Source organism: Corvus cornix, chromosome 4, assembly GCF_000738735.6.
Source record: "Corvus cornix cornix isolate S_Up_H32 chromosome 4, ASM73873v5, whole genome shotgun sequence".
Classification (NCBI taxonomy): Eukaryota; Metazoa; Chordata; class Aves; order Passeriformes; family Corvidae; genus Corvus; species Corvus cornix.
In genome coordinates, this window is record NC_046334.1 from 22995351 (window position 1) to 23067439 (window position 72089).

The 72089-nt window shown below is 35.9% G+C and overlaps 1 long non-coding RNA gene across 1 annotated transcript; it reads right to left on the reverse strand.

The window, feature by feature from the left end:
* Positions 1 to 15966: 15966 nt before the first annotated feature.
* Positions 15967 to 46742, reverse strand: LOC104697195. The gene is made up of 4 exons (XR_753134.4): positions 46602 to 46742; positions 43575 to 43678; positions 22469 to 22538; positions 15967 to 16126 (listed from the first exon to the last, which is right to left on the reverse strand). It is a non-coding gene; the product is annotated as an uncharacterized LOC104697195 (long non-coding RNA).
* Between the last annotated feature and the right edge of the window lie 25347 nt (positions 46743 to 72089).

Genomic DNA, 72089 nt, shown 5'->3' on the forward strand with positions numbered 1-72089 from the left:
ACCAATTTTTCTAATTGACATATCTCTGTGAACATCTTTGATTTTAACTTTTACTTTGATTAGTGTAGTTATATCAATAATTGGTTAGTGTCCTAATATTTCTTTGGATCTCACCAATGTTATTCTTACTTGCCAATTTGTTATGAGTTTGATGAGGTGCTACTGCAAAATAATAAATTTACTGTTAATAAATGAAGTAAATCACAGCACAAGGGGTTTCACTGTATGTATATATAGGTAGTTAGTAACTTATTAAATCACTGGTTTAACAAATTTTTTTGGTGAGTCAAAAGGCAGAAGGCACTTAGGGCACTAATAAAAACCTGCTAAGAAGACACATAGGTTATGGCTAGATCCTTGCTGAGAATTTGAGGAAGGTTGGTTGCAAGAGTTGATGCAAACAGTGAAGTGTTGCTTGAGAAAGCCTCTCATCAACTCAGGGCAGGTATGTTCCACAAAATACCTCCATTTTTGTGGATAGGGGGAAATTTCTTTCCATGCATACATGCTACATATCACTCCCATATTTTTCAAATTTACATGATTACATTTAAATTTCCTGTTAAACATTTCCTTGTCTTTATATGACTAGTGAATTTTCTGCTGCAAGGAGGCTACAGAGTACAGTTATTTTTGTTAGGATTTTGAGACACAGTGCAGTTTATTTATTGATTAGGAGTCAGATTTAAAAAAAACAGGCTTTTTCCTGTTTCTATGAGGCAAAAGAGCTACATATGTGAGCTTTTCTCATAAAATATGTATTGATAGAGTGTTGCAGATATTATACACATTATAAAATACTGTTACATTACAGTAGTGGAACTACAATATTGTTTGACAAAAGGGAAGATAATGACAAGAGGAAATATATCCAGAGCCCATTTTAAAGTGCTTAAGCACTGTTTTGGAAAAACGTTATGATCTTTATCCTGATATGCTGCACGGTATGAATGTGCAAAGGAGTTATAAAACTTCTCTGGATTAGCAGCTAAGGGGATCCCTTAATGGCAGATTGATGGCAGAGATGTCACTACAACATCCGCTTTGTGGCAATGAAATTTAAGTGAAGACTTGATGGCAGAGGCATGCCAGAGTGCCACTTCACTCTAGCTGACTTCCAGCCTCTGTAATGATGCTTTGGGTACACTTAGAGACTGACAATATTATGATGGTATCAAGATAAGGCTAACTGAAATTTGGCATGAAACCTTTGCCCCTACTGCATAAATGTGTTGAAGCTGTTTCTGAATTTATTTTGACTTTGCAATGGAAACACGGTAGAACTGAGTCAAAATTCCAAGCTCTTCTCAGAACTCTTACCAAAATAGCATTACTTAAAATTTTGTGATTAAAACGTCTTGTTAAAAGTACCCACTACACATAGGAAAGAATTAGAATAGTGATGAAAATGCAATCTAAATGCAGGAACAAAGAGGAAGCTAAACTACACAGAATAGGATAGAGGATTAACAGGTTGTTTTCTCATTTTATTTTTGTAATCTGCTACTGTATCATAACCTTCAACTGTCTCAGTGATGTTACTATTTCATAACTCATCTAAAAGAAGAAGTAAAGAGTAACTTGGAAATGTTGCTTAGAAAAATGAATTATATTTCTCTCTAAGGGATCTTGTCAGTGCTTTAACAAATTGTTAATCTCCTACTGCATATTTTCACATTTGATACACAATTATTATTTACAAGCAGTGTGAATTCATTAGCTTTATGAAAATGATAGTTATTATGCATGAGGTTCTTCCTGTCCCTCAGGACTGAAATTAAAGTGAGATACTGCATCTCTAAAGGCTTCCCTTTAGCAAACTTCATAAGTAAATACCACAACAAAACGTTTGTTAAATAGTCACTAATGTATACTGAATCATATTTTACCTAATCTCAAGGAAATCTTAGCAAAATTTCCCAGGAAGGATGACCCAGCTCCTGAATTTCCAGGGTTAGTCTAGAAGAGCTTTAAGTAGTGATTAATTTGCTCAGAATATTTTTGGTTTTGCTTGCCTGAGACTGTAGACTTGTTGACACTAGAAGACTTCATACTGTTCTTATGGTTAATATTTCTTTTTATCCAGTTTCTGACTGGAAAGTTTCCAAAGTTGGATGTTTTCTGAGTGGAATATGGAGAGATCTGAATAAGAAACATTTCTGCTTCCACAACACATATTTTGACATGAATCTTTCATGAAAATAATTCATTATTTCCATCACTGAGCAAAAATAAATGTGAGCCATCACAAAAAATTACACTCCTCTTTTCCAGTGAATGGCCTTGTGATGACTGACCAGGTAGTTGAAAATAAAACCTCTTTGAACAGTTGTCAATAAAATCACTGCTGGTAGCAGGAAATAAAATTTCATGTAACATGACAGTTTATATTTTAAAAAACTATATTCTCTAATTCCAGTTAAAATAAGTCACTACATTCTGAGGAAACTTGTATTACTTGCATGACTCAAGTCTGGCTTCAAACTTTCAAAATTTCTTTTACATATTTTTTCATTTCCCTTAACTTTTGTTCAGCTATTGCAGTACAGGAATGTATTTGACGAGGTGATATGAATCTTGAAAGCCAGGACTAGTACCTCTCAGAGATGGCATCAGAGAAAAAGACATTTAGCTGTAATAAAATAAAGGAGCTGTCCAGATGACATAAGGAAGGAGGGGAAACAGAATATTTCTGACTGCTCAGTTAAATTAGCCATTAATTAGGTGTACTAACCTGTTTCTCTTATGAGAAGTGTCTTCTCGCCACATAACTGGCAAGAACAAGACAGGCAGGAATATTTTTCTGGCAGACTTAAGAGCCCCCTGCCACATTCAAGCAAGCATCAGCCGTATCTCCAAGCCTATGTCCTCCTGCGCCAGAACAGAAACAAGTGCAAGAGTTTGATGAGATGTAGAGCATACCCCAGTTATGTTTGCAGTCCTGATAAACAGTGAATGTGGATTTCTAGGTCATCCTCAGATGTCCAGAAATCTATACAAAACCTTTTCTTAGTTTCATTTTTTTTTCTGAAGCTTTTGCCTTACTCTTAGTGTAACAGCATCACAAATATTAATTGCTCACCTTTGTAGATATTTCCTAACTCATTAGTGATCACAACACAACCACACTCAATGATGCAGTGGAAGAGAGCAAGGAAAAAAATTCAGCCCAAAAGCAAGTAAGACATCCAGATAAACTGGATGTCCGCCACCATCATTAAGATCAACAGTGAATTTCCTTTTTTACTTACACCACAGCCATACAGTTCCTTTCACTTCATTACCATCATTTAAAAGCTGTGGTTTACCCATCTGTCTCTGGCAGATTTCAGGCATCGAGGGATGGCTAAGCAACCTCCTCCACACAAACATCTTCTGTACTGTGGGCACTTCTGCACCTCAAGACAAACATCATGGAACTAAGAACATATGGAGAGGAGTAATAACCTTAACAGGGACAGATGAGAAAGACTGATATCCTTTGATGCAAAGAGAAGGATGATGGGGTATGCTTGAAGGTCTGTAAAATCACAAGGGTGAGTGAACTCAGAACTATTTATTGAATAAGCCCAAAGAGAAACAGCCACCTCTTAATGAATTCATCATATCAGTTAAAAGCCATTAAAAGAAAATACGTTTGTGCAGTAGCAAGTGAGCTTCTGAAATTTGTTGCCTCAGGAGTCCCTTGGAGGCAGTAGATTAAAAATCCTCAGACAAATTTAAAGACAATAGTGCCATAAACAGGTACTAAAGTGAATTAGCAAAAAAACCTTCTAATATCTTTAATCTAATAACTGTGGATTTATAATTTCTCCAATATCAAGAACTTAGAAGTTCTCACTATTTCTATTCTGTTCTTATAATTTTTTAGTACAGTTTTCAAGAGTTGGTTGGATAAAGCTCTGAGTAACCTGGTCTCACCTCACAGCTGATAGTGCCCTGAATAGGAAATTGCATAAGGATGTCTCCTGAGGTCCTTTCCAGTCTGCAATATCCTCTGATTCTAACTTATGATTTCAATAATTTAAGAATTCAGGAAAAATAAAATCGTTATTGTTCTACTACTAGTATTCTCCTTGGCAGAAAAGTTTCATCAGAGGGAAAAGCACAACTTTATGGAAAGACAGAAAATTAAAATTTTGCTACAAAGTTTAGCAAATACTAAAGTTAATGGGGCATATTTGGAAATGGCTTAAAATCCATCCATCGTCAGTTAACATAGGCAGAGGATTATATAGCATTATATACATTATCTAGAATATATATATAATATATAATAACATAACATGTTATTATACAACAGTTAAAATAGGCAGAGGATAAGTTTTAACATGGTGAGATTTCAGGAGCCCAGCTAGAGGGCAAATCTTAGCCCATGGAAATGCTCCCTTTTTCATTTGGAAGGAAAGCAGTTGAGCTTTCTTGCTTAACAATAATCTCATTAATAAAACTCCACAGTGAGAAACTTGCTTGTGCACTGATCCAAGGGTAATGTACATGGGGAAACCAGGCTGTCCATGAAATGAAATGCTTTCACATCTTGTATAAACAGGACTCAAAAAGGTCCATCACTGTTTCCCAGTGAAAGGACCATTCTGTTTTGCCTCTTACCTGCTTCTTTTCCTCTGTGTTCATCTTGATGTTAAAGAGTAAAGTAGATAAATCATCTATGTTTCTGCTTCTTATTCTAGATTTTTCTTGCTTGGGGACTTCCTGAGCTCGCAGTAGGAATTCACAAAATCTGAAAGTGGTTCTTGAAAAACCCGTAGCTGCTTCCCCTTCTTTCCAAGCACATCCATGCATCCTCACACATGGATTTGGCTGTTGCTATTGCCACATTCACTTTGGAAAATGACATCCCGCACCCACCTTACAGTAAAATCAAAAAATGACATGCATATTTATCAGCACAAATATGGGTTTACTGAATTGAGTAGTAACAGTATCTGTCAATAGTCATATGGCTGCAAAGGACTCAGTAGTACAATTCAATATGTGTCTGGTGAGGAATGAAGGGGAAAAGATTTGATTTTCTCCTCCCCTGCCTGAGTCTTTATGAAAAGCAAGGGTTCATTCTAATACTGTGCAGCAGCCCACAGTTTACTCCACAGCCCCAAGAAACTTCCCATTATTCAGCTACTTTCTAAAAAGCTCAAATATGAGTCAGGTTCAAAGCGATACTGGATGAGAGAGAGAGAAAACCAACAGATTCTATCACATCCAGAATATAATATCCCAAATTATCTTCAATTTTGAATACTAGCATCTGTTCTTGCCATGTTAATAGGTCACTCTAAAAGGTTCATGACTGAAACATTTATATCAACCATTTTTATTTCCCCTGGGAATGAGTCACAAGCTGGTGGTGAAAACTGGTGTCTTTCCATTGATTTTAAAGGAGCTATTCCAGCTGGCACCATCTAAAAATTTCATGCCTTATCTCAGATTCCACACTGCATATGACTTAATTCATTATGAAAGCAAAACCTTGTGGGAAGAAGCCATGCCTCTCTCCTCCACTGTCTCATTACTAGCACTTGCAGAAGATTAGATTTTAGAATTCATGACAAGTAATACCAAAAACAAAAAGAAAAAGAAATGTATTTTCCAAGGTCACCTATACCATAAAGCATTAAAGAGGAGTGAAAAATAACTTGAAAGGACCTGTATAGCAGCCCAAATTTTACTCTTCATTTTTAGGTAATCTCCAAATTTGTAGGATTAGTCTGAAATGGTAGAGAAATTTGGACTTTTTTGGGCATTTGGACAATTTCCCATAACATTTTTTTCTGATTATGACTATTCATGTAGAATTCATTATTATGGAAAGCCTTTCTATCTGAGACAGATCTTAGATCCAAATCTAAGAGAGATTTAAATTCCACAACACTGAAATATCAAATTTTTCTTGTTTGCTCATATTAATGAGGATATACCTCTGACTTAGTTTCCTAAATTCAAGTTAAGTATAGAGAGAAAGAGGAGTCTCGAAACCTACAAAAATCACAGGGAATAGCTGGAAGCCACCTCCATACAACGTTTTCAAAGCAAGTGGACTAGACCGTGGAAAAGGTACTCTGCAACCCAGAACATAGGTTACAGTCAGGGATAAATTTCGGTCTATGTTCTAACTACCTGAAGTAAAATCAATGAACAGGTTTGGAGACTGCATTCCTGTCTCAGGTCACACCCTCTAATACAGCAAACACCCCTCTTTAAGAATGCAGTTATGTTCACATTCACTCCAAATCCTTTCTTTCCCTATAACCTCTTCCTCTTTTCCCTCTTCCCATTACATGCACACTTAGGAACACAGAGTACAAAGCACTGGTCCTATAAGGCTACTTCCACCAAGTTAATCAGATGTACATCTGATATAGAGATGGTGTGAAACTCTTCAGTGTCCCATCCACAAGATTTCAAATACCCCTCAATGCACAAATTATGCCTCAGCATCTGATCAGAGAATGGAGCCCTTAATATGAAAGATCAAGAGCCTTTAAAATGAAAGCACACCAGAGGAGGAAGCAGTGATTAAGGATACTGCCTATGTTTAGAAATTCTGCAACTTTCTGATCAGGGAACTCCCCTGATGTTCCCTGAAACAAGATAATATAAACCACTACAGAATAAAAAAGTCTGACAAAAGGCAAAACTCCTTCTTTCCCTCAAATCATAGAATGCGTTGTGTTGGAAGGGACCATGAATATCATCCAGAAGTAAACCCCTTGCCATGAGAGTTTAATCTAGGGCAGAGAATTAGAGACTGTCACACCAACCAGCTGCATGCCACTAAAGGGTCTAAAAGTGACTGCAGTGAGAGGCTTCCCTGGCATCTATCCTTGCCAGCTGCCAATGTAGCTCCACTTTTTCAGAGGAAAGCAGAGCAATCCCTTACCCCAGCCACCATCCCAATACTTCTCCCCAAACCAAATCACTTATCAAAGGAGAGGATATTCTTTGTAACTGGGCCAGAAAACTTCATGGACAGCAGTAATTGAATTCAACACTGATATGAAGGAAGAGACTAAAAAGAGTGATCATATCTCCTTTCAATTTCTGTGTGGTACTCATATACAGTTTGTGTCTTCCAAACTAACTGACAATGAAGACAGAGAAAAGGAGGAAATAAAAAACGTCAATGGCTCAATGTGCCATTACAGTAAAGAAATTACCACATATCCATCTAAAATGTCATCTTGTCCAGAATATTATGTGCAGCATTGATCACAAGGTTTCAAAAAAAGTGTTAAACTGGCAGTGGTTCAGAAAAGGAAGCTCAAATCTCTGAAAAAAAAAAATCCAGAGAAATTAACACAGGGGTGGAAAAACACTCAGTAAGGTTGGAATCATTTTACTTAAAAAGGTGATACAAAACAGTTACTCTTTATTTTAATGTAAGCCCATCAGTATAAAAACACAGGCACTGATAGTCTGGAAATGGTTGGGGGCTTTTCATATCCATTTCTTGTAATAAATAGGCATGAAAGAATTCAATTAAAGGATGATAAATTAATAATAATTTTTTTTTCCACATAGTAGAATGGAATTCACTGTTCCTCGAAGCTACTGAGGCCAAAATCTTAGCGATCCAAAAAGAACATATAATTCTAATCAACATCCAGAGTTCTTACGAGTGTCAATATACTTTGGTTTGGTTTTGGAATATGTACAAAACTGCAGGAGTAAGGCTAAGAGATTTCTATCCAGCAGAAGTTTAAGACTTAGAGGAACAGAAAGGAAAAGAGAAAATTTTTCTAGATTAAACAACTGAGAAATTCTCTTTTTTTTTCCTGTAGCTATGGATACAGTAAATAAGATCCTTCCTAAGGTCAGAATAAAAATACTGGGGAAGTTAGGCTTCTGGTCCACTCACTCCAGTACTGCAATTCCTAAAAAAAGGATATTAAATTTGTCTAGAATAGATCAGCGATGTTACATTTTTTGACAGAAATAAATCAATAGAAACAGTATCTTTCAAGCAACCCTACTACGAAAATATACAGGTAATAAACAATATGTTCTCTTGCTTATGTGATTTTCATATTTTTATTAAGCAATACTTTTTATGTGATTTCATTCTAGCACCTTCAGGTACAATTGCTTTGGGATTATTTCTTTATTCTGTATTTGAGTTCATCTATGCATTGTATACTTTACCACAGCTCTGTTTGACCCAAACTTTATCCTAAAAAGCAGCTTGGTGTATGATTAATAAGTTATAATTCATGGTGCATACTTTATTGTACATACTCATCTATACCTTACAGATATTGGGCTTTTCATTGTTTTAATGGCAGCATAGTTATTTAATAAAAAAGAAAGAGATGTCTTTTAGTAAGTAAAGGAAACATTTATGACCTCACTTTCAAAAGATATATCCAAATAAATATGAGGAATAGAACAATAAAGTATCATGAATTCCACAGTCATTGGCTGATATTACAGTATGCCTGTGATAAACAAGGTTAACCAGACAGTTGAAAACACTATGTTTGTACTCTTCAAAATTGAGTGCTTTTATACACTGGTTCATTTTAATGAAATGTAAATTAAAAGTCTTATTTTCCCACTTTCTAGTACATCATTAAAGCATTTTTCACATGGCCATTATAGCCCTTTATTTCCTTTTAATTAAATCATTCATTCTTTATCTGGGTCCAGTGGAGAGCAACAAGGATAATTGGGAGACTGGAGCATCTCTCTTATGAGGAAAGGCTGAGGGAGCTGGGCCTGTTCAGCCATGAAAAGAGACAACTGAGAGGGGACCTCATCAGTGTCTGTCGGTATCTGAAGGGAGGGTGGCAGAGGGTGGAGCCAGGCTCTGCTCGGCGGTGCTGAGCAATAGGACAAGAGGCAATGGGGCAGAAACTGATGCCCAGGAAGATCCACCTGAATATGAAGAAGAATTTTTTTACTCTGCAGGTGACCGAGCACTGGAACAGGTTGCCCAGAGAGGTTGTGGAGTCTCCCTCACTGGAGATATTCAAGAACTTTCTGGAAATAACCCTGTGTGTTGTGCTCTGGGATGACTCTGCTTGAGCAGGGAGGCTGGACCGGACCCAGCCAGAATGTGGTCCCTTCCAACCTTACCCATTCTGTGAATATATCTGGTTTTCAACAAGTTTATTTTCTTCAGTTTTTATTTTGCTTACACATGTCCAAATTGGTTCTGCTACTAACAAAAGACATAAAATAAGCCCCACTGCACCAATCTCCCAACATTTTTTTGTTATTATTATTATTCCTGAATTACAGTTAATTTCTTAAATGGAAGAATATCAATCACTGGTGAGAGTTTTATATAACCTGCAAAGTCTTATAAAATTAAGCCATTGTTTTTCTAAAAAAAAATCAGAAGAAAATAGATTAGCAATCATTGTTATGAAGCTTTACTCTATATAGATCCTATTTGAAATCACCTAAAATGAAACAATCTTCCTGTGCAGCTGTTATTACATAGAATCAAAATCTTTCTTACATTAACATTTAAGTGGGTACAGTTCTGACTTTATTTCATGCTACATTTCTAAACGTTTGATAAAGTGGCCTCACTGCCATATTTCCTTAATGAAATATAATAAAGATTTGATATAAATAAATAAATAAATAAATAAATAATAAGGCAGAGTATCTAATGACCTATTTTAATTTCCTTTTTTTAAGCAGGCAAAGCAATCTCAAAGACTTGAGTGGGGATTAGAAACACAGGGGTATTTTCTCATTTTTTCACTGTTAACTTACAAAATAATAAAAAAAACGCAAACCAAGAGCATTTCATAAATGATATTTTATTGTTAATGTTAATTTTTACAATTAAATATTTAAAGGAATTAATTTTGAAAATATGTGTGATGTATGCTTGTCTCTAAAAAATTAAATGTGGACAATTGCTTTCAGATATATTTGTCTACCAATATTTTTAAATGTTTTTACATAGATGCATAACAAATCTGCATTGTATTCACTGAATTTATCCAGAATCCCACCATGCATTGTCTCTGGATAAACATGTGAGTTTCAAATAATTTAGTCACACTCACACGATAAAAGCTACAAAGTAATGAAAGGATGACAGCATCTATTGTCTCACAATAGCTGTAAATGAGTGTCCACTGGACTATTGAAAAAATCTGTCTCTTACTCTAATCAGTTGCAAAATTTTCAGTGTAGTGATGAGAGCACAGTCTTTAGCAGTGTAACACATATATTACACAGAGTGGAATAATAGGAAATTTCCATAAATTTGGCTTATTCAATTTTGTTCATATTATGTTGAAAATTATTTCAAAGATATCTTTCTGAAGATGCCTACCTCTACTTGTTAAGTAGTATTTCTGTCTTTGAGTGGCAGTCTTCATTGGCAGACCTTCCTGAGACCTTATTTTTCACCCATGTTGCTACTCAAACGAACCATTCAAATTATAACCTGAACCTAAGCAGCTCAGGTTTCTGCAGCTGTGAAAGAAATATGCTCCGTACAAGAATGACTCCCTTGGAAATTAATCACACCTACTTATGTTCGACCTCCATTCTAAAACTCCCATTTTCCTACAAATGGGAACTCAGCAATTTAGGTACATAAACAGACATCAGGATGCTCCCACACTAGCAGGATTTCTGTTTTGAACACATAGCATCGTGAGGTTATAAGCTAAACCACCTTTTACTATGCACTTGAGCCAGATTATGAATGTCCAAACTTATTCATTATTACACTGCAGGTAAAAGAGAAGACAAGATTTTCTTTGCAGTGGGACTACACCAGAGTTCCTGCCTCGTTCAGTACCAAAGCACTCCACACCACACTTGGAGAGAACAAGATCCCTCTGAGCAAATTTGGCAAGGGCTTTTCAACCTCTGCAGAGACAAAGAAGCATTTCTGTGACCAGACGAGGCTCAAAGGGCTTTCAGATTTCACAAATCTTCTGATCATTCCTGCTACAGATACAGAAAAGAGCTATAGATATCACAGAGAAATAGATACTGTAGGAGAGAAGAACCAGACTTTTTAGCCTGCCGAAAGTCCAAGGTTTGATATGATTGCCCTCTGCAGACATATCAAGAGGCACTGTATCAAAAAAAGAAAAATGTAATTTCATTTCAAGGATAATGTGACACAAGAACAAATGACCATAAATTGGGCAGAAGAACTGAAATCCTTCTGGAAATTCAAAGCAAGTGCCTTGTTACCAAAATACTGGGAACCCCAAACACCAAATTGATTTTAATGTGGACTTTATTAAAATTACTAACAGCATTGCATGATGTAAAAGGAAGAAAGGAGGGAGGGAGGGAGGGAGGGAGGGAGAAAGGAAGGAAGGAAGGAAGGAAGGAAGGAAGGAAGGAAGGAAGGAAGGAAGGAAGGAAGGAAGGAAGGAAGGAAGGAAGGAAGGAAGGAAGGAAGGAAGGAAGGAAGGAAGGAAGGAAGGAAGGAAGGAAGGAAGGAAGGAAGGAAGGAAGGAAGGAAGGAAGGAAGGAAGGAAGGAAGGAAGGAAGGAAGGAAGGAAGGAAGGAAGGAAGGAAGGAAGGAAGGAAGGAAGGAAGGAAGGAAGGAAGGAAGGAATTTTAGTATTCTAAAATATAAATCTATTTTCTAGGGAATTAGGTTTTTTTCCATAGAGCATGCTGTACACAGATTTGGGGGTCAATCATTCTCAATCTTCATTGAAGAAATTGGAGACAGTTTGATGATCAAAATTAATTAAATGAGAAAGAAATTTTTGTAATACATGTAAAACTGAGGTCAGAAAGGAATCATGTTAGAAATTGTCTATAAAATGAAAGTATAGACATATATCAGGTATTACTAGAGACAGTCATTTTATTGATAGTGTTAATCACATCCAGAGGACAATTCCTAAATAGGTAATTCAATGGCACTAGAGACAGAGCATTCCACTGTGCTCCTTGGCTCAGTACTCACTATCTTATTGGTCTTTTGCCATGAGACAGCCCTTGCTTTTGGCACCTCTAAAATTGCCATTTTAGAAATCACTGCATACAGTCATAATAACCCAAAGATGTGAAAGCAAATAAGGATTTTTATCATTAAAAAGGGAAAGGCTTCAAAGGGAAGATAATGGAAACATCTTTGTTCAATAGCTGTTGCCTATAAAGAAGCTTAACCCCAAGGAATAATTACATGGACATAAGTTGTGTAACCTTAGGACAGTCATATAGAAGCAGAGATTTGTAAAATGTTCTAATTATACAGAAAAGTCTTCTGAAAATTGTTTTTTTAAATCTCTGGACCAAATCTAGAAGCAGATATGTTGGTAACATGTATTAAAATCTCTGAAAAAATGAGACTTTATAGTTGTTACTCAAATTGTATCATCTTCATGCAAATTTATAATCTAGTTTTGAAACTGGCATTCATTTTTATGGATACAAGTAGTAATTATTTATAATGTTCACTGACAAGTTGGAACATTAAGAGCACTTGGTGCCATTTTTTTTTATTCCCTAGGTTGTACAATATAAAAAGAAACATTCTGCTTTTCCAGCAAATTTTAAATTCATGACAGCACCTCTTTAATGCATGTTTGTTAAGGTGACATACATTTCATAGGAAATTAAGTATGCCATTTGAAACTATTCATTTTGTAGAATTACTGTTTTTACTGTTGAGATGTCTTCTACCCTATTACCAAAAGTGATCTTTATGCTTTCTTTTGCTTGATTTGGGGGAGTACGGGTTGAATTCACTATGTCTCATGTAAGACACTCATCATCAAAAATTATCTCAATTGTTCCTTTAAATTACATTAAAAAGTGTGATTTGGGGGGGGTGTTAGCAGTGATATTGTAATTGATCTGAATAGGGAATGGATAAAGGAGTGTCATTTACACTCTTTTAAGAGAAAAAGAAATCCACAAAGTCCATAAAGTATTGACAATTTCTGTATTGATGAAGGAATATGTACTTCACACGCAAAGAAGCAAAAGCAAATTAGCTTCAGATTCTCAACAGGATCAATGAGTGATCAGTTACCGATCAAGCAGTAATAATTATCTCCAACCTATTTTTATGTAGTGGATAATGGAACTGGGTGTCAGTATCCTATTTTTGAATTTTGGCTTAAAGATTTATATCAGTGTAACTTGTTAAGTGATGCAGGTTTTTGGGCTGAGGGAGCTAAGAATCATGGCATAAACACCAGTACTTCCGTAACAATTTTCAGTGTTCAAAGGCATGTTGGCAACAGTTTCAAACCACTTGTAATAGTTGGAGGTACTGGATTAGAAGAAAAGTTGTGAAGAGATGGCACAAGGAAAAAACTTGAGATGGTAAAAACAATAACCATTACATAAATTCAAAATCTATCATTCAATTCAAAGAATATATTCAAATCAGAGAAGCCTGTAAAAAAGACCGATGCAAAAGCACCTGGAAATTACGTAGCAAAAAAAAATTTCTGCTGACAAAGTCATGCACTTCTCTTGGTGCTAAATTTTACATGTGGGGAGAAAAATAATGAGATTCATCCAAAAATACCTTTTTTCAAGCATGAAAAGTAAGTCAATCATCCCACAAGATAACTGGGACAGAAGAAAAAGAAATAATGTTTTCATTGCTTAAAAATTCTATTTCTTAATGATTCTATAGGTGTATTTTGGAAGACAACAAGCTTTTAGAACCACTGGTACAAATAATAAAGTCAAAGTGATATGTGCCATCAGTAGCCCAGAATGCATGTCTGACTTTTTCCACCCTCATCTATTCCCATCTCAAAGCATTTACCAACAGAGTAAATGCCCCAGCTTTTCAGAGATCTCATGATCATATTAATAGCCAGTGTAACATCAGGAAGAAAAGTGCAGCTGTAAGAGCAGTATTCCTGTATTGAGAGGTAAGAGATACGAAGGAGAGATATGAAGGAGGGGTGTTTCTTGTGACGGAAGGAATATGCTCCTTCATTGTGGTACAATCTGACTTCACGAATGTTACAGCTCTTTCAGCTGATGATTAAGCTACAACAGAATTTCTCTCTTTAGTCAACCTTCTTTCTTTTTCATCTCGTACCTCCCTCCACAGAAAAGGTTCTGATCGAGTAACTGACAGAACTGTGAAGGAAGAGAAAAAAAGATCTAAAGAGTAATGTATTGATTCATTCCTTCCTATCAAAGATTTAACTAATCTTGCATCATTTGACTTGTTTTAGCTAGAAATCCCCACTTTACCTAACATTTAGTGATGTTATATATTCATATACTCAAATCACTTCACAAGGTTTACAAAGTTCTTTACAAATTGAATGTATACCATGCAAGAAACTTTTTGGGCCCTGGAACCGTAGCTATGTCTAATGTGAATTTCAGGGGATATATTGATTTTACACAATATTTTATAATAGAAATCGAAGGTTGCATCTATTTTGAACTGCAGGTGAAATTAGGTAAGGAGAAAATAATTATCCAATCGGGAATTGGAGCAGAATGCTAACAACTCCATTCTTGCAGAACAATACTGACATGTTTTTGGTTTCGCCACTCGTGAGAAATGTAATCACCTTTATAATATGGAGTCCCTTACTCACTGCTGAGCCATAAATTCAAAATTTACTTGAATCAGTACAGGGCTTTCTTAAAAAACCCTCAACAATTACCTTTAGATTTTCTTTCGGGTTTTCTTTCCTGGTTTTACCAGAGGGAAACATACATCTTTGATTTCTTTTTTCTTTCTTTTTTTCCCCAGGAACAGCCTGTTTGATTACAAAACTGGAAAAATATAGTCCCAAATGGTTTTTGCCAGTGGTAAAACCATTTTAGATGCATCTCAACAGTTGATTTCTGTTCTCTGCAGCAGCACTAACATTGCTTTTTTGCTGTCTTTAGAAAAATCCCAGGGCCAAATGCTCTCTGTACATGCTGTGCACGAGCAAAGACATGACTTACATGTCTGTACTGACTTTTAGGGCTGTCATAAGGTTGCTGTGAACTGTGGACTCATGATCTGACAGTAACTGCCCAAAATACAGGATCAGGTGGAGAGATGGAGTTTAGGATTTTCACACGCCCAATCAAATTAGTACAGTGATCAACATGCAGATATGCCCAGCTTGGCAAGGTAGAGAACTAGAGGGTTGGCCTGCTGACAGCTCAGTTGTAAAGATTTTTCTGCCCAAGAACTGCAAACTCTCTGTACTCCTTACGAATTTCCACTTTTTTTTTTTTAATGTGAAAGGAATAAGTTGTTATTTTCTACAAACACTGTCATTTAAAGGACCTTAACTTTCCATGAAATAAACAATTATTTTTGTTTTCTTTTAGTTTTGCTTTTACCTGAATTCAAGAATCATTCATTTCATCTGGAAGCAGAGCCTTTGATACTGATGAATAGACTATAAGAAGTTTGCATGTATATTTCACAGTGACCTGTGTGTTAAAATCACATGGGTCACGGTCACTGAGAAAGTCATAGCTGTAGTTAATCTCAAAATTAACAAAAATTTTAAACGTTACCAGTAATTATATTGGAAAAAATAACTTCCTGTTGTGGTGGTAACCCAGAAAAGACCCGGCATGTTTTTGCAGTTCCCTTTTATCAGTAATTCTGTCTGAATGAGATACATCCATTGCAATTATCCTATAGGTCATAAGAAATACTGAAGCTACAGCCTGAATACAGACAACATACATTAATTAGAAACAGGGTTATCAAGATGTGAGTACCAAATCACTGGAACCTCTATATACCATGTTTCAACTCAAGGGGAAACAATGGAGGGCAATACTTACCTCATCATCTGTTCATAGGAGGTAAAGACAAATATATCTGTGTCCCTAAGCTATTTTCTGAAGACTTGAGAACAGCTGCAAAAGAGGTCAGAAACAGAAGGAGTTTGTCAGCTTTCTCATTAACCAAAATCAGAAGATACATGTTTCCAAGGAGGTAACGCATATAGGAATGAAACATGCTGAGGCTCAGCAACAAAAGCTCATACTCACATCTATCGATGCCATCTTCTGACTGGATTGTCTCACCACGCAGAAGATATTTTAATCCCCTTCCCCACTTTACTTAGTGGGACTAGGACCCAGCAGATGCCTTTTTTCTCTGTTGTGCCAGGTCATGATGGCACTTTGAAGATGGTGTGAGGAATGCTCCCAAAGGAGCTGTCTGTTCAGGGATTCACCAATTAGAGCAGGAGGATGGAGCACAGAAGATAGAGTATTATGAGTTATTATAACATTATAATAGTTGCTTCTGCCTTTTATAACATTTAACACAAGACACACATCTTTAAATATTATTCAACTTTTCTGAACAAGAATCAAGATCAATATTACAGTAATCCAAAACACTATAACAAGCTACCTCTGAGACTGTCCTTCAAGATTTTTACGTATTTTCCAATCATCACATTAAACTAGCCTATTAACTTAAACAGTTAATATTACATGTACTTTTCTTATCACTTGCCCACTGCCTTGGCCCTCTCCTAAAAGAACAGGGCAAAAGTTAGCAAAAAGTTTTATACATAAAATCTAATCAGCCCACCACTGAGTTCAAATAACTGTAAGATGTAACATAGGACTCAGTCAGGTTTTTGACCCACTTTGTTTAATTGTTCCCACTGAAATCAGAAATAAAATTCCCACTGACCTCTCAGGGAGTGGAATTAGCCTGACACTAAGCAGTTTTAGCAGATGAAACTGCAACTTCACCTTTCCTCCTGAATTCTACATTTTTTCTATTCTAACTGCTCTCCTGGCCTTTCTTTCCCTTAGTGTCACCTGTGCTCTCTGACCTGCATCTGTTTAATATTATCACTTGGACTGTCTCTAACCTCACCTCAGGTTTTAATCCATGATTAAATGGATATTTGTACATGAAACATCAATACATGACCATGTAGGTAAGGGGATTTTTTCAAAGTTATCTTCAGTGCCTTTTTTGTTCTCTTATCTCCTCACCTAAGAAGTAAATTAGAGCAATTAACAAGCAACACCCATATGAAATTTCATTGTCACTGATAGGTGAGTTCTGAAACTTAATGATGGGTGATCTAATATAAAATGGATAAAAGATTATCAATTCTGTTCCCTAGGATTGACTCAACAGTGAATACATATTCTGTAATAGAAACAGCTCAATGGGTTTAAAGTTTAAAAGACTTTTTCTGCTAAATAGAGTGTGCTAAATAATTCTGACTAATCTAAAACCCAGAAGATAAGCCCTCTAGTGCAGATTTCTGAACTATGCCACTTATTTATCTTACGTAGACAGTGCTACTGCTGAAACCTTTCTTTAACCTCCTTTGCTCTGTCTTTTTAGTTTAGAATGGTGATACTTTCAAAGGAAAAAAACCTTCATTTTCCTGGTACTTTTGATTCTGGCTGTCCAGATATGATCTTCAACACAGCACACATTAATTAATTTCCATATTTCAGTTTTAGGTTCACATTTTCCTAAAAGGAAAAAATCTACCTTTTGGGCTTGACTTCATTAATGCAAATGACTTTCCTTGCATTCAGCCTAACATTTTAGAAAATGTAGGCTGGATGCAAGGAGAGTAATTTTTCTTTGCAGTTACAATACAAGTCTCATACATGCAGTATACTAATCTTCTTTTCATTACACAACTGCAGTTATACAAAGTACTTTAAACCCAGAAAAACAATGATTTGGAAGTGATTTCATGCAACAGAACAATTGCTTCCACAAAACATATTCTGTTTATTGTAAGTGCACTCTAAATTGATTTAATTTTGGAGCCACAGCTAGAAAAGATGCTGTTTAGACAATATTTTCTAACCAAAGAATCTGCAGCATGTATCCCTTTTTTCAATCTAGCACATATCAGCTGAAATAATGTTTTATGTAGAATGCTTGTTATATTCTACCACCTCTTTTTCACAGTAAGTAAGTTGAAGTACAGAGTGAGATTGCCCTTGCCTTCAGATCCAGCAAATAAAGAAATGTAGCGCTTCAACTGATAGGAGAAGTCCTTGTCTGAACTAAGCCTAGCAATTTTCTGTGGATCTACCAGCAGTCAATTCTAAAGCCCTCCACAGGTAAGTAATTTCCTGAACTAGGGTAAGATTTGGGAAGAATTAGGAAAAAGGTTCTCCGGTTCTCCGGAATATACTCAATCACAACATTGCAAGATGTGTTAGAGTGAAATTTATGGCTACAGAATGAAAAATGAGATGCTTATTCTAAGTCAAACCTAGACTGGATTCAGATTAGAGATATTTTGCTAACATTCTTTATCATACTCGCGGCCAGACCTGACTGATGAGCATTTAAATGGCAAAATTCAAAGCACGAGAGGTAGACACGTATAACAGATATGTCTCAAAATCTTTATCAGAGGTCTTAAGATAGATTTTTATCAGAAAGCTTCAAGTTAACTACAGTTGGATTTCCTTAATTTTTAAAACTCATGAGGAAAGAAATCGGGGTTTGTAAATATGAAACTAATTCTAAAGCACTGCATCAAGAAAAGAGTTGGATTTTTATTTTCAGATTGTTACCAGCACTGTATTTGTTGCCCTTATTAACATGCTGAAAAAACCTTATGAATGTTACAGAGCTTTAAAAAATCATGAGGTTTTGAGGATGGCATTAAGTCCACTGACAGTCTGTGTGTTTGCTTTTTGAGTTTTCCTTTTAATTTTTTTTTTTTTTACATCTGGATGAAACTTGAAATGCCTAATTATAGATCATGAGGCTAACATGGGGCAAGAAAGAAACCAAGAGAACTGAAGAACTGACAAGAACTGAAGAACTGACAAGCTGACAGAACTCTTGGGTTACTAAGCTCAAAGATTTAAGGCAGAATATGATACACTATCACACACACAAAAGGCTATCTGATTTCAGAGTCCTCTGACTAGCTCTAACTAGGGTGATAGAAATGGTGAACCTTTGTTGTTGGCCTTCTCCAGAGGGTGCAAACTGAGAAAGGAAAGATGAAAAAGCTATATTGTTATCTAAATGACCTGAAGTTTTTTTATTTGTGGGGACTATAATTGTGGGGAATGTTCAGGGCCTGTGCTGACTGAGTATCACTAAAGAAAACACAGCAAACCAGAAGGGTAGAGCTGTTGAGAAAAACAATCTCTAAAAAATTTATGATGAATGTCAGAGCCCAATGTGAGCACCTTTTGCTTTTGTCACTGCAAGACACAGTTCTACTAGTAGTTATCTCCACCAAACACTCAAAGAGAAAATGTCCATGGAGAATGGGACTGTATAATCTGCAGTTTTGCTGGGAAGTGGCCTGTGGTCACTGGAGGGCATGTAAATCACCATAGGTCAGTAATCAAATGCCAAATAGTCACTAAGGACAACTTAAAAAAAATATTGTTGATTCCTGCTCTGTAACCAAGTCTCTATTTGGTAGTGCACGTATGAGCTAATTTGGGGCATAGCTCTAGCAGTGGAGACCTGCAAATCTCCACTTCACAGACATGCAAAAAATTTCAAAAGCTAATTTCCAAAAATGGAAATCCATTTACTTATTAAATTCTATTATTTACATAAAATAGGTTCTGTTAGAATCTATCACACCTTCTACAGTATGACAAAGATCTATTGAGCATTAGCTGACTGATATATGTAACATAAACTAACATCAAATGGCTCAGACAAGATACTCAAAGAAAGATAATCTTCCATACCATCTACCTATCAACATTTAAGTGCTCCAAAGGTCATACACTTTCTTCTCTAATGAGGAATAAGTTACCTTATGCACACATCTGTTCTTATTCAATTAATGAAACTTCTCTTCAATGGATTAACTTGTTAACATATAATATCTTGAAGACTTTACAAGCTATATGTCAAATTGTGACATGCACATATAAGGAAACACACTGCTGGCAGGAGTGAAATACAAACTTCAGGGCCAGAGAGCTGGCTAGACACTTGATAATTTCTAGCTCCAGGCTTAAGAAAAGATGGTTCTGGATATCAGCCACAAGTGCTTTGAATTTATCAACATGAATTATGAAATATAATACTGCATGAACAGATAGATGCAAGTAACCAAGGTGAGCATGACCCACAGCTGAAGTGAGAACAATAGATTTATTCCATCACTTTTCAGGCTGGAGGATTTCATGAGCAAGCTGGGGCACATACACTGCTAAGCTCATTCCACCTTAGCAGGGGCAAAAAGCACGTGACCTGTTCCCCAGGCTCAATATATCAAACAGTCTGGCACATGCCCAGTTTACCTCCATGATTTTCTCTGTGCTTTTTATGACCTCTGCTTTGATCTCTCTCCCAAGACAGGAAGCTCAAGCATGTCTTGGAGAGGGTCTCCAAGTCTCTGTAAACACCTATGTTGTCTCTACACAGAAAGTCTACTTCTCAAAGCAGAGGATAAGCAGCGCTAGGCATAATATATAGTTTCCCACACTGTTATTTGCCAGGACTTGGCATTCCCAGATACAAGGTCACTTGAGTAAATCTACTATCCCCCTTGCCATTCTCCCACTATTAATTCTTTCCTCCCAGCAAATGCTATTACCATTGGGATACAAATGAGAAGAATTTAAAAAGTGAACAGGGCTGCAAACAGTGCTGCAGAAGATATAGAAAGCAACATCTTATATTCTCCACAACTTCTATAATTTATGAAGGCAAAATATCAGAGGAAGAATTTACAGCCGAGGAAGCTGCAGTGGAATGGTTGGGCAGGGTGCACCAGCACATTCAAAAGCTGTCTACACAAAAAAAGCAGAGGGAAAGAAGGGCAAAATATTCTTTGAAAACAAATTCCAAAGAACAACTGTACTTTGTGGTCATTCAGGTGATGAGTAAATGGTTTGTCCATAAAATAAATATACTCCCAAGAGCCAAGGCGGCACGAACACTACAGATCTAATTGAAGGATTTGGAAAGAATATGACACCTCCAGGACCTCATGTTTCTATCCTGCTGTCAGGAGTCATTCAGTAGCAACTAGAATTGCATTCTTCCATCTCCATTTCCAAGGCACTTATAATTTCTCCATCCCAGAGACCAGGCCTGCAGACAACTGATTTAAGTCAACTCAATTAACTACTCACTAGTTAAGATCTACTTTGAGTTTCAGTGGAAATACAAAGAGGGCATAAGAGCTGTGAAAATCCTTTTAAGCTGGCTTCTCAATGGGGCAGAAATGAAAGCTGAAAGTGTGAGTACACTATTTTAGTGGGGCACAGATCCGTCCAGTGGAGGCTACTGATTTGTACAGTCTCAAGCTCCCAAATTGTCCTTATTGGGAGCAATAGGTCGTCATCTGCCTCAGGAACACAATAGGAGATGGGAATTGCTGTCCTAATATGATTTGGTGGTTCTCACTGAGTTTTGAGTGGTAGAAACATTTACAGTGTGCAGCAGTCTGTTATACAGCTCCTTTGGTAATTCAGCAGGAGCTGAGTGCAATTGCTTCATACAAAGCCAAGATGACGGGCCATTAATCAGTAAATCGGTGCTGTCAGAGTAGAAGAGTGACTATTTTTAAGGTATTGATAATAGCAAAATACCTCACATTAGCCATGCTTTCTCTTCAATTGAACTTTAGGACCAAAAGCACATGCTTTTGAAAGTCTGAAGGGACAAGAAATTCAGGAAGAGTCTACAAAGGTGTTTTTCTTATGTTGAGGAATTATGTCATGGGCAGATTCCTAGAAATATTTACAGAAACCCAACTCCTGCAGAAGTAATAGAAATTCATTTCAGTCATAGGATACTCAGGACACCAAATCACAAAATTACACATTAACTTCGTAGTAGCTGGCACCTAATCAAATCTGCCAAAATGACCATTTAGACTAATCATTGTTTAGGACCGTTATCACATACAAAACAAAACTAAACAAAACAGTATATATCCAGGAAAGAAGGGTCGGGAGCTTCAAGTTTCAGCAAAACCCAGCAGAGTGAGGATTCTCATTACAGTTATTTATACATTAAAATAATCCAAGATGTAGCACGTTAATTCCAATACCTAAACTATCATCTTAAACTGGACAGTTCGATGCTTAGCAACCTCTCCAACTGGTCTAATAAACCAGCCACTTGTTTAACTATGTTCCAGCATTTTCTGTGCTGTCTGAAAGTCACATGCAAGGGGAGCACGGCTTGCAGTGAGTGGTGGTGCCCAACAGCATGACAGCACTGCCAGTTTACACCTCATTCCTTCAGAACTAAGCTGACCACTGAGAAGGAACATCACAGCTGGAAGTTGCCCTTTGCTGCCATGCCACTGGCTATCTCAGTATGAGATTTAAAAATGCTACACATCTTTTTTAGATCTTATTAAAGTATTTCCAGAGACAGCTGGGCAACATTGCCTGATCTACATTTTGTTTTTAAATTAATCACTGCACTGAATTCAACCAATTTAGGTTTTCCAGAGCTGCTAAAAATGCACCCAGTTTTATTAGTGACACCTTTTTTTATGTGGGAAATCCCTAGACACAAAAGAGTAAAATGGAAAGGACCAAACTACAGGCTTACCTTGTGGGACACAGGACTCCAGGAGCACAGGAGAGATGACCTTTCAATCTTCTGTTGCAAATGTCCTTTCCTGTTGTGTACAAGGCAGAGTGCTATGTGACACCAACAGAGTCACAGACGGCACAAAAACTAGCATTGCCCATTAGCCACTTTCGTTCTGTCTTGCTGGTAATGAATGTGTACAACACCTAGTTTGGTTGTGTTCTTGACAAAATCTATGTTGCCACAGCAGTAACAGCTTGCAAGACTGCATTCTTAGACATGTCACATATACTCTTACCATCCTCAGGTTAAATTTAAAGTTAGTTACATTGTGCCTTACCTGATTTATTAATTCTTTCCTTACTGTTACTATTGTACTCATAAACATCCAGAGTTTAAATTCTGAAATACATTTTACCTCCTTGTGCTCCCTGGATAACCAGCTTGTAAATTAAAAAGTAATATAGCAGCTATTCATTCCAGTTCAAAGAAATTAAAGTTACAGCATCATGATTGCAGTTATTAATGAATCCATTTCCAAAATTACTTTTTTTATGATGTACATGGAAAAAAACAAATAGTAGCAAAACAAATAGGCAAAACCCATAGTGAATGGAGCATGACCAGCATTTGATTCTGATAATTAAAAATACTGAAGAGTTATTTATCAAACTATGGGGAGAAAAAAAGCATGATGTTAGAAGCCAAAGTATCTTCATATTTGCAAGGGAACACATTAAAAAATCTCCTCCTGTTTTGTGCATAGTTTGGCTTTCAACAGGATAGTCCCAAAAATGAAGGGAAACTCCATTTGAAGGGCTGCAATCAGCATAAGATTCAACTGCTTCTAGGAGTGATAGGAGTTTCACTGGATGCACAGACTCTGTCAAGGCAGTCTTCCTCAGTATAATGGCACCTGCTGACAGACTTTATTAAACTATATTCTATCATAACTGCTGGTGAATTATGGTCTGGGGTGCAAAGATAGGTGATATTTTTTGCTCAGTATTTTCTATACATCACTGCACTGTCATTGGTTTATTATAGTGACTGATTTGATTTAACAAGGTGTGATGATTTATTGATTTTTTGAAATTCCCACACTATATTTCAATGGTTAGTGACACATTCTGTTGTCATTACCTTCAGCTAATTAGCACTTCTGGATTTATTTTCTTACGCAACTGACTGAAGATGAAGCACAGCGGCAGCAGAAAATTGCTGCATCCCTGAACATGCTCAAGGCCAAGTTCAATGGGTCCTTGAGCAACCTGGTCTAATGGAAGGTGTCTCTGCCCATGGTAGCGGGGGTTGGAACTCGATGATCTTTAAGGTCCCTTCCAACACAAATCATTCTATGATTCTATGACAGACGTGACACAAATAAGACTGCAGTTCAAATGCTTTGGACTGAATTTAAACCTGGTATTTTAGCCACTGGAATTCTGCTGGGGAAACAAAGATCCACTGAATATATCACATATCAATATGGCTTCTTAATATTAAACTATTCTGTTGCTCTTGACTTTTTTTACAGATCTCCTCTCTCTAAATAAAATTCACCTCAGCACAGTAGGTCAACAAAAAGTCTATGAATTGAGTCCCACTCAAAATATCACTATAACCTACACGGTCTTTTAATATCCCTCTATAGGAATGAAAAATTCTTCACCCCCACCACCCCCTGCCAATCTCTCTGTATATTCAGAGGTGTACTCTTCTGAAAACTAAATATAGGATTTTTCATATTAATTCATACAGCAGGATAATCTAGGACCAAGGACATCCAACAACCAATGATCAAATGAAATGCTTAAATAGGTATGTCTGGTATTTGACAGGGGAACAAAAGGAAAGTGGTAACAATACCTTGAAAAGCATTACTGTCAGTAGCAATAAAAAATCTGTCATCATTACTAATAAATACTTCATAGCTGAAAATGGTTTATATCTCCCTCCCATTTCCACTTGTATCTGTATCATCGAATGAAGTGCTGATCCCGAAGGAAACATGATCAAAGCCTAAGCTTGGAGTTTACATTTTATCGTCCATACATACTGTGTCATTTTCTCTGACCATTGTTGCAACTGCATTGTGTTGTGCATTATCTTTTCTTTCAGGAATGTCTATGAATAGGTTGTTACCTTATGTTTTCATTATATTGCTTTTCTTCTGTTAACTCTTAAATTGGCAAGAAAAATAAGTGTAATAGAAACTCAAGTAACTGTGATCAAATACCTTCTCTTTCCCATTCTTGCCTGCTCAGTCTTGCTCAATCAAGGTAAAGCATCACAGTCAGTTTTATAACCTCTAGCTATTTTCTTCTAAAGCTGCAGGATGGCCCCAGGCAACATGCCTAAATCCACAAGCAGTATCAGATCAGTAGAAAACTTGATATACCAGATTTATTGATTTTTTTTTTTAAATAAATGTTCCACTAGTATAACATTTCTCTATTTGGATAACAAATAATAGATACACTTTATTACAGTAACATATTCTCAGCTATGTTTATATGTAACATTTATGACATTTTATAGATATAGGAAACCTTGACCTTTATTACCAAAGTTACTTGTAATATTTAGAAGGAGACAAGCAAATAACATATTTATGCTTTTAGCAAGTTTATTTTTATCACTATAACATAATCTCTAGTTGTGAAGACACATGATGAAATCTTTTACCAAAGTCAACTTCAGATCTTTTTTTTATTACTATTAGAATTATAAATGAGAAGGAAAAAAAAAAAAAAAAACGCACATAATGAAAGAAAACAAAAATAAAGGCTAATTGGGAAACAAATGCTTTTGTGATTCCTTTTTTATGACATGAAATGCCAGGAAAGGAATTAAAGGCAATGCTATAATTTAACAAAAACAAGAATGACTAAGAGCCTAATTGTTTTAAACCTACTGGTAAATTAACTCAGAATCAGTTGCCAAACTGGAAAAACCTCCGAATACTGCATATATTTCTGGTCTCTTTTAATTATTTTTTTTTAGAAATGTTAATTTAAACTGGAATGGGTTCCATAGCAGGACTGATACAATGATTAGATGACGGGAAAACTTCTTCTTTAGTTAAAAAATAGATTAAAAGAACCTGGATTGTTTAGTTTGCAGCAGTAAAACTGAAAAGGGAAGCTGATAAAATCTGCAAATATTGAAGGGACAGAAGCAAATATTAAGATGAGTGAAGAATTACTTCAGTTATGAGATATAATTGTCTATGGTCATGCTAAAATAAATTCTGCTTGTAATAACTGCCTGCTTTCACAGGCAGAACTTCTGAAACAGAAATTAAAATGTGGAGGGAGCACTTAAGTTCTCTGCAAATGAGAGAAAACCTGGCAAAGGATCATGGAGCAAAACAGAAAGCTTGAGTTTAAAAGCCTTCCCTAGCCATCTTTTTGACCTCAAAGGTAAGGTTTGCAGGAACAGAACTGTTTTGTGAATATCTGATCTCTCCTGCTTTAATCTTGCAGAAAATTGATGCTTTTGCCTCTTTCTGTAGATCTCAGGTTTATCAAAGTGCATTGAAAAGCATTTTATTAACTGTTATGAGGGGGAGGTAAATGTTAAGTAACATAAACATATGTGAAAACATAAGAGTGGGGAAGGGAACAGAGCATCAAGTACCTCAAGAAGCCCACTCTATTTTTGTTCTTTAAATCACCTTTTTTATTTTCTCCTTTTCTAACTGTATATCCACAATTTGTAATCTTAATCACCAGTCCTTCCTCCCTCCCATACATGTGTGCTCTCAAAGATTTGGTTTGATGTTAGGGGGTCAGAGCTACAGAAGGAACCAATACAAACACATCAGTCTCTATCTCACACTCAGTGCTAGAAGTCCATAACAATTTGCTAGTCTGACAAGGAGAAAAAAAACCCCTTCTTTCCTTCTAATCTGTGAGCAGCTGACAAGTTTCTCTTCCCTCCTGCTGTGTGGTGGTGGTGTGCGGCTGTGATACAAGAAAGTTACCCATCCAACTCAATGTTAGCCGCAGCTGATGTTTACTTACAGGGCAAATAATCAATTATCAGCTCTACTAAGTTTTCCAGTCTCAGCATCCCTGTTCATATGCCTCATACAGACAGAAGGAGAATTGTTCCTGAGGTCACAGGGACAGATTGCACAAACTAATTTATGGAAACTGAGAGACATAAACCACTGTACAGCAATAGTGTGCAATTTTACTGAAACAGAAGGAAAGTCAAATGTAAATGGGCTTTTTTGAGTCTGGCCTAATAATTGACTTCTTCAATATAACAATTATCAAAGTTATCCATGCAATCATTCACCTTCTTGCCGTATTCTCTATTTGTTGGAAACGGAAGTAAATTCAAAGTACTGAAATTATTACCTTTTTTACCATTAGAGACTAATGAAGTAGCATCTCTAATTTTCCAACAGCAAAAGAAGGAAAAGAAATAGTAATGAAAAAACACTGTTTATATAATACCATCCCACAACTCAAATCAGAAATTCCTCTCTAAAAGAGTATGGATAAACTCAGGGTAGAATAGATTTAGCAGTTCATACAATTGTATAGGAAGTATTTTTGTTTCCCTAAAGATACTTTTTCTAAAAAACCCACAGAATTTAATTACTTTTTAAATTAATTCCTTTCAAGAAGGTATAGCATCTTATAGTGTTTACTGTAAAAGAAATCACTTTTCTAACTTAGTCTATAAATAATGGTAATTAATGTGCATTAACATGGGGTATCATGGAATACATAGCCAGTAGGGCAAATACACCAGGAACAGATGAAAATTCAGCCAGATTTTTTTCAGGGAAGCAGAAAGCACATTTCTTTTGAAAATTTTTTGACATTAGCCTGATGAAATCTTTTCTGGATAAATGATTTGGCCTAAGACAACTCGCTCTTCCCCCTTCAGTTTACCACACTACTCATGTAATTTCTTTTCTAATTGTCATCTCTGTGGCTCTGAGCATTGCAGCTGTCCAAGATACAAAATGCCAGAAGCTAATTTACTGCTCTGCTTAATAAAAATAGAATTTCCCATTGAAGGTAAAAGAAACTAGATCCCTGTTAGTTGCCATGAAAAATAGGAAGATGATTGCATTTTTGTTCAAAAGTGCCCTTTCTCCCCTAAATTTTCTATATCCTGCTGGACACATTTTACAAAAGGCTCAAATTTCCCCATGCAACTTCAAAAATGTCAACAGCTGGTGTTTCACAAGTAACAGACTTCTGCTTTAACGTGGGCACCATGTAAAAAATGTGGCTGAAATTGGTATACAGAAAAAAAGCACATTGGCTGAAGACTGACAGTTTCAAAAAACTCTCCAATACAAACCAGTTTAGAGTTCCATATTGCAATCTTATTTTCTGTGTTGATACTCTCTGTCCTTAACAATAGTAAAAATACATCAATATGAAGGCAAGAAGATACACCAGGAAGGCTTTTACCTTTACAAATTACTTTTACAGATTACCTTTACAAGTGTCTATCCAATGTTTGATATTTTTCAGAATTATTGAAGTTTCCTTTTTTTCCTTGAAACTTCTCTTACGCTTTTGTGGACTTTGAGAACAGTCACTAAATAGGTGGAACAGGAAGCTGCCGCTCACAAACAAACATATAATGAAAACGGATGGCAAAATACAAGCTGGAAATAGACTCTCTGCATCTTATTTTTGTTGAACACTGAGGGTATTACATTCTAGTCAGCAAGGATCTGCCCACATATCTTAAGGGACCATTGTTAAGGCCAGATGGAAAATAAATTTAAGAAACTCCTGCAGAACTGCAACAGTATTCAGGACCTTTGTTCAGATTAAACAGGAATTAAATTTATTTTCTGGAATTGCTTTTACTCATTTCTTGACACCAAAACCACTGACATTTTATGATATGCTGTTAGCTGTTGAGAAAGCAGGAGGATGATAGCTCTGAGGGATTCTGAAACCCAAACTGCTTGACCTGAACGGTTTATGGTGACCTATGGTCCTTCTTGTCTCCCACTTGCCCCAGAAAACAGGATGAATAACAAATACTGCTTCATAACTGCAGGGTTTGCAGGTGCCTACAAGGAAAGAACATAACAGCAGAGCTAAAATCTGAAAGCAAATAAATCCAGAAAAAGTCTGCAGTAAAACTACCTCAGAAGCATGGCTGGAAGATCACTATGGCAGCAGCATTTAAACAAATCAGGAATAATTGCATCTCATTTTTTCTATTTCTTTTGTTATTTCTGATAGCAGAATCACAAATGTTTAATATTATTTTAGCAAAACATGTTTTAAAAAGAATGCTTCAACCAATCTAGTGCATTTCACATCAGCAGTGTCAAAGGTAGTCCTTGGGTTGAGAAAGAATTGTGTAATTAAATAGTTCAGAGAGAGGTAAAATATAATTAGAAATACAGGCATACATTTAGAGAAATAGGGATCTCTATGAGTTATATTTTTAATGTCTTTTATTTTGAAAGCCCAGGATATTTACTAGTCTGTGGATCTACTGTGAATCTACAGTGGTTTGCAGGGTATCGCGTTATCCTCGTAGGAGGATTAACAGCAAAAACCTGAAGTCTCCATGGATCACAATCACACTTGTTTTACTGTAATGCCAACAGCAAATAAAGGTTCCATATTATGTGCTATTGTTCTTGAGAATGAATTGCTTTTTTTCTAAACTCTTCTGACCATCAATTTAAAATTGCTTTCAGGACTTCTGTAACTTTGCAAAAAACATAAAATATTTTGTTACCAATATGGTGAAAATATGTAATCTGAATTGTTCTTTTTTTAATCTGATGCATGCTGCTGGACTCTGCATTTTTAAACACTATTTTCAAATTGAAAGTATGTGATAGCTTTCCAAAATATAGGAACTGCTTCTCTAGGGTGTTTAATGTGTGCTATAATGCAAGCACATATCTATTTTTACTAATCTAAATTAAAAGGTAAGGAATTTTAGCACAAATGATCTTGTGTTTGCTAAAAACTGTTGAAAATTAATTTTAACCGTTCTTAAAAGTAAATTATAGTTATCTGTCAACATATAAAGAAAATGTTGACTTCTGTCTAGATTATTTTATATTTATGTCTAACATAAAAGATTCAGAAACACAGCCCAGCATGGTTGGGCAAGATAAACAACACACATCAAAATTCTCAGTGTGTCCTTTTTTACCTTGGTTTCCAAGGGTAGTAAAGCTGTGCTTGGTCTTTGAAACAGCTATGAAACCTTCTGCCAGACTTACAGTACATCTGGCACAGAAACAGCAGGACAAGCTACAACTCACTGGACGTGTACAGTAACTAAACTGACCAAATTTGAGTCAATTCGTATCCCACATACATTCCCATGTTTCCACCCTTACCTAATCCTGACTAATGTCAAAAGACTTGGGCACTGTACCTGAGCTGCACTGGCTAGATTATCTTTTTCAACTTCCTATGGCTACAGGAGAATTGTAATTTCAAATTCCAGCTCAGAATATCCTGTGATTCTGTAAAATTTCCTATGACTTTATTATCAATTCTCATAACCTACACAAATATCTGTCAATTTTTTTTCTTTTCATGGGCCACAGAGTGGGTATGACAGCATATGCTGTTTCTTCTTAGTCTTCTGTAGGTGCTAAATCTCTGTAGATTTCCCACAGCCTTCTGTAGGAGCTAGGTTTAAGACATACTTTGGCACACAGCATTTTTCATTGATTGTTAGAGCATAGTTTATTTCTGGTACGCATAAGATTATGTTATCTCAAGGCTTTTGAGATATTCAAGCCAGATGTGAAGGAGAAGTATAATTTGGAGATGCCAAAACAGGTTCTGTAAGCAGAATATTATTAGCTTATTCTTATTGGCATTAATTCTAAAATCTAGTTTCTAGTAGGTGGACTCCTACTTGAGTCATCTAAGGTCACCCCCAAGTAAAAGCAAACTACAATAAAACAGGTTGTTAACAGCACTTGTTCAAATTTCTTTCATTGCAAGAAGAAAGATATGATGCAGCATTTCGAATCTAAGTCTAAAGGACTCAGTGAAAGGCAAATACTATAGAGAATGCACAAAACCCTTGTTTAATTATTTCCATAATAGTATGACAAATTAAATTAATTAAACAAAAGCAATGAGTTTACTGCTGGCAAAGTCAGATACCAGAAGGCCCAAAATATGTTAAATGGAAACAAAATATAATGGACCCAAATTCACATAATTGGTCATTTATTTGTTGCCAGTATACAATAACCCAAATAGAATGAATTAAAAGCAAAAGATGACCACATAAGGCTTCACCAGATTATGAGAAGAGAATGAACATCTTAGATTATGAGCATGCCAAAATTAGAAAATATTGACTTTTTTGCAATACCAGAGTGCACAAGAAAGTTCTTGGCTTAATAGAATTTTCCTTCCCTATGATTACTTCATTGTCTGGGTTCACAGAGAAAATACTTCTAGTGCACAAGTATTTTACCATTTCTTTCTTATTCTTTCATTTTATTGCTTCTTGACTCTATTTTTATTAATGCTCTACTTTCTACTGTTCTTGTTAGCTGGGGCCTTCTCTCATGCAATAGTATGATCAAAGGCAAATCTATTCTATTTTGTGACGTGTATTCTCTATATATAAATAAAAGAATTTCACTAGACTAATGGGGGAAGTGATTCTGACTTAATAATTCTATTTATTTTTTAATTATAGATATATTAATGTGTTGACTGTAGTACAGTCCACTGCTTCCTATTAAATCTAGCTCTATGTAGATAAACTATTAAACAAGCACTTTGTTTTAGTATTGAATGTAATGATGTTGCTACCATTTGCATCCCAGGTTGAGTACAAGTACTGGAACATTCTTACTGCATTTGTAATCGGTTCTATATTAATATTTAGACTGATTAAGAGACCTTCTCTAGCCTACACTACTCAAATAGCTGCCTCCTCTTGTTACTGTACCTTGTGCCCTGCACAAACAAGTTCTTGCTTGTCTTATTCACAAAGGAAGTTTTTGCTAGAAAGCCATCTGTGAACTATATTGTAAATTCATATGTACTTACAGAGGCAGGGACAGAATGAGAGAAATGGAAACCTGGAAGTAAGGCTATTGCTGATAAATCCATGCTGCACAAATAGGCTAAATTTCAATCATTTCAAATAATCTACCTCCTGCCCAGAAGCAGAACACCAGGATTCTACTTCTGCTGGGTCCCAAATGTAGATGTTGCACTACAGATGTAGTACTAACAGACTTCCATATGATCCTGTGCGTATACCAACAATATGTGACATGCTGACTACGAGCTGCCTAGGAATTTGCCCTGAGAACCACTGAAGAGACATTTCAGTTCCTTAAAAAAAAAAAAAAAATTCTGTGTTTTGAGGGGTTTTTTGTTTGTGTGTTGTTGGGTCCTTTTTTTTTAATCTGGCAAATATTCCCAGCATCCTCTTATCAAACTCTAAAAGGATATTCTTTGTATATGGTGAGTCAAGGTGAGTCTCCCTATGGTACGCTTGATAGAAGTTACTTTGTATCTGAAATTATGACATCTTCTCTTAATCAATGTGATAAAACTAGAAAGCCACTACTACATTGTAAGAAAACTAGCACAAGGAGCAAAAGCCTATACAATCAGAAAAAAAAGGGTCAGAGATATATGAATATGAATATCCACTCCTAAATGAAAATAGGACTCTAAAAGAATAGAGATTTTAAAATCATACTTAAGCAAGAAAAAATGTTTTGATTTATTCACTGAACTGGACAAGAACATTATGATTCTGAACTCTCCCCACAATCTCCATCAAAAAGAGAACATAAGTGTTTTTCGAAAAGTGTACAGCACCTCCCCACATTGAAAGGCTTGTTGAAATAAAAGGTACTAAAAAATTAATTACCAGTCATTATTTCTAAGGTCAATCAGTCAGCATTTTCCAAAGGGGGAAAGCACAGACTTTATCAAAGTATTGCCTATTACATCATAATTACAGAATCACAGAATAGTTATGGTTGGAAGGGACCTCTCTAGATATATTTTCTCTAAAGCAAAGGAAGCAATACTCACTTTTTGCCAATGTAAATGATAGTAGCAACTGATCATTGCATTTCCAAATAATAAAGCATAAAAGTCAAAATATGCAGCTTTGCCAGCCTGGGTAATTTGCCTCAGGGTAAGTAAAGTTGAAGAGTCTTCCTACAATGAGAGGTAGTCTGTTCAGAGCACAGGAAAAGATAAAGGAATACTCAGAGCAGTGCTGCTCAAGAGGAAACATTTGATGATGTACCCTACTCTTTTATAGATTTTTATCTTTTTTTTTTAATTCATGTGCTAGTTCTCATTTTTTTTTCTCTTTTCTTCGTTGGTACTTATTTTGTTACATAATAGTATTCACTTTTGTCACATCTTTCCTGATCTCTACACCACCAGATCTGAAGATTTATGCTCTAGATCCCCAACAAAGTTCTTTTTCATGACTTACTATTTTATGACAGAAGAGTGGGTAAAAGTGGAATTCTCAGTGTTAATGATTATCATAAATTTTGCTGTACCGTAGTGATGTAAAAAAACATATTCAAGCCCCAAAATGGGCAGTGAAAAATCAGATAAAATTACAAAACACAGTGAAATAAAAAGACCTGAATGAGACAGAAGTTTCAGAAGGACAATCTCAGTGACAGGAAATTATTTTTCTCAGCTCTTTGAATATTGTTTCATCAAATCATTAAAGCCATATCCCAGTGATTGCATGGTTTAGATGTTTTTATTTTACCACCAAGTAAAGTTAGATGATAAACTATTGGATAAATTATTGGGACAGATCAGCAATATCTGCTGTATAAATGGAAATGATTATTTAATATAGCTAAAAAAAAATAATGGTTATCCTTACATGAACTGAGTATTTTCATATGCATATTTCAGATGAAGGTCACCTTAGTGTTAAGCTCTATGATTTTATTGCACTGTAAAACATTCTCTGTAAAATCATTTAATAAATCAAATTGAATAGTACCTATAAATAAGGCTGATAATTCCCAGAACAGTAAAATCAAAATGTTCCAAAACCAGAGTGATTTATTTTTCCTATCTTCCTATTGAAGCTATGGACCACAAATCTCTCAATACAGAAATTTTAGAAGGTGTGTATCTCTAATAAATTTTCATCTCATTAAATTTCATTTTCTATATTTTGTCTTCTCAACTATAGATCTTAGAATAACCTGAGAAGTGTGTGCTTTACAGTATTTTTATTGTATGTTCATCTGTTGAAAACTGCTTACTACTAACAAAATTTTTAAATACATATAGCTGTATAACCAAGCAAACCAGTATAGGCAAAGTCACTTTTTAATTTTGGTACTGAAATAGTATAATAGCCATTGCAAAAAATATTTTATGATAAAAGAGAAATTTCGCTTCTGTCTCTGAATAGTATTCAAATCCTGTTGCAATTCTTAAATAGGATTATCCTTCAGAGGGATTAAAATAAATGACATGTCATAATGACTGGTTAAACAATAAATTAAACAAGGCTTTGTATTATTGCACAGAAAGTTACTATCATCTAACATCATTATTATGATTGGAAGAAAGGCTTTTACAATGTCACATTATTTGAGAATGTGACAGGGTTAATGGCAGGTTCGGAGTTTCCATAAGAAATCAGACTCTTCAGACACCTTTGAGGCTTTCCCTGACCTGACCTTACTATATGGTTTATGGCTATATGGGATGCCTACTCTATTACAAAAGCATTGTTTGTTCTATTATGTAATTAAGTAAATTACACAAAGTTCTACATGATTGTGAGAAAACACCTTCATTTTCATGTAGAGGCATCATGCAGGCTCTATAATCACACCTCTCTGAGAACTATTCCATTGCTCATTTTCATTCCCTTACTCTTTGAAAAAAAAAAAAAAAATCCTAAATATTCTCCCAAGAATTACATTCTCTGTGCTCAGGAAACAGACTCAGTAGTTTCTGCTTAGAATAACATTTTTAGCTGCCAGTATTTTTTCTGGGTTTATGGTCAAGCTACAAAAAAAGATAATTTTAACAACTGATCTTTGTTTCACTTATGAAAACAGAAGTAGATATGAGTATTAAAATCCTTGCTACTACTTTTACCATGTGTACACATTTGGGTCTATAGCCATAGAAGCAAACACAGGTGCATGATACACTGTCACAATATGATGTGCATCAACAACAGAAAGTAACTTCTCTGGGTTCACTACTACGTGAAAAGATATAAAAAGGCGTGAAAAGATATAAAAAGGCATGAAAAGGATTCCTGATTACTTAACCCAGATATAGCAATCATATTTTACTTTCTGAACTACTGAATTTCTGGAAATCAACTGATGCTTAAAAATAAGCCACCACTCAGATACAAATAAACTGGGTTGTTTACTTTGCATATCATGTAGAAAGACTTCTTCAAGTCCTGCTATTCTGAAGATGCAGAAAAGACCACTCTGAAAACAGAGGCTTCAGCAGGTAACAATGCATCTACCTGTCTGGAGGGAAAAAACCCAAATCCTTCCTTTATGAACAAGGGTAGAAGAAACTGAGATATCTCATATTTCCCTCATTATCCTGTTCTCACCCTGCAGAATCTGCTGTTGTGCTGGAATAGCCTGAGACAAAGAGGTAGTAAAACACAGGAAAGGGGCAAGGACAATTCCCCTCTCCTTTTACTGTCTTTCCCTGAGGAAGCTGCTCATACAAAGCTTGCTATCATCATCCACTGCAGAAAAATGTTCTAAAAAACATTTTATTGGCTTTGACTGCTTTCAGTAGGAACATAGGTTTAGATTTACCCACTGATCTGAGCAACAAAAGCAGATCTTGGTCTCCAACTAAAGTCATAATTTAGGTAGAATTGGGGTCAGCAATTGTTTAAGTTAAATCTGCAGTGGAAATTCTGCTGCCTTTTGGTGTTTAAAAGAATCTAAGTACCAATAGCACACTACAGTCCTCTATCCCCAATGTTTAGCTTGTGACAAGAAGCAAACATCTCTAACTCTGTTTTATATCATTTTATCAGCACGATCCAGCAAACAAAACAAAAGAATATAGAAATTTGTTGAGTGTACAGTACAAAGTTCCCCTATGGGCAAAATACACAAAACTTGACAGAATTGTGAAAACGTGACCTTTTTTTTTCTTTTTAAAGTTAAAATTCATTTTCATCTAGAAAAGAAAATAATAGCTGAAAGGAAAGAAAAATAAAAGCCCAAAACTATAAGTTCAGTCTACTCGTTGCTTACTCATCTGTTATACGTGAATGAAATGAATGAAAATAAACTAAATTATTAAACAGTTATCAATCATATTTCCCACTCTCCATTTAGAAAAAGGTTTATAAAAGGCATAGAGCGTCAAACTTTCCTTCTCCTTCTAAAAATCACATATTTTGAAGCTCAATTAAGACAATGAATTGTCTTAGTTCACATGAGATGATAAAGTTTATTCTTTAAAGAGACTTAGCAAACCATTACAACATAAGACTTTGCTGATTTTCAGCAGTTCAAAATAAAATTAAGTAGGACAAAAAATGCTCAAATTGCTTAATGTGAAGATCTGGATCTTTTTTCAATACATAGAATTCCTCTAAAGCCAATATTCTCCTTATAGCATAATTTTATGTTCCCATTAAATACTCATCATAAATCCACCCTGAAACATTAGTATACACCTTTGGACTGTAGAAATGCTTGGGTTTTATCTGGAAAGGTTTTGAGAGTGCACAGATGGCTATTACAGATTACTAAAATGGGACTGTGCAATAACAGTGCCAGCTGTGTAACAACCGGTCCATCTCTAAAAGAGATTACAAATTCAAGGTGGTAATCCTTTCAGTAAAGGTCTGAGAGCTGCTTCAGAGGAACTGAGGCTCCACATCGGGAGGACAGAATTCTTTTACAAAAAGGACAGAATGCTTCTAGCATATTTGCCATTAAAACTGTGCAGGTGGTTTAGGGAAATGAAAGAGCTCAAACACTCTCTTTTATATTACAACAATTATACCACTCAACACTCAGCTCTGTTTTATTTTAATCTTTCTAATCTGACCATAAAAAATTAATTCCAGAGAGGTTAGATCAGTGGAGAGAGTCACCAGAGGGGCAGGCTGATTTCTAGACCATTAATCCTAGCTGAGGTCCACAGCGCTTGGAAACTATCTCTTGAGGAATATCTGCTAGTTTATTTAAAAATATATGATGTCTTTGTGTATCATTGAAGTAGTGGGGGAAAAAAACCACAAAAATTAAAAAGAACTGCATTCAGAAGACAGCCCTGAATACTTAAATTTTGACACCAATTTTTTATTTCAAGAGGCAACAATTCCCCACAAAATTTTTCTTCTCCTTCATTTTCTTTCCAATTGCTTTTGTTCTGCCCCACTGACAAATTTAGCAATTTGAGATCCATATTTCACTAAATTCTTTTTTGATAACTGCTGAAACAGTTATTATATATGTTTGGTACCCTAAGGTTCAGTGAAATAGGGATTGACAGTAATAAGTATCTTGCAGAGCAGGTATTTTGATATCAGCCATAATTAAATATAGTAAAACTTTAAATAATTCTATCACTGTTATGAATATAGAACCATCCTCACAAAGGTGTCAATAATGTCACATAAGACTTCAAAAAGAAAAAATTAATATTATAGCAGGTACTGCTTTCTGGTGTCTCAGCTGAAACACTGAAGAGCGAATAAACTATACAGTCACTTTTTTGTCCTACATTCAGATTTAAGCAAAACTCTTACTCCATACTGAAGCAATATAGTAGTCACTATACTTTCCATGTTTATACTTAAATAAATACATGAATGAAGCAAATCTCCTTCCAATCTTTTTGGCTTTTTTTCCTGTATCATGAAGAACCGGATCTAATCCTTACTTAATAAAAGAACCTGATTCTGGGAAAGTATCAATACTAACAACAAAAAAAACTGGTTAAGGACCTGGTTTTCACAAGGAGCTTAATCAGTTGGGGATTTAAAATTCTAGTGTGTGCTTGAAAATCTTAAGTAAAATTTGCCCTTCCAGAATTTAAAGAGAGGTTTTCATGAGATTTGAATTGAATCAACAAAAATAACTGGGTTAGGTTTGCAGCATGGCAGTATGATTCTATCCTTTCAGAGGCTGCAATTCATAAATGTATGTATAAAGGTAGAAGACAAAAACTAGTTAAAAATATCTTCATCAGATCATACATAAAATACACAGCTCGAGGGGATAGAAAATGTTCTTATGGCTGGCTAAGCAGGAGAATAGTTTTGACTACCGTCATCTCCTTGTAGTAACAGAGATGGTACTGAGCATAAAAGCTTTCAATAGTTCCTGCAGCAATGTCAGCTGGAGTTCAAGCAGTACCAACGACTGCTGGAGTGTCCTTTACAAGGCAAAGTTACTGTCCTGTTAATGATCTGTTTTGTTTTCCTGATAATGTCATTTGTCCTGGTTTATGCCTGACTTATACCACTATTAAGGAATAAAATCATAGGTATTTGCAATGATATAACATTTTAATATTAGTCTTTTTGCAAAAGTTCATGTATTTTTTCAGTGGAGGAGGTCATTATTTAGTGCTTCTATTAGGGTAGACCCAGGCTTCTGAGCTGAGCTTTTTTCTGTTCAAATTTAATGGCTCTTTTATAGACAATTGTACCATAAATAGTTTCAACTATTCTATCTGGGCTTTTTTTCTATTAAGAATTATTGTTGTGCCTCTGGCTTAGGAACTTTACTTGCTAATTCTCCAGTTTTCTTACATCAGCAGTTTTAGGACTCCACTTCCTGGAAGGCTCCTAATATTTTATGGGGTGACATTTCTAATGTTCCAACCTTCATCTGAGAGGTGACTCCTTTCTTAGTCTGAAGTGGATTGTCCAAGTAGGGCAATAACATGAAGATCACTTTAAAAAAAAATAAAATTAAGTACACTCATTTATTTCCCTCTAAGCATGCAAGAGGGAGAGTTATCAGAGCTGAAATTATAAATACTTTTTTGGAAGTTGCATTGGATTTATACCATTAGAAATGGCTTTTTGTTTTCATGCAGGTGCAAACCAGCCATTTTGGGTAACTATGTCATGGGTTAGCAAGCATAGTCCTGGAAGTGATGTTCTTGCAAAGGGGTGCTTGCAGCTTCCTCTATGACCTGACAGAACCTATCAGCTGGCCAGTTTGAATATGGACAATTCTCTAAGCCACTTAAAATTGTGACCGCCTCTGTGATTCACACTTAAGAATAGGAAACCCTGAGACAGAAGCTCTCTCTCGTTTCCGGTGCTGGGACAGGTGGCTGCGGGCCCCATGCGGGGGCCAGCGGACCCAGCCCAGGCCCTGCTCAGGCCAGGCCAGGCCAGGCCATGGCCATCCTGGAGTCGATGGACCCTGCTCCATCCGCAGAACCCCCGCACAGCCCTGCTGTGGGCAGACGAGTGGCCCCCCTTCTCCAGTTCGGCCAAGATTCAGCTAAAGCTGCCCACCGCTGTCCGGCAGAGGCCAGGTGACCAACAGCGATAAGCCACATTCCAGCTGCAAGGCTGAGGTGAGATTAACCCTTTTAGTGCTGTGAAGAGCTGAAAACCTGAGGGAAGAGAAAGAGGAGATGCTTAAAGCTGAAAGTCTGTTGTGAAGCTATGATACATCAGAGTATCCCGTTGTAATTTCTGAAGGCATGGGGGGTGGAGTGTTCAACTTGTGAGCAAAAGCACCTGCGCTGAGATAGGCAGATGCTGATGCAGCTGTAATTTCATGAGAAGTTTGGACAGGGAGAGATGGAAGCAGTGAGGACTTTTGCTCCAAATGGGAAAGGAGAAAACCTCAGCTCCTAGAGATGCTCCCAGAGATAGTCCTAACGATGAAGATGAGGAAGACCCTTTGCTCCCAGGGAAGGAGGAGGGCCTCTGTTCTTAGAGATGAAATGCTCCCAGAGATGGGTGAAGAGAACTTTTGTTTCTGAATAGCTCAACCTTAAAATTGTACCCCAAAAAACTTCAAGAGTGGACCCTCAAAAGCAGTTGCAAAAGAAGCTGCAAGTCGGGGGAAGGGACTCACATGCGAGCAGAGAGACCTCTTCCTAAATGGACTGAACAGAGTTATTTGGAAGTGGGCGGCTGTCTCGTTGTGATAATATGTTCATTGCATGGGCAAGAGAGACTCCTCTTCCTAAATGGACTGAACAAGGTTATTATGGAAGTGGTAAACAGACTGAACATCTCAAGGGTTGTCTTTTTACAATGTCACTTGGAGAAGGGAGAAAGGTGGGGGGAGGATAAGTGTTCTGAAGGTGTGGTATAATTTTTTTTTCTTCTTTTAGGTCTGTTAATAAACTTCTTTATATTCTTTCAAGTTTGGTGCCTGCTTTGCATTTCTCCTAATTCTTATCTCACAGAAGGTAAACAGTAATGAGTATTTTGGACCAAACCACTACTCTCTAATATTCTTTAAAAGTGTTTCATTCACTAAACATAATGAAAGAAAAACCTCAACAAAACTATTTGGAAACCACCATATAGTACATTCTCTAGCTAAGACAACTAGATAGATGGTAGGAAAGATAGATAGTAGCCAGATATATAATTTAAAGCTGGCCAGGGCACACGAAAGGAAAAATGGCTCTTGCAACACTTTTTGTAGCCTACGAGGTTGACGAACACTGGATATCCCAACAGAAAATCCACCTAAAAACAGAGCCTTATGAGCAACAGTATTTTCTGTCTACTAGCTTAGTTCCTTTCCTCCCCATTTTCTTAAGCAGGTAAAGGTTGGAAAATGAATAACTTTTGGTAGACATTGAAGGTAATGCTTGCAGGAAGAAACAGGGTAGGAGACAGAATCATTTATATTGGTGCTGTGGAAATAATAAAATGGCACATACTTAGAAAAAATTAAGCTGTTTATTTGAGGGGACTATTTTTTTGAGGTTTCTTCTCAGAAAATATATTCACTAACCTGTTTACATTTGGCTAGCCCACCTTGCATGTTTTCCTTCATCTAAATTGTGACATTTAATTGTTTGACCAAGCACAACATTTTTAGTGTATTTCATCCCACTCTTCTAGCAAGGATTTCTGAGTGAGGCTGGCTGCTATCTTCTGCAGTTTCATGCATTTATATATGTAGATTTATATACACATATTTCAAACATGGTATAAATTCCACTTCTCTTTTATCCACTAAAGACAATTAAGAGCTGTGAGATTAGAATGGCACTCCTTCACTTTATGTCAGAATTGAAAGGGAATTTTCTGCAAAAACTTCTGTCTTTTTTAATGCACATTTCAAATACAACTGAACAAAAAATCAAACCCAAAGATGCAAAATGTATTAAGTTTCCTACTTTCTTATTACAAAGAATATAGTGGAAATAGAATGTCTATTTATAGGACAGAGACAACACATAAGAGTTCAAGTAAAGAGGTGCTCTATTATAGCTTGCACAACATTCTCATAAGAAGTAATGGGTACTATTCTCATTTAGACATTACCAAAAACACTTCTCTCATCTCCCCTTGGGAATAATGATACTTTATTTTGCTATTGGTACTTTAAGTTTTTGTATTGATATATATGTAGGGCTTTTAAGATTATAAACATGTCTAATACCTTATGTACCAAGTTACAGACCTCACCTTAATAGTCTCAGCTGGGCATAATGTGGATCCAAAACACTACCAGGAGTTGAAAGCAGAAATAGTATTCTAGGAAAACAGCCAATAAAAAATTTTCTCACATTCATGTTTTCCTTGTAGCAGTAGTTAACATTTTTGAGCTGAACAGGACTGCCACATATTTCAATTAATTTAGAGCTTTGGCCAACCTTCCCAAAGTGCTGCTATTCCAAATTTTTCAGAATGACTGCAAAAGCCCTCAAAAATTGCACTAACAGCAGTGACAAAAAGTCTTCCAATTGTATTCTTATTCTATTATCGTAGGTAACACATTTACAGAGCAACACCAGTGGAAGAAAAGGAAATATGCTATTTTCTGTGACAAGTTTGACAATACCTGGAAGTGCACAGGTAATGCTAAAAGCAATGACCTAAGCATAACATCCTGCAATAAAGAGCATCTTTGTTATTGCCTTGAACTACAAGTTGCTTCAGCTGAACCAGTACTTTTCTTCTGACTTCCATTTCTAGTTATAAAAAGTCATAAAAGGGACGCCTCGGTGATATTTTCACATCTACACAAAACATGCACACACACATTAATAAAGGTAAGATTTCCCAGCGTCTAGCAGGTTATTGAAAGGGAATTCCTTTAGCCCAGGCCTGATGAAGGGAAAATACAAGATTACAGCACGTGTGGTGTCCTGCAAGAGAGTTCAGGGGGCATCTTATTTAGCAGCGTGCACCAGCTGCAGCACAATACTGAGTTCAAATTCATCTGTCTTCTCAGCAAGGAAAATTAGGCAAGACAGAACCTCATGCTGTCAGAAATCTAATACTTTAAACTAAACTACCAGAGGTACCTCTGCTAGATACAGGACAGTGTACTCCACCTATCTGGAAGCACAAGAAACCTCCTCCATCAATACCATCTGCAAAGGTGTCATCGCCAGTACTTGTGGCACGGCACTGCATCTGAGAAGTCATACCTGTCTTTCTCTTCTGCCATATCTTCCACCAACAGTATCTGTGTAGATCACAATGGTCTACTTGACTTCTTTGAAAGCCCTTTCTTTACCCTAGTTTAATTTGTTGCATCACAGAAGACTGTGTCTTTCTGACATAGGAATAAGGGAAGCCAAGATCCAAGCAGTTTATATATTTAGGACTATACAAACCACTGTTTCTGTTTCATAAGTGGCTAGGATGTTTTTATAAATAGCTCATAAATCATAGAATCATTGAATGGCTTGGGCTGGAAGAGACCTTAAAGATCATCTATTTCCAACGCCTTTGCTATGCACAGAGACATCTTTCACTCAACCAGGTTGCTCAGGGCTCCATCCAGCCTGGCCATGAACATTTTCATATCTTCTCTGAGCAAACTCTTCCAGAACCTTACCACCCTCACTGTAAAGAATTTCTTCCTGATATCTAATCTAAACCTCTTATTTTTCAGTTTAAAGCCATTCCCCCTTGTCCTGTCACTACAGGCCCTTGTAAATTGTCTCCATCTTTCTTGTACACTCCCTTCAGGTACTGGAAGACCGCAATTAGGTCACCCTGAAGCCTTCTTTTTTCCAAGCTGAACAATCTAAATTGCCTTAACCTTTCCTCATAGGAGAGGCACTTCGTCCCTCTAATAATCTTGTTGGCCTTCTTCTGGACTCGTTCCAACAGGTGGTGTCCTTCCTATGCTGGGGATCCCAGAGCTGGATGCAGTATCCAGGTGGGGTCTCACCAGAGAGGAGCAGAGCAAAACAGAATCACCTCCTAAATGTTAAGTAGACATTGATTTTAACATACACCTTTCTTGTCAGTTTTATTGTGAAAGACAGAACAGAACAATCAAAGACATTATTTCCTAACAAGTCTTTTCTCGTATGTTGGTCTCCTCTCCCCTTGGTCTCTGACAGCTCATTCAGATTAGTAATTATTGGTAGGTAATAGCATTTAGGAGAAGCTCACAGTTGCACCACTGACTTAATGGCAGATTTTCTCCCTGTGAGATTCCTGAGCATATGCCCTCCTCGGTTTAGGATTTGGCTTCTCTTGGCAATGTGAAAAGGTACAGATGGTTTAGATTGTAGCAGCCTTCTCTGAAGGATGAACTATTACTATTAATGATGATATAAGAGTCTCATACTGTTTCCTCTACCACGGTAGAGCTGTAAAAGTCAATTAGAAAAGTTTGGTTACATAAATTATTTTCTCATTTTCCATCCCTCCAGAACTCAACTGGTCAAGGAGGATGGCAGCTCAAATGAGTCTTTTCTTCCAAACCTTTACTAAATGTGCAGTCTTTGCTTACTAGATAGGAAGCTTTAGATGTAAGACCACACTGCAAACTACAGCCATAGAGAATGATCACTTCTTCTTTTTGAATCATTCAAAATTCATGGTGAACACGTGTATTTAGACATTGCATTTATAAGCCTTTCAGATTTACAAAATCATTTTTTTCTGCTTTATGATGCATATAAATATAAATTCTCACCTGCAGAGTGAGAGTACAGTCAGAAAACTGAAGGGGATTGCAAGCAAGGGTTCAAGGTAAAATTTCCTTTTCCACTGAGCACTCCACAACAGACAACACTCAGGCTGCAAGTGAGAGAAGCATGGAAGATTATTTTAAGAAGCTTGTAATACTATTGAACTACTGTGCTTTAAAACTAACAGTCCCATGTGCATACAAAGATATTCTTGAATCTATTCTTCAAAGCAAACAAAACTGTTTGTAAAGGTACAAGTTTTATATTTAATAATAAATAATAAAAACATATAACTTCCAAATTTTAGTTCAGTGAAATATTTGATACCTAGTAGAGCATGTATCAAAATTTTTAGTTTAATAACCAGTTTTTCTGTAGCAAGGAAATATAGCAATGTATACAAATATGTTGCTGCACCTAACCAAAACAAGTTTTGATCTGAAAGAGTTCACTAAGAGCGTGGGCACAGAAAAGTTGCAAATATTTTTCCCACCTGTATTATTTTATTCTACAATATCAGATGCTAAACATTTATTTCAGTGGTGAGGCACATCACACTAAAAACTTAAGCTATACATCTAAGTTTCTGGCCTAGTTATTAGGTTTTCCATTTTCTAAGGTTATAAATAACTGCAAATGTAGTAACTTCTACCATCTTCTTTGATTTACTTCACTTCTACACTAGTGACTGCCAGCTCTTGGACTAGTTCTAGCCATTAGATGACAAAAAAACCCATATGCTAGATTTATCTCTTCTATCCTTTCTCCTATAATCTATTTTTTCCACAAAATTCAACTTTTAGCTTATGACATTTCCTTCATTTTAATGAAAATAGCAGGCCTAGTTACTACCTCCAGCTTATGAGAGAGATCATGTGGCTTTAAAGAGTTTGCATGAAAACAGGACCTCAATCAAAATATTGCTTGCAATTACACCACTGCAAACTGCTTCCCAGCTCTCGTGAGCTGAATTGGAGGAAACACCTTGCCCCTCTTGCCATGCATCTTTTATGACATCGGCTGCACATCAGTAACCAAAAATATCTCACTGGTCTTTAAACAACTAACATATGGTTGTTACAATGCACACATCCAGAAAACAAGGATAGCACAGATTTCACTCAATTTGATTCAGTGAAGCTCTGCAAAATAAACATTATATCTGTGGGGGTTTTGTACTTCCACTGCACATTTACTAGTGTTGACTCAATTTACAAAGAGGAAACAAGATACGTAACAGCATGAAAGGAGAAAGATACACTTACCATGTTACAGGAAAGAACTTAATTTATTATGCTAATTCTTTTTATTTAAGGAAAAGTATTTGAATCTAGATGTGATCATTTCTCCTGAATCAGCTAGTAAAAAACTGACACCCAAAGTGTTTGTCTGACAAATATGTCTGTTTTCAGGGAGGCTGTGATTCTGAGGCAGTCTAAAAAGTTCTACATTCTTCTAATCCATGTAACCAACAGCAGAAGTACACCCCTGTATATAATCTAGGAATTACATTTTTCTAAGATGGGTCTTAGATATGCATAACCTTTATAAGTATCTGTCTTTTTGCGAAGCAAAATTGCTGACTTTTCCTCCTTTAGTACGTCAGGATGACTATTTCAGTAAAACCCAGATGCTATACATGGCAATTCCTTTGCAAATTCAATTCCTCTCAGACTTTACTGGCCTTCACCAATTCCTACATGGTCTTGATTTCCTCCTTGTTCTTGCTGAATCAATTTCACTTTGTTTTACAAATATATTTCTGATCCTTTCCCAGCCGAGTTCTTCCTGTTAAGACTACTTTCCATGCTGAATGGATTCTATCCTGATAGGCTAGGAACAACCTAAGCTAAATTTCACAGAAGCATACAACAGCAGCGTTTGGCTCACAGATTGTCTCAGCCTATAGTCCTGCCATGACAGCTGCTCCCATGATAAATGATAGGAGCTTACAAACAAGGCAGAGTTGCAAAGGACAGTGAATTTCAAAGAACCATTTGCTAAGGTGTTTGCAGAAAGAGTGGCTATTTACAATGTCTAGGGTAGCATTTACAGTGCAAAAATGGATATGAGATCCTTTAGCATTCCCTAGCCATACTGATGTTCTCATCTATTTTCACTTGTCTCCCCTTTTCTAGCTTCTTCTCATTCCTCCCCACACACATACACAAGCACACATAAAACCCTCTTTTGCTCAGAAATATTTTCCTAGGAAGTTTCACAGGGACAGATTCTGGAAAAATATGCAAGATAAAGAAGTAAATTACAGGAATAAGTAGAGTGCTTCTTAATTGTTTGTGGCACTGGTGCTGGATTCCAATGAAATTTCTACTGCTTTCTAACTAAAATGCCATTTAGTATATAAGTGTAATAAAAAATCTTCTGACATAGAATCTAATCTAATTCCCCTAAATACAGGTTTTAACCCTTGTACTGCCTATATTTTGACGAAGATTGTGCATAGTCTTAATAACTGGATGATAATAAAATAAAAATTTCTAAATTGTCAGGTGGTTTAGACATATCTAACTTCAACATAAAAAAACTACATCTGTACCTGAACTCCCTACAATCCAAAGAAATATTTTAAAAGAAATCACAGCAACACTGATCAGTAGTTAAAACACTAGAACAGACTTGAGAGTTTGAAAAACTTGATTTCCTTTACTATGCAAAAGAAAATATTACTTCTGCCTGAGAAATACAGAGTGGTCACATAACCTGAGGACTCAACAGGTCTGCAAAACCTTCTTCCTTAAGGAAACACCTGTTAGGATTTAATCGTGCATTTATCTCAGAGTAAGCCAATGAAGTATTATTTCCAGATGGAAAGAGATTCTTAAAATGTAATCAGACACAGGATTTCATTCTGTTTAATTATGTGAGCAGTCAGTCAAAGTGAATGATATAGAACAAATAAAAACAATCCTTGCATTTAAACACCTTGCAAAGGGGAAAAAAAAATATCCCAAAGTCAACCAAAATTGTCCTAACAAGAAAAAATATTTAAGTGTAATTCTATAAGTCATTACCTTCCATACTTGAGTAACATATTGATTCTCCTTTCCAAGTCTTCCATTTTCTAGGCACTGAAACAGAAACTAACAGAAATTGACTCATTGACAGGATGAATATTCACATATTCTAATCTCAACAATCTATCTTAGGCTGAAGCTAACATAATAGTCTCCTTAGAGCTAGACTGCAAACCCTTGAGAAAAGAAGGTATTGCTTTGTGCAATTCAGACCAAAAAAAAAGGAATCTCCTATCCTGAACATTTGGAGAAGTAAAGAAAAAGGCCCCGTGGTACAGGAAGGATAGGGAGAGCTGCCTAACTTAAACAACCACATTGATGATTTGAATATACCCCATCATTTTCTTTCTTCGCAGCTTTTTACAACACCAAATGCTTTTGTCAGCATATCTATGACATCAAAGACCAAACCAAGAAAAACAGCTATTGATCACTGACAGTTAGAAGTGTGGCACAGCAGTACTTAGAGATACGTGGAATTTTCCTGAATACAATACCTTTTTCCATTGCAAAATTAAAAGGAAGAAAAAGTAGAATGTTCTGTGGAAGACTTTCTTCTTAGACCAAGCTCTCTACATACATCATTTCAAATCAAAGCAAGAACTGCTCAGATTCATGCATCTGCACTGAAGCAGGTGAGTATGGACTTGGTTGATTCTGGCATATTCCAGGTAAGTAGAGCTACTCTTTGAATCTATGGATACCTAATTACTTATAGAAAATAAAGAATAGATTAAAAGCAACTCATCCCAGTACATTCAGTTGCATGGTATGAAGGATATTCATCTAAGATGCAGATTAATCATACAAATCAAATCTTGACTCTGAGCCCAGCAGAAACTTTCATTAAAGAAGCATCTGGATTTCCAGGTACAGCTAAAGGTATAATTCATGCACATAGTAAGTACTATAAACTGCTTCCACTGTCAAACATATCTCAAAGTATTAAGAAGGAAATGAGATATCACCCGATCATGCACTGTTAAAGGCAGGAAAAAAAGTCTGCCAAAACACAGAACTCCTAAGACAGATTCCTTGCATAAGCTGGAAGGAAACCAGGTTACTTGCTTCCAGTATAGACAATCTAGTTAACTTTCAAGAGCTGTGGCACTGAGAAAAATACTTCTCCCTGTAATGGTTTAAACCCAGCTGGAGATGAAACACACACAGCCACTCACTCAAGACCTACTCTCTTTCCCACATTCTGGTGGAATGGGGAGGAGAATCGAAGTAAAACTTGTCTGTTGAGATAAGAACAGATAAATAATTGAAAATAAGGCAAAATACAATAATAATGGTAAAGAATAATAATAATGATAATAAAAAGAATAAAAGAAATCCAAATGATGCACAATGTAATTGCTCACCACCCTCTGACTGATGCTAGACCCCCCCTTCCTGAATCCAGAGTGGCTGCTCCTTCCGGGCAACTCTCCTGGTTTCTACAGCAGATATGACATGCCGTGGTGTGCAATATCCTGTTGTTGAGTTCAGGTAATCTGTCCCAGCAAAGCATCCTCCCAGAGGTTTTTTCAGGGGTTTTGGGGTTTTTTATTGGTTGGTTTCTTGGGCTTTCTTGAGGTTTTTTGGTTTTTTGTGTGCCTCCTCACTGGCAGAGCATTAGACAAAGAAAAAATTCTTTGATTTAGGATAAACACGGTTTAGCAAAAAAAGCAAAACACTGTGTTATCAACATGATTCTCATTCTGAATCCAAAGCACAGCACTGCAACAACTACTGAGAAGAAATTAACTCTACCTTAATTGAAAGCAGATCACTCCTTTTTCAGCATTACAGGCTGTCTGTACAAAAAAAGAAGCCAAAAAATTGTACAGACAGTACAGATGGTTTCACCTTGCACTTGAATAGAGTACACGATCAAAGGGAAAGGATTAATCTGTGGAGAGTTTTGTGTGCTCTCAGTTGCTGGTGTTGTTTGCCATACACAGAGAACTTCTACAGTGATCAGCAACGAAATTTTTTTCTATACCTTCTTTGAAAGGGCCTGTACCTTGGTCCTTTCAAATCATAGAGAAACCTGCTGAGTTCTCATCCCCAGAAATAATCAAATTTGAGCCACAGTTCCCCCACTGTGCTTTATCTGCAATTTTAAGTTGGCCCTGTATTAACTTTGCACATCATCTCATGTGGTCTCATCAGGACTTTAGACAGTCTTGAGACTTAGATTTGTTTACTGACCATATTCAGCTCAAGACTACAAATCACCTCTGAAAATGCCAAGCTCTTCTCTCCACAGTGCATATACCCAAGCAAAAATCACTTACAGATTCATCAAGCTGATACAAGAATTCTTAAATTTAAGAATTTTTTAAAAAATTAAAATTACAACACTGATTGTTCTTTGACTTACAGAGCTGTAAAGAGAAAATAACTCTTTTTAGTCAATTATGCTACAAAATTATAAACTGACCTAAGAGAACAGAAAGTAAAAAAAGCACCCACATGTTCTCTCCTATGTATGTTAATAAATGACTGGCAAATGCCAAATCCTTATATAGGGTTTAAGGCAAATGACACTTTTATTACCAATTACAAAGTGTTATCCAAGACTGCTGACATGCTAGCCCAAAGGAGAGACTTATCAGTTTTTTATGGCTTTATTACAGTGAAGAAAAGTACTAAAATTATTATCTCCTCACAGATGATCATGTTACATCCAACTCTCCCAGGGATGCATTAATACTGGGGTAAAAACCATATATAAGCTTCTTGATAATTTCCTGATATCAAAATTCCTGCTAGAACAGCCAGACAAGGACAACGGGATGCTCTAAGGTCCTCATAATTTCACGTTCATCTTTCCTGGTTCTCTCTAGAATTTGTAGATGTACCAGCATTTTCAGATACTCAGTAGCACTGTGCATCTAATTCCAGGCACTGACACAAACATGATGGAGGCTTTTGTCAAATCCTTTTTTCCCTATGAAATGAACAAGAAGTAATAGAAGTTCAGAAAGTATCGGACATCTATGCACATGAAGAGATTTTTTTTTTTTTTTTTGTGATTTCTTATTTGTATTTCTTTCACATATAGTGCTGTAGAAACTGAAGATAACTTTCAAAAAAAATAGAAGAGGAAAAGGACAGTATTCACACTTTAAAAATATTAGCAAGCAAGCAAAAGTCCCAATTAAGCACATTCATTTTAAAAATTTTTCCATTTTTTACAAAGAATTAGACTAATTTTCAAGAACTCCTTTCATAATAAATAGGTACCTTTTTGTTCCTTATTTTAGTCACAGAAATCTGATCTAAAACTATATTTTGGCTCATTTTGATCTATATTTGCAGAGTAATTAGTGATTTGTGGTGCTCTGAAGGGGCTTGCTCAGAAACCGCAGGTTATCAAGCAGTTTAATCAGAAAAAAAAATGTTCTTCCAAGACTAACAGGCAAAACTGGGAACTCAGACTTGTGGTCATTTCTGATGGAAAAACATGAGTGAAGACCAAAGGAGCAAATTTGTTTCTCCTTTAGAAAATGAAAAAATCTTTTTACCTTGTTAGGGAGCACATAGAATTATTTACCTCATTATCTTTCTACCAATAAAAACAAGAAAACCATCTTTGTAAGCCTTGCAAATATGAAAGGGAAATGTAAATGGTTGCTACAGAGGAGCTGAACACCCATACAAAGCTGGTGTGATTCTAATCCCTAGGAGGGCTTTGATAGTATATCACTTGTACAAAAATCAGCAACCTCTTCCAACACAGCTATCCTGGAGGGAAGAAAAAATCTTAAATGCTTAAATGAGAAGTCTTTAAAAAGCATAAAAAAATCACAGCATGCATACAATTTGCAAATCCAATTGTTTTCACACCTCTTAAAAACAAAACTCTGCAGTATCCAGACTGGTGAAATGAAAGCAAAGCAAACAGCAAATGCAGAGGTCAAGAGGGTAATGACTTAATTTGAACTATTTGGTGAACAGATCAATAAGTCAGCGAATCAATATTGGGGGGCTTTTTAATTATAAATTACATCCAAGCTGAATAACAAAATGAAAAGTGACATAAGAATTAAAAACTATGTCAGAGCTGACACAGTCAGGAAAGCAAAAACACAGACCAAAACTGTTTGAACTTTCAAAAAAAAATATGACAAGTTATATATTATTACGAGCATTAATGATCCATCCATTACCACTCAGCAGGGTCTGTAAATCTTTATTTGACCTACTGAAACAATAATGACTTAAGACATTCATAGCTTTTACTGTTGCTCTTATCTAGTATGGAATGGGAACAAATATAAACTTTGCTCGTGAAAGGAAGTATAGAAGGCAAGGAAATTATCTGAATTGTCCCAGATTTTATGCAACTGGAAGCAGGGTCAGTGTTCCCATTTTTATTATTTCTTAATATTTTCCAGCTGAGTTAATGAAGATAAAATATTAGGATCAATAAAGCCTACAACAGAGTTCATAAAGAAGAAATTTGCTCTCAAGAAACATGAAGTATGCAGAAATGCATGGCAACATTCCACACCCTTGCAGGACATGAAGACCACAGAGGATGGAGGTGACATGTGAAATGAAAATGTATTCTGAAAAAATGATAGAGAACAGCACTGCAGCCCGCTCACACATACTTTTACCTTCTGGGGAAAAAGGAAGGAAACATGAAACTGAGAACTAGATAGAGCAATGCAGAAAGGACAAATTCAATTAACCTCTGGCAGAGAAGGCATATTTTCCCTGTTCCTTCATTATCAGTTATATCACTTTCAGTGTATATTGTCAGGACTTCAGCATAGGAGATTTTGGTAGGCAAAAGTCAACTCTTGCATTGTATTACCTTGTCATCCCCAAAGCAGAAAGCCAACAGAGTTTGCAATGATGGCAGGAATAGAAGCAAACAATATGATGCAGAGTCTTGACCTGTAAAACAATTAAACATTTTTCTTCACTTCATATTTAACTCCTGACATATATTTCATATTGCTCTGTCATGCAACAGAAAAGTGTAACCAGATTTCACTATATCTGGAGTATGGTCAAATGGAAGCAAAGTGTAGATGTGAAAATTACATTCACCAGCCAAAATAAAGCAACAGAAGTATTACAGATAAATCATCTTCATCAGCTGGAGGTTTGTTTCTTCCTCTGTGATGAGTAATTACAAAGTCTAACACAGTAACAGGCACCCTTAATCTCTGAAAATGTGTCAACACAGTTAAAATATAAGCACAGTCAAAAACATTTTCTGAGCACATTAAATTCATTAAATTCATTGTATTTTATTAGATGTAAAGTCAGTGTATCAATCTATGAACCATGGTCAAAAGAATGAATTCTTTTTGCATTCATGCAAGATTTGGTTTCATGCTGAGGTGTAATAATAGGGATTATAAAAAACTTTGAGGTCCAGAAATTATGTTTATAAAGAAAATCAAGTGTCAGGCTTAGAGACTGTTCCAAGTTCTCTTATTCAGTTCACTATCCTTCAAATTATATATGGATTACATCCTATGAAATATCATAGGACCTGGCTATACTATTTAAATTTTAAATAAAATTTTAAAAGGACAAACAAACAAACAAAACAAACCGAAATAAAACAAACCAACACTACTGTGCAATCACTGCCAGAACTGTAACTGGAGGCAAATGCCCCTGCTCTGGAAGTACAGCACCATTTCAGTGCATGGCACCAGCAGCAGATCAGGTACCCTGCCACAGAGCATTTTGTTAATTTAGGTGGAGACAAAACTCATAGAGCTGGCTTGAAGCACAACACCCCAGCTAGCTTGGAGGATCTCTGCACTGTACTTCTAGGAAGCCCGTTGTTTCCTTAAGATCAGCTACTTGCCTATAATTGTTGCTCTCACCATCTCTTGGGAGTGTGAGGAGGGCTCAGGACATTTTGAAGGTTTCATCCAAGTGGCTTGGAGGCAGGGAATATCTCCATGTCCACTAACACAGGTTCCTGAATATAAGTGAATTTTCTGAAAAACAGGGAGTGGGTTTATTAGGCACAACTCTTCACTTCTGAACATCACATCATACAGTGAACTTGCAGGGCTGTGGCACAAAGAGTTTGCATCCTGGGATTATTTACTTATTTTATTATCATGTAGGCCACGGTGGAAGAAGAAAGGTTACATTATCTCTGTGTAAACTGAGCTAGTGATATGACCACTATTAGACCACTCAATCTAGGTATGGCCTTCACATTTTAGAAATAATATCAAAAAATTAGAAACAACAAAAATATAAACCCCCATGAACATTCAAAGAATCATAATCTTTGAGTTATAGAGAAATTAAGAAGTTAATTCAGTGTAGTACATTGCAAAGAAACACACAACCTGGGTATAAAAGACAAAGAAAGCAGGTTTTTAAATCTATCTCTTCCCTTCCTCAAATTAAGATATAATGAGATGTGTACAGGTTGTAGACTAAAGGTTAATAAATTAAATATAAAAAATTTTTCCATCTTTATAAAAGAGAGTAAAATTAGCCATTGGCATGACTTACCAAGCATTGTTCATCAATAAAAATAAGAGATTGAAGGCTTGAGGTTTTTTTCTAGGAGCAGGGACTACTGAGCTCTGTGCATCTTCCAGTCAGATATCATTCACAGAAGCTCTATAGCTTCTGCAGCAAAGCAAGCCAGAATGAGATTATCATGGTGGTTTGGACACCTCACTTCAAAATTCATGAACTGAAACACCAAAAAGGTAATAAAGAAACATTAAAAATTTTGCTGAGGTCTCCAGAATGATATGCAAATATATACCACAATAAAAAACAATCCTGTAATTTTCTGTTATTTTTCAAAAATGCCTTGTAAATTATACACTTACAAAGTAATAGAGGTTCAATACCTGTGCTTCAGAGTACTAGAGTTTTATATTAGAAATTTCAGTAAAAAGAATCAAACAAACTACCAGCAATTCTTGTGTCTTATTTTTCTATCCATGAGAAAGCAGCCAAATTGAAGTCAGACCAATTTATCTTACTTGGAAGTAACCTGTGAATTTCTCTCTGTGAGAAATGTTCCAGTGTTTTTACTTATGGGGGCACTCTGGTTTTGAGCACATGACTAATACATTTCTTATTTGCCTACAAGAAGACTTGTATAAAGGTGATTCCAATATAGTTAGACAGACACGTTTGCAGTACTATCATTATTATTATTATTATTATTATTTCAAAAGCTGCCATCTCCAAAAAAAGCTCATTTTGGAGCATTCCTGAAGTAATTTCTCAAGTAATGACATTCAAATGGTCTCTGACATTTCTGAAGACAGTTTTTTTAATGAAAAGTGGCAAAACTCCTTCCTTTGGTATGCAGCTACAATCAAGGATATTTACTCACCATAAAACATATCAAAATAATGGATGGCACTCCCAGTAAAGAAAATTAATTTAAACAACTCAGGTAGAAACACGTACTTTTTTGCAGGGGAAAGTTTCTTTGTAGTGGTTCAGTTTATTTATTGCCTCTTTGGAAAACCATACTACACGATTGCTTTGGACTCCTTTATTTTCCCAGCACATGCCTTTGAAATAATACAAAATTCCAATACTTCCAGTAGTAATTTTGCTTCTCTCAACCTGTGTGCAAAAAAGAAAAAAAAAAATCCATTTTGACTTCCAGCTGGCCTATTAGTTAGCTAATTAGTGCAGCTTATTACAAAATCAATAACAACATGCCTTTGCTGATAATTTTCCCATTTACAAATGTGAATATACAGGGCTTCCAACTACTTCATTATTGAATTTATTCTTCAGTGAAAAGATTCTTCAGTGAGTAATGCATTAGGCTGGCCTGAATTTTCTCCACATATATAGAACACAAATAAAAGTGAGAATGCTACATTTCTAATTCTACAAAGTCTGTTTAGTTACCAGACTTTTCTTTTATGTATGAAACATCAATAAAATACAGTATTAAAAACCCACACACTTTTCTATATTCTTTAATACAATGCCCTCTAACAACAGAAATAAAAAGAGCAAAACATTGCCTCACTCTAACTCATGTAATACCAGCAGTATCAATTTTGTGTGCTTGAGCTCAGTAACATTGGATGCACAGCTATCTCTGGTACTGTAAAACACAAAGGGGAACATTTCTGGTCAGACAGAAGTCCTTTTTAGTACTCAAAAGCAACAGAGTAATTCTAGCCAAACTAAGTTGCCAGCACGTGGGACATTTATATTCTAAGTTTAATTTTGTCTCACAGTGTTGAAACATTATTTGTCTTTTTCACCACTCTGACAGGTTTCCTAACCCCTGGCACTCCTTCTTTTACTTCATTACAGGAAATAGGAGACCTACAACACATGTAGTTTAGGCCAGATTACAAGACTGATCCCTCAAGGTTTGCTAGGAGCTTAAATTATTCTAGTTGTGTGATGATACTGGGTAGAACTGAAATCTTCAGTGATACTTAGAAGGAAGTAAGCAGAAGGATTTGTACTTGTTCACAGTATTTCACTTAGTTCCAAAAATATAAAATACAAAAAGTACAAAACCACAAGCCCTGGAGAAATTCAACTTCCTTCATTTTGGCTCTGCGCTAAGTTACGGAGCGTTTCTAAGCATTGTGGATCTAAATAAGCTTCTTATGTGGCCAATTAACACCTTCTCATACTTACATTAGATGACTTTTACCAGCTTAGATATATTAGAAAATCATGTTAATATATTGTGATTTCTGAACAATATAATTATCTATCTAGTGATGTATGGTTGCTTTCCCTGGTAGCTGGAAGTCTGTGTGAGTGGTTACGTGCCTTGATGATCTGTTCAAGTATTGTAAAGGAGCAGGCTACGTGCAGTAGTGCTGTATCTGGTTCTTCCCTATCCTGCTAACAGCTCACAGCTGACAGTTCAAATGTGGAAACAGAAATTTCTTCTTTCTGCAGCATGAAATATGCCTCTGGCATCTTTCTTTTGCACTTGTCAGTCATGAAGCTGTACTATACAGATTTTGAGAGCACTAGAGCAGCAGTGCTAACACAAGAATTACAAAAATGCTGGTATTCAAGGATCTGAAGGGAGGCTTGTTTTCATGGAAAATAACTGAGAAAATGCTTTGCAAATATTCCACAGACTCTATGGAACTACGCCAATGCTTTGACTGTGCCTGCCCCAACATCTTACTTGGATGATCTCCTTGTTGCTTTGAAATCAGTGCAAAGACTGACTTCAGTACAGTTTGATCTGCTTAGACCTGGATTTACCATTATTTCTCTCATCACAGAACTGACATTGCACACATAATTTCTGTGGTAAAACTGCCTGAATATTTTCATCATCTCACCCCACAATCATTTTAAAAGAATAACCACAACAAACCAAATTTTTAAAGTAGTGGCTTTAAAACCCTTGCTCCGCAGCCAGGTGGTCTATGGGAACAGGCTGAGATTTCCCAAGCTGAATCTCACAAAATTTGATATAACATATGTTCCTCAGAGCTCTGATACACAGGAGATAATTGGCTATTGAGATGAGCCTGCTTATAAAGCAGAGTAAAAGGTGTTCCCAGATCACACTTTATGCTGCACTTTCTCTAATTTCAAAGATATTTTTATCTGTAAACCAAACGATCCTGTGCCCCATAGAGGCTCTTCTGTGCAAAGTTCCAGACAAACCAATGGAATTGGAATGACAGACTAGGTGTTAGTATAAACACTTTCCTCTGAAACAAAGACTCAGTCTAAAACTGACTCAGTCTAAAACTGACTCAGTCCAAAGCCCTCTCTGTACATGGGGCTTGGGAATTAAACTGATCTACAGAACTGGTATTGTTCCTGCTCTTTTTTGCCAATAATGGAAGCTACAAACATCTGACCAACTTCAAGGAACTTATATCTCTCTTGATAGTGCACAGTTTTCCCCCAATGTTTGAAGAATAATATACCATGATGAAAAAAGGCTACACAGAGGATAGAATAAAGTTTATGAGAATTTATATATATATATATATATGTTTGGTTTTTTTTTTAATAGAAGAAATTCCTAGCTCATCATCTCTGGGTACTCAGCATGTTTTCTACAAATAAAACACTCCAATATCTGTTTGTTCTGCAGTCCTGGCAAGAATGTGAACTATATTTTAAAAAGCGGATTTGTCTGGACATTATATGATATAAGATGAAGTGCTTTCCTAAAGTATACCATGGAGTCCTGCTCTCTGCACTGCAGAATTGGTCTGCTGTCTTCATGTATCACTGTGGGTGCAGGTACAAGGTAGCAGACGTGCAGAAAGGAGTGCTCCATCCCTCTGGAGCATAAATTTGTAGTGCTTCTGAAAATCAGGTTAGTAGAGACAGAGACAAATGCAAGCAACAAAGCAAGTAAGATTTAACTCTTTCAGGTAACAGTGCACAGGAGAAAACCAAAGTACAGCTACTTAAGCAGATGAGCAAAATGGTTCTCAAAATAATTTCTTTCTGCAGTACTACATGCTGGGCCATAACATGCATTATTAATTTTTCTAGCAGAGTAAGTCAGCAATATTTTCTATGCCATGTCACAGATCAAAGACCTGGATACTGTTCCTATCAAAAATGACAACTGTGATAGTGATTTTTGTTAACATTCCAATGACCCAACTACATTATTTTTTTGTTGGGAGCAAATGCACAGCATTGTTGAACCTTACTACATTCTCCTCTTTGCTGGAATGTAAATGGAATGATAATTTTCTTCCTCTCATGGAAAATAAGGTGAATTTAAAAATCTGTTTATACTGTAAAAGCATGGTAGTATTGTAGTCCATGGAACATTTGCAGAGCATTTTCAGTTATTTCCATATAATCAAACCTTTATTGTCAGTCCCTAAGGTTTTGAATAAATTTTGTGATGCCACTGCTGTATTACTGCACCATTTGCTCTTAAAAGTTAATCAAGAAAGCAAGTTTTGGAGGAATTGAATAAAAACTTCTAAATACCAAGAGCAGACAAGGACAATTGAATTATTTCCACATTTCTTTAATCTCCCTCATGCTTAGACAGTACTGCATGGTGAGTCATGTTGGGATGTAGGTGATGTATTTAACATGCAGCAAAATGAGTTATGCAGACTAACTTGCTCCTTATTAAAGTCTACTGCCATAAGAATTGTAAATCTTAGGGGAATAATGCACAGGGTAGCCAGACTTGGGTCTCTCTCCAGAGCTGCAAGATAAGATAAGAGAACCTTTACCTCACTGTGCTCCTTTCCAAAGTCTGCTCCTTTCAGTTCCCTTATGCCTTGTGTGAGTATGTGGGACCACAGGGCTCACAATTAATGCCTGAGAATCCCTCACTTTTTTATCAAGTCTACAATTAAAGATGAAAAGTTTAAACTACCACAGCAGAAAACTTGGGTGCTAGGAAATTTTACCACTTCTGAAGTCAACTAAGACACCACCCTGCTGATTGACTGATCTCAGGAGGTCAAATGAGAGTCTTACAATTAGCTATGAAAACCATTTTATATGGAAGAGGCATATTAGATAGTCTGAAATAAGTTCTCTTTAGAGAGTAGCACACTATGAATTTCAAAGTGCTATCCTGATGACTTTTGCACACAGGGGAGTAAAAGATCAAACATATCAATAGATTTGATTTATGTTGTACAGGTGAAATGACATATTTTTGGCAGTTTGGCTTTAAGAAAAAATGTGTCTAGATATGGATTTCATTCATTTGATAATTTCTATTTCATTTTCCCAGTTATTACAAACTTGCTGGCACAATGGCCTTTTAAAATAAATCAATGACTCAATTCTAAATTAATGCTTCAGCATATGGCTAATTTTGTTTGCTCTTGCTACCCATAAATGTCTGTGCCTTCAAATTTTATATTTACATGTTACATGTGTTTATTATGTGGGCTCAAAAGAAGAGGCAATCAGAAAGTGACAACATTAGTGTCTACTTGTATGGTAAGGTTTGACTACAGATCTTAATATCTTTTCAATGTTTCTCAGGTAGTAGTACGTGGTAACCACTGTTAAGTCTGTTTCTCAGTATTGACTAGAATTAATTGATTATAGCTGATTAAACGTAAGGAACTATCTTTTTGCACCACGTCATGACTCTTTTCACTATGTTCTAACATGAAAGAAATTCCTTAAGTGGAGAAAAAAAAATCTGTAAAAGCTTACCATAGAGGCAGGCTGGAAGACTACACCAAAATCTCAGATAATCCCTAGATAGAAAAAGAAAAGAAAAAGAATATTTCTATTTAGTAAGTTCACTTTTTATTTAATATGTCCAGTTCTCACACCCATAACTGTTGAGAAAACTCAGAACATGAGAGTTTTAACAAAACCAAGGTCAGTCACTCATAGCTGAACTCCCACGTTTAAAGTGTGCACACAAAGCTTTTAACTCTTAACTTGGAGTTGCCACAGTTTGCCATGGGAACTGAGGTCAGGAACTGGGAATGTTTTTACTGGCAGATCATAGATAAAGCTAACTTTAAACTTGCATGACAAAGAGTTTCCTTTGGTTTGGTTACAGGTTCTACACCCTGTCTAGAAATCTGGAAAATTTCCAAGCACTGAATGGATTCTCTCGATAACTGAAACCTTTAAAACCTCTATTCTGTATTCTCATCCTTTCTTTTACAGTCCTGTTGGAGCTGCTCATCAGAAAGCTAAAGGGCAGTTTAAGCAGAATATGAACTGGACTGTTAAAACTTTCTGACAATGCTCTTCCAGTATAAATCAATACGTTTATGAAGATCTACCAATATTACAAAATAATTGTGTCTCTGTGCTCAGTCATTCTTTGATAATTGAAGCAGAGATTTTATGCACTTGAATTCAGGAAAATAGTACAATTCCAGGGAATTAATGTTTTAACCTAAGAGAGAGCTACAGCTCATACCCAAGCATCGCTTTCTAAAGTGCAGTTTGACTTTAGCCATTGGTGATTCAACCATACACATACATTTAAGGTGGGTAAATTTTTTGAAATTTTCAGAATTCTCCAGGAAACATAAGGCAATATGAACTCTAATAAAAGCATAAACTATCCCAAGGACCTACTGAAAAAGTGAGTAGATGGAGGTTTCTTGCATTTTCTTCTTCTTGTGCCAAGCTTGATAGAACCAAATGCTTGGAAACTTCTTCTCTTTGGCTTCTATTTGAAGAATGTAGAAATCCAAATAAAGAATTACAGTTACAACTTCACTCTTTTCCAAGAGTTTCTCAACAACAGTTCATTTCAATGAAACATTCCACCACAACATATTTTTTTTAAATCAATTTTATATAAGATTTTCCTTGTTGTGTTGATAGCACCCAAATTTCACGTCTGAAGACATGTATATGGTCAATAAATCTCAAGTTAAGACAACAGTTCTTAATCCTTGTGAATCCCTGAAAATATATTTTTATACTATACAAAAAATAACTATTAAACACTAGCTGCTGCTAATATCTTCAAATGTGAGTGGAATGAATTACTTGTAAAAGGAATTTTATGTGAATGTGTAGAAAACTGGGAATTATTTAGTGAAAAGTAATGATCACCTTTCCAGCAGAAGATGGATGACAAGAAACAGTAGTCAATACCCCATTAGTAGGTCCATTATAACTTTGGAATAGAAACACACTTTATTTTAGAAAGCTAAAACAATTGTAAGTGAATTTTAACAGCTGAACAAATGTACGTGCTAATCTACAATTACAAAAGTTAAATAAATTTTAGTCATGCCATCACCATCACTTCTACTGCACAAAAAAGTTTGTAACTCATTATAAGACCCATTATCAAACTGCTCATTATTACTAAACAGACTTTTATTGTTAATGTCATTTCAGCATTTCCATTACAAACACTTCTTCCAGATTTAATCATTGCTGAAATTCTTCATTGGATCCTTCATTCTGGAAGGTGTTTATAGGGATGGTTTTAGTATAGTTCTAAAAAACTTACAGAAGTGCAAAAATAATAGTTATTATTTTAAATAATTATTTGAAGTTCAAAAATTCCTGTGCCATATGGATATACTAATGTCTATCCAACTCAGGTCAAAACTGAGAGCAAAACCCAGAAAAACATTTTGCAAGTTGAAATGTTTAAAATATGTGAACTCCCTTGTTTTTTCTCAAAATTCAGTTAATTGCTCAGAATATGTTCCTTCATGCCAAATTCTGTTACTTTCATAGTATCTGGATTTCAATAAATACAATGAGAAAACTAGAATTCGTTTTTGCTGACCCAACAGGCTTACAGAATCTGGACCCTATTTCACATACATTGTCTGTCAGTGAAAGCACATTATTGAACTACTTACTGACATGATTTAAAATAGTTGCCTTGTCTCATTCCACTTGAAATCAGGAATTCTAGGTCTGCAAATTCAGACTTCATGGGGATTTTTCTTTACCATAATTTAAAAAATGGATCTTAAGAGCCTTTCCTGTTTGGGAAAACTCTGCTGTTGGAGAGATAAATGTACACAAAGACGTCAGGAAACCATATTGCACTGTGTCCTCTGGGGTGGTCTGTTGTAGAAAAATATGTTACTTGAGTTTTGTGAGTCAGAGTGAAAAAAAGATTCTACATTTTCCTAGATGTCCAAGAAATGAAAGCCTCATGTAGGACTCCTCCATTAAAAGTGTCTTTCATTACACAAAATTAAAAAAAGAAAAAAAAAAACCAAACAAAAAAACCCAAAATTGTGGTCCAGCTCAGTTGTTCAAAATGTAACACTACCAGACAAGAATTTTTTAAAAATACAGCAATCCAACTGCACTACGGCTGCTTTTAAATCAAGTTTGGTGTTGAGGAGAGATAAATTTTCTAAACCTTTTTTTAAATTTTGCATAGCTATTCTTACCATGACAGACTTTTCCACATCTCAAGATAATGGATAATAATAGTGGACCAATCCTGGTCTTTTGAAGAGAAGACTTCAAATCAAACCCTATTATAAAGAGCTTACCATGAAATGCTCCTTCCCACTAATCCATAAGACCAGTTGGGTGATGCTTACCTATGGTAGTACATGGAGGTGCTCCCCTAGGAACGAAACCAGAAAATATTTCAATGGAGGGTATAGGTCTCTAAAACAACATATTTTAAATGCTCCCTTGCTAGAAAGATCCAAAATACATGTACACACACAAGCCAGACAGATGGATTTCCAGCAGCTCACAGTCACATAGCTTAAGAGTATATATTGTGATTACTACACCTTAGCTACATCTACCAAATTTTGCTCTTGGCAGATAACCACGTGCAGTCTGCAGTACGCACCTATCGGAGTACGTTCACATTTCATGGTGGATGGAGTCACAGACTTGGCTGCATACTCATGAGAAATGCTACTTTGAACACTTCTACAGAAAGTAATTGAGCTGTATGCGCTTTAAAGAGATAAGTGATGCTGACTGCTGGACATGTTGCTCCCCTTCCACCAAGAGAGCACTGATTACCCAATTAGGGCTGACTATATCACTGAAAATGAAGGATATTCAGGAGAAAACATGGTGGTGTGGAGAGGGTTGACAAATGCAACTTGGTATGTTTGAAAGATCAGGGAATTCCTAAAACAAAACCCTGTGAATGTAGGATTCTCCTTTGAGAGATGCAAAAAATTCAAAAGCAAAGGACTGTAACACATGTAGGAGTAGCAAGAAAAAAGCACATGGTGTCCAGTCCAAGATTCCTACACAAATCTAAAGGTAAAATGAGTGGACTACAAACATTTAAAAACTTCTTGGTTCTCCAGACTTGCAAAGATGAAAATGTGACTGTCTTCTTCATTTTTTTACAAGAAAACAATTGGGAAAAAAACCCCAAAATTATGCCATTCTTCAAACTTCAAGGCTCTAGTAACTACAATCCAAAACCTATTTTGCAAAAAACTACATTCTCCTCCCCTCCCTGTGTCCCCTTCTGCATCTTGCCAAACCAAGACTGAAAAACAATGCAACTCTGCTTCTCAGCCTTCCACTCTCTAACCCCAAAGCCTGCTGTGTTTTCTCTAATTCCAGGATACAGTGTACAACCCTCTGAAAAACTGTATTTTCCCAATCATTCCATATATTTTAGAGGAACTCACATGTGACTGAATCTCACTGTCCATATCAGGAGGATCCTCTGACAGCAAGAACTGTACCTCATGTCCCTGCAGAACCAGAGTCTCTGTCTAGCTTTGGAATCTTTTAGACCCCACACTGCTTCTCAGCCCAGTACACCCACAGCTTTCCCGAGCAGTCAAAACCTTGGAAGGGAAAAAAATGGAAGAGAGAGAAATATTTTTCAGCATGGCTCAGGTTAACACTGTCTCCACAAAGGCTTTATTGAAAGTGTTTGTTATGGTTTAAGTCCTGTTGGTAAAATTAGAACACACTTTATAAGTGGAACCAAAAATTTAGTGTTAGCTCAGACAACACCCAAATTATTCAAAATGCAATACCTCTCATTAATTTAGATTATTATTATATTATTATTATATTAATAATAATAAAAAAGCCCTTAAAACTGTCATGAAGGAAAACTTACTATCCACTCAATTTCTCTCATGTTGTAGTCTCCTCCTTTCCAATGTCCTCCCAAGTCAGAAGATTGGTGACTTCAGGTCTTCTCCAGGCAGAGCTGTCCTGTGACGTGCCACTGTGAGTTACCAGCACTCATAATAATCCACCAGGACCAGCACAATGCTGGTGATGGGGATCTTTTCCTCCTCACTCTTGGATTCACTTGAATCTATTTTTAAATATTTTCTCATCACAGTCTATTTCCTCTCCCTTATGCTCCCTGCACTGGTTTTCAGGGGAATTTTGAAAGCTGCAGAATAAGCTCCCACTGTCTCAGCTGGCACAAAAGGCTGTTGTTTGCTGGACTACCCTACTACCTTGTGTGCTAGACCTGTTAATCTACTCCCTACATGTGTCAGATATCAAGGATGAGGTTGAGTTAAAGCAGATAAGCAAGAGTCAACTCTAGAAAATTGTTAAAAGACGCTAAAATCAGTTCAGGCCTAAGTCCTACCAGATCAATACAAAGTCTATCTATTTAAACTAACCATGGCAAAATTCCTATTTACTAGGCTGTGAAAGATAACTATTTGTTGCCTGGATTCTGGTTCCTACCCTCCCTTCATATGTTCCATTGGCCAGAGGAAAAGAAAAGATGAGTAGAGAAAGCAGTGGGCATCAACTCCAGCTTCAAAACGGCTCTAATACAGAAGGTATAGACTGCTATCACAATTCTTTGGACTAGAATTATGTAGTAGTTTCTAAAAGAAAAAAAAAACTTAAAATCTCCTCTTTCCCTTCTGGCTCTTACAGTATTTCAGACACTTCTATTTATTTTATTTTTCTTTCTCCTGGAATTTCATAATGAAAAGTCTCTAGGCTTAGTTTTAGTTTTGTACTTCAGTGTTACCTGCTACTAGGGACTGCTTTTCTGATTGTGGCTTTCGAATTATGTGTAATTACAATGTTTAGATATTCATGTTATTTTTTTAGCATGACTGTAGAAGCTACTAAGTAAATGAAGTAAAGTTCAGAAAATTAAGGGATACAGTTATTACTGTATTCCAAAGTGTCAAAACAAATCTTCATATTTGAATTTAGTTGTGTCTGAATAAAACATCATACTGAATAATTAGATGTCTTAAGGAACTTGGGGAAGAGTTCTGAGGCATTACAGACTCCTACTTATCAGAAAATTATCATTGCAAAATATAGTGATGGATGAGTGGTTCTCTGGCTCATTATTTATCACTTGTAATATTCTTTTTCCAGCTCACTAGCTAGAAACTCCCATGCAGAAAAGTAACTCATAACTGCAGGAATCATTACCATCCCTTCATTTGAAATCAATGTGGCTCCAGCACTGTTTATGTCTTGGTTATACTAAAGCATTCTAACAACACACGGATAAATGAAGTGAAGTGAAAGATCACTACAATTCAGACTCATGACAGTAGCACATTAACATTTATGTTCTAAAATGGTTTTTGTAGACTATTATTTAACACTGACACATTGTCATTTAACAATGACACATTTTGCACAACAACAAAATAGAACAATAAAAATATTTTTGAAGTTGAGGGGGTAGGTGAAATATTTTTTGAGAGAAGAGTCTGTTGCAAATCTTTTCTGGGTTGCAACATTTTCAGGGTTCTTTGAAAGTGATTGAAGAAGAGTGTTTCTGAGACACCTCAGAAAACTAACATGATGCAGGTCAGTTATGTTTCTTTCTATCTCCTGATATTCTTGTTCCTGTTATCAAGCAGAAACTAGAAATTGATTTCAACAATTCTGAGTCTGAAATGGATGACCTCTAGATACCAGGTAATGATAGTAACATCAATTCTCATTCTTAGAAAAGCAAGAGTATTAACAAGAATAGTAACAGGTCTCAAGGAAGGAAATAAAATGGCAACATTGAAATCCATTGGTAAACATTACAGTGCATTTAAAATACAAACAAATGTGACTACACAAGTGAGAACATTGGATGCACTAAAATCATCTTGCAGGTGTGGGGAGCCTCTTCCTTACCTCTGAACTCCAATGAAGCTCTTTTATCATGAATTATCTATTGGTTAACTTCAGCTTTTTGCCCATGGACACCAAACTGATCCAGTAATTTTCTCTGTGCTGCTGTCAGTGTCTGAATATGTCTTCAATTATTTTCACATGAACTGAATGATTTAAGAAGAATTTGACACAAGGGAAACAGTCTCAGGAAATAATTGCACTTGCACAATTTCAATGAAAATGGAGGCAAAAGTTCCTTTGAATATCTGTCCTCAGAGAAAGACTTCAAGATGACTTTTAACCTTCCTAGACTCCAAAGTCAAACTGATCTGAGAGAAATCTATAGGAAAAGAGACTGCCTTGCATTCTAAATTTTAGGGAAATATTTGTAATGGAAAGAAATATTAAAATAATTCTAAATCTCTGACGTCTTTTATTGTCCTTCCCATTCTATTTCCAGAATAAAAAATATATTAATTAGCATATCAATATATTTTCTATAACTGTCACTTTAAACCCTGGCACATAAATCACAGACATTTTTTGTACTATGGAACTAGTAAACAGTAGGCTGGAGGATCCTAATAAATCTAGGCCTTTTTCCTAGCATGACTGAAACAACCTTTTTTCTTTTGATTTACCTCCATGAGCTTAAAATGAAATTGAAGATATTACAGTGAACCATTCAAGGAAAAATATCGCTATATATTTCTCATTTTATTAGTTCTATTAGTGCACAACATATGGATAAGCCTTACCCTGCTCTACTAGTTTCATAGGGCACCACTTTAGCATTTTACTTTTTCACCTGCAGTATGATGTATTTAACAATAGTTGTTTAGCTGTACTTCAGTAAATGTGGCATGAATCAGAAACATGGTCTAAAATCCAAAAATAAGCCAGAAGTAGTAGAAGATAAAATGTATGAGATGATCCTTTGAGTTTTATCTTGAAAAAAAGCCATTTTGTCAACAATTATATCCAAGAGAAAATCCCCATTTTTTGTATACAACTATTTTACACCCATGGAAATGAACAAAATACTCAACAGGAACTTGCATACAGCACACAGCCCAGCTGTTGAGTACAACTTGGAAGCTATATTTTTTCTGCAGTATCAGGTGCCTTTGGTATTCCACAGACAAATCATGGCGGTGATAGACAAAATGAGGCGTTATTCGATAAGGACAAGCTGTAAATCAGGTGTGTCTTCCACAGAGGGATGCGGATTTATGTGGGTTTCTGACTCAGAGATTTTACTGGAAAAAAAGAAGGCAGGTGTTTATGCATGCACACATAGAAGTGATTTATGTTAGTCTTACCACAGTTTATTGTATTAGAACCCCCTATCCTTACATGTGCTGCATCAAGTGTACCAGCAGGGGTGTATGTTCTACTGGACAATTAACCAAAATTCATGCTGACAACAGTATTGGCATTTTACACAACTCAGTGCAGGGATATCTGCAAGAGAAGGGTCAAGATCAATTCCATTAACCACAAAGCATCACTGAAATAGATTTTAACCCCTTGGATGTAATTATCATGATTACCATTAACACCACTCCATCCTTTTGATGGATTGAATGCCACTAGATACTGAAGTTTTACTAAGACTGTAAAGTTATCCAGAGCACCTAAGGGTGGATATTTTGTGTCAGATTCAACTGATACTCCACATTCAGCCAAAACCAGTTTTAATTTTTTCTTTTTATTAAGGGAAGGGGAGACATGTCCTTACATTACCATTTAGTCTCATTTTTATTTGCAGATACTGATATAAACTCATAATGGAGATCAAGCCAATGTGATTCCCCTTTCCACCCTTTGCACAGAATCTTCCTGAAGGAAGAAATGAAGAATGCTACAACTGCCCTGGGTTACAGAACCTCACTGGGACTTTGTTTCCTTATATATGCTGCACCTACTTTGTAGCTAGACAAACTACAGCTAGCAATTCATCTCCACACACTGGCCTCTGGAAGGCTATTCCTAGACAACAAAACAACATAGACAAAACTACAAGAAGACAGACATACATATCATTCTGTATTCTGCTTAGGAAATGCTTAATGATACCACAACCTTCTAATTGCTAAATTCGTTAATGTATTTAGGTGTTTCAGATCTGTTATATCCAGAGAAGTGTTTTGAGCAGAGAGCTATACCAGATAAAATTCTAAATTTTCACTGAATTCTGCTAGGATCAAGAAAAGATTAAATCAGCTGAGAATGTTGCTTTCAGGGCATTTTAACCTCTCCTATAGAAATCACACCATTAAATAGAACTCAAGGTTTCTCCCCACATCCACGTGCCTATCAAGGACTCAAAGTTTCATAACCTTTCTTGTCTCTCAAATTTTGTATTTGATACCTTCTGAGCTTCTAGGCACAGAGCAACATTTTTTGTGCAAATGAAAAGGTATAGACATTGGCTTTTAGAATATAAAAATGCAGTATCTAACTGTGTGTAAAAGGAGGCATTTACAGATCATAAAAATAAAAAAGATTCTTTAAACATACATACTTTATTTAAGCACTTCTTAAGGGTAGTTTAAGAATTTGAAATCATTACTTATGGAGGCTCCTATAATCCTGCATTGAACAACTTTACACTAATCTGAGAATGTAGAGATTCTGTGACAAAGACAACATATTAAAAATTAAGTTCTTCAAAACTAAACATTGCTGCCGACATCTCCCTTAATTTGTCACTTATTCATGGATGTGGAACACACAGAACCTGTCTCACTGTACTATCTGGGGGTACCAATGATGTCAAAAGCTCTACAATTATTCAGTGAGGGTGTATGATCCAACTGAGCACAGCTAGATCTATGCAAACCTGCAACATTTCTTCAACAATATAAGTTAGGGTGTTAATAAAGTGGGTGAGAGGAGGAATCAGGAGCAACTGTATGCAGGAAAAGTAGATTATGAATGTAAATTATGGTGGAGAATATTTCTGAAGCTTCTGTACTGAGACCTTTATGCTCTTTAATACTCAAAATCAAGAGTTATTAAGTGTGGGTTAAATGTTATCTTCTATCCTGATGTAAATCCAGACTAGCTATTGTCTTCAATAGGATAATATTATGTTACCAAGATCAGTTTTTTCCCCTAACCACTTTTTGTCCTTATCCAGTCACAAAATCATTTTATAAACTAGTAAATCAGTGTTTGATTACACAAGTAGTAGCTACTAAGTTTGTTTAGAAACTGTGGAAAATGTTATTGACCATCTGTTTTTAATTACTGGAAAAAAACCTAAAGCAATTCTGGTGGCCCATTAGTAGTAGCTGTTTTGCACAGCTGTGTAGAGGCTCCATTAAACTGTGTATTAGTCCTCATAAAATTATTAAAAATTAAGGGAATGCCACTTTTTCCAAGTTGTCGAGACCAGAATTCTGCTCTGGAAATTCTGAAGTAACTTTCACAAAGCCTTCAGTAAAATCACAGAATGACTGAAATTAACAGCATTATAGTAATTCCAATATTTTCAAGATGGAGTCCATAAAGAAATGAGTCACATACTCGACTTTCTCCATTTTAAAGATGTAAGGAAGAAAAATAATTTGCCACTTACAATACTATGAGATAAATTACATATTTAGTCCTCATTAGTTTACTAAACTCACTGGTTTACTAAACATTTCATATGATGCTGTGAAAAAGAGAACTGTCTAAAGAGGATGTTAGCTATTTGAAGAAAGATTGTCTCCTTTGGATTTGGCAACTAGGAATTAAGTTTAGCATTTCTGAGGAACATCACTAAAACTACCTAGTGCAACTTGAATCTCAAAAACAGGTATAAGTTAAATATTTTGGTATTGGATGTGTGTTAACCTAACTAAGAAAGAGGCATCATTTTGTCAGTATAATTTACACTAATTTAATACAGTTGAAAAGCAATTTAAATGCAATTACTTTCGTAACACAGCTGCTGGGAGGGGGCACCATTAGTGGTCCAAATTTGGTGAACTCCTCATAGTTCTCTACCTTAGTACCATAGTCTCTACTACACTCTACTGGCAGTAGAGAATGCCTTGCATCCAGAATGATGACATGTTATTGTTTGTACTCTAATACAGGTCTTGCCTGGTGTTTCACCGCCATTTGCTGCATTCTTCCAGTGGTCATAGTTTTTATCCATTTTCATGCGACTGTTCTGAAAGACAGGAGAGAGCTCAAGATTGTCAAGGAAATTTCACAGCTAAGTAAAGCTGCAAAGAAATTTACATCTCAAAAGAAAAGCTTTGGCTATATGGGAAAATCAGCAATCCAAAGATAATTTCAGCCCTTATGCAAATAAAGGGTGAAATGCCAAATGTTGTTTGAATTTTCAGTTTGTCGCAGTTACTTTATTAAGTACATGAAATCTGAATCCACTCCTGAACTTATTTCTCAAATAGTAAAATGAAGAAAATACCATACACAATGCATGCTGGGATTTAGTCATATTTTTTGTTATTGTTCATTTTTTAATAAAGTTCAGATTGCAAGGAAAATAAATGTGGACAGCAACAGTATCTTTTGCCTTATCATTAATGAATAGTACTTCGTCATGAGTTTAGAAAAGTATGCATTTTGTTCCCAATGCCAAAAGAAGGTATTGACAATCATATTGACAATCATAATATTCATTCTTTTTCTAACACTAGCTGAAGTCCTGAAGGACGGGGATTTTGGTCTTAATTTATAAATCTTTAAAAAATAATTCTGGATTACATTGCTGTAAGAAACAAACTTTATCAAATGTTTTGTTAAAAAAAAAAAAAGCTTCTGACACTGTTTGCACTGCAATATCACATTCAGAGCAACTAATTCTGACATTATTACCAGTGAGCAGTGAGTTTATCAGGCACAGCTTTCACACCCTATTTTGTATTGGCTTCTCTTTTCTGGCATAGTTAAACTTAATACTTAGCAACTTTTTTTCCCCCTATGAAAAAGAACCTCTAGCAAATTTGAAAAAAAAAAACCACAGTAAACAACAACAATTCTTCAAATGACATTTATATGAATGTCATATATGCTGAATAACAGCATTCATTTGTGGCACAAATATGCAATAAAAATTATCATTAATAACTAATAATTTTGTTAGCTGTGTTGACTTTTAAATAACATTAGGAGAAAAGTACCAAAAGAAAATTAAAAGAGTGGCATATATATAATGTAATACTTCTGAATTCCTCAATTTCAAATAGTGAATTATGCAGCAAGGTCAAAGATTTGTATTTAACTAAAACAGAATTATATTCTCAGGCACATTTTCCTTCTCATTTAATGACTATCAGAAAAGTATTCAAAGATCCTCTTTGGTAATAAAGAACTAGGGTTTAGGATTTCACATTCAGTGCTTTACTGTACTCTGAACTGCCAGTTGTTTTATTTCTCTTTTATAATGCTGATCTCAAGCCAGAAGGTTTTTTCTCTGATTAGTAGCCACTGTAATTTCTTTGAATTCAAGTGCTTTTGCTAGAGGTACACAGACATAATAGACTACAATTTAACCCATGGCATTTTAAGATTAAAAAGTTTGAAGTTATACCCAAAACACAGTGGTAGAGTGTCATTTCAGATGTGCCTCTATGTTAGTCTCAGTATCACTGATTTCAAATTATTACACATCTGAGATAAAAACCTACTGCTCAACAAATGGCATATAACAATCTTCTCCTGATTTCCTGCCTTTTTTACACATAGGTGTCTTTCTTTGTTTGTATATTGTGATCTGACCTCTCCTTCACTATCTCTTCAGTCTTTTCTCACAGAATTCTCCTTTATGCATTTGGGGTTGGGTCTTTTTTTGTGTGTTCTCAACTTTTAATGTAATATTCCGCATATCATTTTATTTCCACTGTGCCATCAATAAGACATAATGTAAAAAAAGACACTGTGTCATATTCTGTAGAGTTTTCCTTTTTTCCTGAATTTTTTCAAGTCAGAAATCATGCCTCAAACTGCTCTGCCTAATTATATCAGCCAAGTTAGGAAATTACTTAGACTATATAGGTTACAATACAAGAAAAAAGGGGAGGTTTTTATATCATGGTATCAACACAATCAGTGCATTGTTTTCTAGTCATTAACTAATAGTGAATAAAGACTTAAACTGAGATACTAAACTGCTGCAGGGAAAGCAAGTTGCCTGTATCTTAACCTATCCTTGGATGGTATAATTTAAACTCAAATATAAGCAGCTCAGTAATCATCCTTCTTGATCAAATATACTTCTTTTCCTTGAAACAAGGAAGTCTCTGAGCCTTAAAGCACCTCAGACCTGGCACCTTCCACAACATACCTCAAAGGGAAGTGAAGCTGCAGGTCAACTTACACACTAAAAGATGTGCCTCAGGAGAGCAGCAGGGATGCAGAGAAGCACTCTTTGAACTCTGCTGTTGTAAAAGTGTCTAGAACTAAAAACTATAAAAGGTCAAGGTGTTGAAAAAGTGCGGGGAAAGTCTAATAAGAAGACTGATAGCTTATGAACAGATTATCAACTATGAAAAAAAGCAAGTCAAAAAGATCAATGACCCAAAAGAGCAAAAGCATGTCAAAATAGACAGGATGTATTGGATCTTGAGACTTTTCTAGCTCAAACTATTGAAAAGCTCTTCCTACTGATCCTTCTCAAACCCCCCCCCCCAAATTACACAGCAGTACACATAACTAACTGCAGTTACATGTTTTAAGCTTCACCAAATATATTACAAGCCATGTGAATATGCAAATATACATCAGAACAGAAGCCATATGTGGAGAACAGCCCATGCACTAGCTGGCTCAGTTCTCTGGACTGATCTTAAGACAGTTCCTTTTTTGATGATAGAAAGCATAAAGCTATGCTACTTGCCATAGATACATGCCTTTCTGTTTCTTCCTCAAATTCTGTGCAATTTTTCTGTAAGAGACATGGAGGAGATGATATTGCTAATGAAAAATCAGTACCATAGCAAGTAAACTACCCTCCTTTAAACTACATGCTGAAAAGGTTCATTAGGA